This window comes from Zingiber officinale, chromosome 10B (assembly GCF_018446385.1).
Source record: "Zingiber officinale cultivar Zhangliang chromosome 10B, Zo_v1.1, whole genome shotgun sequence".
Taxonomy (NCBI): domain Eukaryota; kingdom Viridiplantae; phylum Streptophyta; class Magnoliopsida; order Zingiberales; family Zingiberaceae; genus Zingiber; species Zingiber officinale.
This window is the reverse complement of record NC_056005.1, coordinates 14,546,313-14,618,401: the sequence shown is the minus strand read 5'-3', so window position 1 is coordinate 14,618,401 and position 72,089 is coordinate 14,546,313. Positions and strand designations below refer to the sequence as shown.

General features: G+C 37.8%; 2 protein-coding genes and 1 pseudogene across 2 annotated transcripts; all 3 read left to right on the top strand.

Moving 5' to 3' along the window:
• Positions 1-25,354: 25,354 nt before the first annotated feature.
• Positions 25,355-33,865, top strand: LOC122028701 (annotated as a pseudogene).
• A 2,926-nt stretch (positions 33,866-36,791) lies between these two features.
• Positions 36,792-37,436, top strand: LOC122028702. The gene is made up of 2 exons (XM_042587556.1): positions 36,792-37,014; positions 37,089-37,436. The coding sequence occupies exons 1-2, from the start codon at positions 36,951-36,953 to the stop codon at positions 37,406-37,408; spliced, it is 384 nt and encodes a 127-aa protein (XP_042443490.1). The 5' UTR covers positions 36,792-36,950; the 3' UTR covers positions 37,409-37,436.
• Positions 37,437-38,513: 1,077 nt separating this feature from the next.
• On the top strand, positions 38,514-46,657 carry LOC122029406 (actin-related protein 2-like). Its single transcript, XM_042588373.1, has 15 exons — positions 38,514-38,705; positions 39,353-39,463; positions 39,774-39,908; positions 40,092-40,163; positions 40,264-40,342; positions 40,576-40,625; positions 41,619-41,722; positions 41,819-41,887; positions 41,974-42,037; positions 42,141-42,209; positions 43,361-43,444; positions 44,392-44,450; positions 45,252-45,318; positions 46,085-46,168; positions 46,389-46,657. Exons 1-15 carry the CDS (start codon positions 38,664-38,666, stop codon positions 46,467-46,469), a joined length of 1,170 nt encoding a protein of 389 aa, XP_042444307.1. The 5' UTR covers positions 38,514-38,663; the 3' UTR covers positions 46,470-46,657.
• The last annotated feature ends 25,432 nt before the right edge of the window (positions 46,658-72,089 follow it).

Below are 72,089 nucleotides of genomic sequence, written 5' to 3'. Positions count from 1 at the left end.
AATTTTTCTTAAACTAAAAAAAAATTGTCCCCATTTTTTAAAAAAATAAAAATAAAAACTGAACTTTCTTTTAACTTTTAATGAATAATTTAGCTTTGAAAAATAATACTTTGACTTTCAAAGATATTTAACTAGGCTCCTTTCACTCCTCCTTGATTAATGCCAACAATTTTTTTTTAAAGTTTTAGAGTCCTTGAATCCAAGCATGAGAAAATATATTTTTAAACTTAAACATCTACTTTTAAACAAATGTCTAACATTTAGCTACTAGCTGTTTATCATGAGGTAGTAGCTTTCACTTAGTTAGTCAAATTAAGTAAGTATTCCAGTTAGCTTGACTAAGCATGGATAACTTAACTTGATTCATTTGATTTTGATATTTATTGCCCAGACTTATGTTGATGCACAGACATAAGCAGTCTGAAGTTCAGACAGTACCCTATACATCTCACACCATTCTAAGTATTTTTCCTACACAAGCAAGGTAAATATAGTGTGCTTGTGAGATGCTCTGGCTGAGACCTAGAGGAGCATGCTTTCTTGGGGGGTAAATGTAGGGTCTTTCGGGCCGTAAAAATCACTTTTTACATTGTGGAAACCCTGAAATCTCATGCCACCGGATCCGTGCGAATATTAAATTTTTCATGTACGTGTTTTCTAATCCTAGATCTACTTTAGATCTACATGTTTAGGAGTTTATACCTTTGATGCGAAGCCCTTCGCTTATCCCGCTCGTCCAAGAAGATGCCGGATCTCAAGGGTGTCAAGTGAACACCCCTCTATGTGTATCCACACGAATAATTAGGTGGAGAGGAAACCTTAGAGTGTGCTAGCACTCTTTGAGGGTTTCAGCCAAGGAGGAGCAGAGGGAGAGAAGAAGAAGCAAGGAGGAATAATAATGATCGATTATGAAAATGAGAGTAAAAAATGGCTTAAGTATTTTCATCTAATGAAAATACTTAATGCTCATTAACACCATTAATGAGTCTCATTAATGAGCCTTAATGAATATTCATTCTTCATTAAATGACCATTTTGAAACTCATTTGAAATTTGAATCTAAAATTTAAATTGAATTCCATTTATCATTGAATTCAAAATTCAATGAATATCATCATTAAGCCTCACTTGAGTCTAACTCAAGTCTAGCCTCACTTGAGTCTAACTCAAGTCTAACTCAAGTCTAACTCAAGTCTAACTCAATCAAGTCTTACTCAATTAATCTAATTTGGATTACTCTTAATCCAATTCGGTTCATCACATGAACCTAATCCTCTTGGTTCATCATATGAACTGAATCTCCATCTAATTGTCCTTTGTGTGTGACCCTATAGGTTCTTGTAACGTTGGCAATGCTCCTAAACTCATTTAGAAACATAAGTAATGAGCGGTATCTAGCAACACATCATTACTACCCAAGTTACAAGAATGTTGAGATCCAACATCACCTTGTGACTACTAATTGTGACTCTTCACAATATATGACAATGCCCTTCTATCCTTGACATCTAGATTGATCAATGTGAGGCATAGATCGTGACATCCTCTAATCAATCTAAATCTTGAACTCCAAGTAGACTCACTCTAATCAAATGAGCTCAATATCTCATATTGACTCATTTGGGCATGACCATGCACTTAGTGGTCTCACTCTATCAAGAATAATGATGTCACTCCTGTCATATAAGAGGGATAGATCCCATCTACATCACTCATATCCCTCCGCATAATTTATTACATACACAGTAATCACCTTTATAGTCCACCCAGTTACGGGTGACGTTTGACGAAGCCAAAGTATGCAACTCCTTATGTAGGGAACCATAGTGACTTCAGGTCCAAGGACTAGTAGTCATACTAATAGCCACATGAGAAAGTATATGACACTCATATAATGATCCATGATACTTTCTCATGGCGGGTCATTCAGTATACATTCTCCAATGCATACCCATGTGTCAACTTGATATCTCTATATCCATGACTTGTGAGATCAAGTCATCGAGTTGACCTACATGCTAGTCTCATCGCATTAACATTGTCCCTGAATGTTAATACTTGACTAGGAATGATTAAGAGTAACTTTCCCTATATCATCTCACTATCGATTCAACCAATCGATTGATATAGGTAAGAACCTTCTACTCAAGGACGCTATTATACTTAGTTATTTGGCACCAATACAAGTAAGTATAATAACCAAAATAAAAGCCTTTATATATATAGGAATATGATACAATGAGCCCATACAATAATCATCATATGATTGGCTCTAGGGCTCTAACTAACAGTAAATACCTAGGCTAAGTCCAATCTTTTGAAAATCTAATAAAATTAGAATTTTGAAAATATTTTTCCTACAATTTTAAAACCAAGAAAAAATTATAACTTTTGAAATAGGAATATTTTTGAAAGTAAACTCTATTCTACTAAGCACAACCCTATTTATCTTCCAAGAGCACTGAACTCAAGTTCAGGTAAGGATTTTATGAAAATGTCAGCTAGGTTTCACTTGGACTCAATATAGTTAAGTACAATGTCACCCTTAGCTACATGATCTCTTACAAAGTGATGTTTTACTTCTATGTATTTAGTCCTTGAGTGTTAGATTGGATATTTGATTAAGTTAATTGAAGTTATATTAACAATTAAAATTTTTATATTTTTATATTCTAATTGATAGTCGTTTAAGGTATGCATCATCCATAATAGTTGAGATGCACATTCCCCAATGGTTATGTACTCTGCTTCAATAGTGGATAAAGCAACATAGTGTTACTTTTTGCTTGACTAACTTACTAGGTACTACTGACCTAGAAATTGACAGCTTCGACTTGTACTTTTTTTTATCTAGTTTGCACCCGACATAGTCTGAGTCAAATAGCCAACTAGGTCAAACGTGCTAGTCTTAGGGTACTAAAGTCCTACATTTAGGGTTCCCTTAATATATCTAAGTATTCTTTTAATATTTGTTAGGTATGATTCTTTTGCACAAGATTGGTACCTAGCACACATATCTACTGGAAATAGAATATCAGGTCAACTTGCAGTTAGGTATAGTAGACTCCCTATAGCACTTTGATAATATTTTAAGTCTATTAATTTTCCTTCTAAATCAGAGTCGATTTTAACATTAGTTGTCATTGGGGTATTTATATTCTTAGAATTTTCCATGCCAAACTTGTTAATTAATTCCTTAGCATATTTTGTTTGAAAAATTTATATCCCTTCTTTGGTTTGTTAAATTTGTAAGCCTAAAAAAAAGTTAAGTTCTCCTACTAAGCTCATTTTAAATTTACTTTCCATTAATTTAGTAAAGTCTTTAAGAAACTTAGTGTTGGTTGAGCAAACAATTATGTTATCTACGTAAATTTGGGCTATAAAGATGTATTTTTCTAAGGTTTTTACAAATAAAGTTTGATCTATTTGACTTTATTTAAATCCCTTAGATATTAGATAAGTTGATAGGCATTCATACCAAGCCCTAGGTACTTGTTTTAATCCATATAGGACTTTCTTTAACCTAAAGACATGGTTTGGGTAGTCCAAATCCTCAAATCCTGGGAGTTGACTTACAAACACCTCTTCCTTTATGAACCCATTTAAGAATATAGATTTTACATCCATTTGGTAGAACTTGAATCCTTTATGTGTTGCATAGGCTAGCAGCATCCTTATGGATTCAAGTCTAGCTATGGGTGCATAGGTTTCATCATAGTCTAACCCTTCTACTTGACTGAACCCTTTTGCTACTAGTCTAGCTTTATTTCTTACTATTTCACCCTTATCATCCAATTTATTTCTAAACACCCATTTAGTGTTAACTATGATTTTTTACTTATGGGTTTATGTACTAGTTCCCAGACTTGATTTCTTTCAAATTAGGCTAACTCTTCTTGCATTGCTAATATCCAGTCTGGGTCAGGTAAGGCTTCTTCTATAGTCTTGGGTTCAATTTTAGAAATAAGAGCTATCTGACTTAGGTTTTTATAGGATGATCTAGTTCAAACTACTAAGGTCCAAGGTGGGCAGCGGACAAATCGAAACCAGCGGACTTCCGGTAATCGTCGACGTCGACTGAGGGCTCGTCGCTGGAGCTTGCCCGAGATCGAAGAAGGGGGTCGGATCATCTTGATTCCCTCTTCTCAACCCTTCCACGACGCCGACACCAAGGGAGATGATCTCCGGAATGAAGAGGCAATTAGGGCTCCGAGGCTAGCTTCGATTTCTTCTTCTCTGGATGTTCTCCGATTTGTGCCCTAGCTTCAAGCCTTACCCTTTGATTCTTCCTACTGATATCGCGAGATCAGATCTTGATCCTCTTCTTTAAGGTTGATTTAGGTCACAGATTGGGTGAATTCTTTGAAGACAACCGAATGAGGTAAGGTTAGGTTATTAATTCGGTTAGTGTTTAGATCTATGATTCCCATGGCTTGATCTCTGTTCTTGTTCTGATCAGTGATATTTCTGCTTGATATCATCTTGATTTGTTTCGTGGGAAGAATTCCAGCAAGGTGATGTTTTGTGGATTGTTTTGGTTCCAGCAGCACCTCTTTGGCTGCGGATCAAGAGCAAAGGTTGGAGATTGAGGTAATTGATCAGTGGTTGTTTGATGATCTTGTTCTAGATGGATTAGGTTAAGTGTGATTGATTAGCCATTTATGTGTAGGAATAAATTGGAGATGATATGGTAGTATATCATTAGTTTATACATGTTGTAATTAGTTGTTAAATTGTATAGATTTAATTGTGTAGAATAAATCTAATGGAATGGTTAGGGTTAGGGTAATTAACCCTAGTCAACCGTTGGATTTATAATCTAATTGGTGATTAGGGATTAGGTAACTAACCCTAATCGACCATTAGATTTAAATTGGTAAGTTGTGATTGTGGTGATTAGGGTTTTGCCCTAATTTAGTTTTGGGAATTTTATTTAGCTATTTCATTTGTATTTAGCTAAATAAAATATATATGTTGTTTGACACAGGATTCTGATTCGAGACAGGCATCTCAATGTTGACTTCGGATTTGGGATTGTACCTTCTATTTGAGGCGGGTACCCTCTAACTTATCTTTTGATAATGTCTTATGATATGTGTAGCTTATATATACTTACTAGTGGTAGATAGTAGATTATTCTCTCTCTTGGTCTTAGCTAGTTGATACCTATCACATGCTTCATCTGCTAGTTGCTTTACTTCAGAATTGGATATTTTATCTCTTGCCATGTGTATATATATTCATAGAGATGCATATCTATAGTGCTCTACTCTACTAGATTAGTTGCTTTACATGTGTGATACATGCTCTTGGATTCATGACACTTACATCATTGTTATATGTGATGTCTTTGGATTTATGATGTTTATATCATGGTTATATATATGCGTTTACCTGTTGGGCACACACATATATGGAGGAGGCTATGTTCAGGTATGACATACTGTAGCATCATGCACCATCCTGCATGATTGCATGCTGGGCGATTGACGACTCCATTATTGTTGAGCTCGTCGGCCGGCTACATAGGCCTGCACACAACGTGTTTCACTGCATGGGTAGTGGCACAGCACAGTAGGGTGTGTATGGCAGTAGCTCTGTAGTGCTCCGCTGGTCCGCTCATGGGTAGTGTGACTGCAGCATGGTAGCAGACAGGGATCCCTCCCCGTCATTGCGTACCGGGAGTTGAGAGCGTTACGCTCCCTCACTATGTTTGAGGTAGGAGGATAGGTGTACTCTGACAGCATCCCGTCCATTCGGTCACTCATCAGGGGTAGTGACGACAGAGTGCACGGTGTCACAACCCTACCTACTCGGTCTCGCCATCACGTGTGAGACGGCTGACTAGCGTCAGGGGTGACCATGTCATATTGCATCATATGCACATATTGCATTTATTGTGATTGTTGCATATTGGATGATGCACTTGGGTGACTGCATATAATTGATATGCATACATGATACATGCTTATTTGCTCTGACTATCTTTGTCTGTGTATGTCCACAGTCATTTGCCCAAGCCTCGCAGGTGAGTACAGTTTATTACAGTGATGCATTTTCTTATTATTCGTGCTATAGATTGTGCTTTATGCCTATTGTTGGTTATTACAGTTTATTTCAGCTCTGCATATCTGTTGAACTGTTAGGAGACTATACCGTAGGTTGTATGGTTAGAGAACTGTACTATTGATCCTATGGTTTAGGAGACTGTACCTTAGGTTATTACTGGTGGATATATATTGTTGTACATGTCTATTGGTTTACCTGCTGAGTTCTTTGAACTCACCCCGTTGTTACTATTTTTCAGGTTGAGGCCGTTAGGAGAGATTCCAGTCGCTAGCCCCTTGGTCGCGAGGATTTCTAGATATCGTTTTCTGTATTCGCTTTTATACGTATACTTGTGATGTGGGTTTGTATTGTGGACTTTATGACGAACATTGGATTTACTACTTTTGGTTTTCCGCTGCGGATATTTCCATTACTTCATGGATTTGGTTTTCTTCGTTGTAGTGGAGGAGGATGTTTTACATATATCGTTTAGGATTTTCATATTGTTTTCCTTAATATACCAGCGTGGATTGTTCCTATTATATCTGTGTGGAAATGTTGAATATAACTGCGTGGTTTGTTTACTTTTGATTGTATTGTTCCGGCCGTGTGTGGCCGAGGTATAGATATATGTATACTGAGATTTATATTGTCCGCCGTACAGGGGAGATGCTGTCGAAATTTCTTCTGGCAGAGACTACCTGGGGCGTGACAATTTATTTAGTATCAGAGCCCGGACTGCCAGAAGGTTTAACCGCCGACTGTGCATAAGAGCTATGGTCTGATTGAGACATGTGGGTACAATATTGACCTCGAACAAAGAAAGTGAGGCTCCTATGCTCGGATCAAGAGGACCAGACACCAGGCAGGAAGTCCTAGTTGCGACTAGGCAAGGAAGTCCTAGTAGGTCGGGTGGACCGAGGGGCAGGAAGACCTGGTGGGTCGAGGATCGGACGTGGGAAGCCTATGGTCCTTTGTTTGAGGGGGGGATTGTTGGGGTTGCAAGGTTGCAAACATAGTCCTATATTGGAAACACATGGGAAAGATCATGGGGTTATAAGAGAAAAGATATCTCCATTAGCATGAGGCCTTTTGGGGAGAGCCCAAGAGCAAAGCCATGAGAGTCTAGGCCCAAAGTGGACAATATCATGCTATTGTGGAGATATCTAAATTCTTTTCGATCCTACAATTGGTATCAGAGCCCGGACTGCCAGAAGGTTTAACCGCCGACTGTGCACAAGAGCTATGGTCTGATTGAGCCATGTGGGGTTCTCTTGTACTATTCGTCAAGAAGAAGGATGGTACTCTGAGGTTGTGCATCGATTACAGGCAGCTGAATGCAGTGACTATCAGAAATAAGTACCCTTTGCCACGGATCGAGGATTTATTTGATCAGCTCAGAGATACATCAGTGTATTCTAAGATTGATCTGCGATCTGGATATCATCAGCTGAGAGTCAAAGATTCAGATATTCAGAAGACAGCTTTCCGCACCAGATACGGACATCATGAGTTTTTGGTAATGTCATTTGGGCTTACCAATGCTCTTGCAGTATTTATGGATTTGATGAACCGTACCTTTTTGGAGTATTTAGATCAGTTTGTGATTGTGTTTATCGATGACATATTGATCTATTCACGTTCCGAGGAGGAACATGCGCATCACCTTCGCATAGTCTTGGAGACTCTTCGACGACATCATCTGTATGCGAAGTTCAGCAAGGGTGCATTTTGGCTTCCCTTAGTTAGTTTTCTAGGACATGTGGTTTCTAGTCGAGGTATTTCAGTAGATCCTCAGAAGATCGAGGCTATCACCAGCTGGGAGCAGCCGAAGTCAGTCCAGGAGATCCGCAGTTTCTTGGGCTTGGCTGGATATTACCGACGATTCGTTGAGGGTTTCTCTAGCATTGTTATGCCGCTGTCACGTCTGACTAGGAAAGGCGTGAAGTTCACATGGTCAGAGGCTTGTGAGACCAGCTTCCAGGAGCTGAAGCGGAGATTAGTATCAGCACCAGTCTTGGTTTTACCTTCTGGTGATGACGGATTTGTACTTTACACAGACGCATCTCTTCAGGGCTTGGGCTTTGTTTTGATGCAGCACGGTAGGGTAGTCTCCTATGCTTCTCGTCAGTTGAAGGAGCATGAGAAGAACTACCCAGTACATGATTTAGAGCTAGCTGTTATTATCTTTGCTTTGAAGATTTGGCGACATCACCTTTATGGTATTACTTTTGAGATTCTTACTGATCATAAGAGTCTCAAATATATTTTCACATAGAAGGAACTCAATCTCCGACAGAGGAGATGAATGGAGTTCTTGAAGGACTATGATTGTACTATTAGCTAACATCCGGGTAAAGCTAATGTGGTTACTCATGCACTTAGCAGGAAGTCCAGAGGGACTTTAGCTTGTCATCGAGTTACAGTCACGGACTTGATTTAGGGATTCGCCAAGTTGGGCCTTGAGGAGCAGGGACGGACAGAGCAGGGTATTCTTTTTACCATGGTTGCTCAGTCGTCGATCAGGATGAGGATTCGAGAGGCTCAGGCCGGAGATCATCATTTACAGTTCATTAGCAGCCAGATAGCTTCCGGACAGCAGACCGATTTTGCACGAGATGACGAGGGTATTATTTATTTCCGAGGCAGATTATGTGTGCCTCAGTCTCACCCGGTCATGGAGGAGTTACTTCAGGAGGCTCATCGCTCTAGATTTGCTATCCACCCAGGCGGGACCCCGTATGTATCGGGATTTGAGGCGTTCCTATTGGTGGAACGGTATGAAGAAAGACATCACGGATTTTGTAGCTAGATGTCTTGTCTGTCAGCAGGTGAAGGCTGAGCACCAGAGACCTGCTGGTTTACTTCAGAGGATCCCTATTCCAGAGTGGAAGTGGGAGCATATTACTATGGATTTTGTGGTAGGATTGCCTAGGACTCGATGAGGCCATGATGCAATTTGGGTAATCGTTGACCGATTAACCAAATCCGCACACTTTTTAGCGATTCGGAAGACTGATTCTCTGGATCGATTAGCTGAGTTATATTGTCGAGAGATTATCAGATTGCATGGAGTTCCGTTGAGCATTATATCTGATAGAGACCCACGGTTCACATCTCAATTCTGGCAGAGTCTGCAGCAGGCCTTGGGCACACAGATTCGTTTCAGTACGGCATTCCATCCGCAGACAGATGGGCAGTCAGAGCGGACTATTCAGACATTGGAGGACTTGCTGAGGTCTTGTGTTATGGACTTCGGAGGCAGTTGGGAGGACCACCTGCCCTTGGTGGAGTTTGCCTACAACAACAGCTATCATTCGGCTACCCAGATGGCACCGTTTGAGGCGTTGTATGGTAGACCGTGTCGGACACCCATCCTCTAGGAAGAGGTTGGGGAGGCCCAGCTGTTAGGACCTCAGAGAGCTCAGCAGGAGGCAGAGTTAGTTCGCATTATCAGACGGAGGATGTCAGAGGCTCAAGACCGTCAGAAGAGTTATGCTAATCAGAGACGGAGACCCCTGGAGTTCTCTATGGGTGATCATGTATTTCTGAGAGTTTCACCCACGAAAGGGGTGACGAGATTTGGTCTTCGAGGTAAGTTAGCTCCACGATATATTGGGTCATTCCAGATCTTGGAGAGGATTGGAGCAGTAGCTTACCGTCTGGCGCTACCACCATCTCTAGCCGGCATTCATGATGTATTCCATGTATCTATGCTGAGGAGATACGTATCAGATCCGACACATGTTCTGTCAGATATATCAGTTCCTATTCAGCCTGACGTTACTTACGAGGAGGTTCCGGTACGGATTCTGGACCATAGAGAGCGTCAGTTGCGGACTAAGATGGTCCGACTGGTTAAAGTCGGATGGCAGCATCATTCTGACGAGGAGGCTACCTGGGAGCTGGAGGATACGATCCGAGCTCGATACCCCCATCTTTTTACTTGAGGTATGTGGGTTAGAGTTTCTTCAGCATTTATACTGCATGGTTATATTTCAGTGTTTGCTATTGGTTATAGCGAAATTTGGGGACCAAATTTGTATTAGTAGGGGAGGATGTGAGATCTCGGAAGAAATTTAATAAATAGGGTTCTTTCAGAAATAGCCTTATAAAATTTTCTGGAATTTTTAGAAATTTTCTGGGAAAATTTCGGAGCTCGTACGGAGGGTTTTGAGGGGATTGATCGATGGGTATGAATAAAGTCTGTTTGGGATACCCATTTAAGTGAGGAATTATTTTATTTATAAATTCCTTTCTTCCCCAAACGCCGATCCTTTTATTCCCGAACCCCTCTTTCCCTTTTCCCTGCGATTTCCCAATCCCCCTTCTTCTCTGTTCCCTCTCTCACGGATGAAGCAAGCCGAGAGCTCCGGCGATCTCCCTCTGCCGCCATCGACACCCTAAGATCAAATCCGACTGGTGTTCTTCCTCTCCAGGCCATCTTCAGTCCAGCGGTCGCTTCTCTGGTGGTTCTTGCGGTCGATCGTCGACGACGTCGCGGCTAGGGCACGGTGAGGGTCGGATCTCGCTTCGTCTCCAACTGGTAGGCCTTCCCTCTCCTCTCCTCGCACTGCTTACTGTGTGATCCACCTCTTCACGGCTGGATTTAGATCAAAGGGCGCCACCGAGGATTGATCTTGGAGGTAAGGCATCGCTAGATCTATATGCGTAGCTAGATTAGGGTTCTTCCCGGTACTGACCCTCTCTTTCTCTGATCTGTGTGTTAGAGACATCATCGGAAAGGGATCTTGGTGCCGGATACAGATTCTTGGCCGAGATCACCAAGTGCTCACTGGGAGCAAAGACAAGCACCTAATTCCATTTCTGAGGTTTATTGATCAAGTGCATGGGATTAGAGAAGTTGAGTGGAGTGGAATCCAGTAGGTGGTTGTGCTGTGAATTTTGCTAGTTTCGGAAGCAACCTCATCTAGCAGATTACCGTGTTTCAACAGCAACAACAACAACTGGAATTAAGGTAAGGTGAAAGAGTTCTTCTCTCTATAAACTACTTGGTTGGGGGTCATAGTATAATTTTGATTTCATGATCATATGTAGGGTTTGATTTACATGATCGTGTGTAGCTTGGAATTAGGGTTAGGTTTGAATTGAATTTTGGCTGGAACATGATATAGATCATGTTTCGAAATTGGATATCTGTTAGGTTGTGTAGATTAATTAGGTAAATTGGGATTATATTGATTAGGGTTTTGCCCTAATATAGTTTTAGGGATTTTATTTAGCTATTCATTTGGATTTAGCTAAATAAAATATATATTGTTTGATTGACACAGGACTCTGATTCGAGACAGGCGTTTCGACCTTGGATTGCTTGATCATACCTTCTATTTGAGGCGGGTACCCTCTGACTTATCTTTTGATAATGTCTTATGATATGTGTAGCTTATATATACTTACTAGTGGTAGATAGTAGATTATTCTCTCTCTTGGTCTTAGCTAGTTGATACCTATCACATGCTTCATCTGCTAGTTGCTTTACTTCAAGATTGGATATTTTATCTCTTGCCATGTGTATATATGTTCATAGAGATGCATATCTATAGTGCTCTACTCTACTGGATTAGTTGCTTTACATGTGTGATACATGCTCTTGGATTCATGACACTTACATCATTGTTATATGTGATGTCTTTGGATTTATGCTGTTTATATCATGGTTATATATATGCGTTTACCTGTTGGGCACACACATATATGGAGGAGGCTATGTTCAGGTATGACATACTGTAGCATCATGCACCATCCTGCATGATTGCATACTGGGCGATTGACGATTCCATTATTGTTGAGCTCGTCGGCCGGCTATATAGGCCTGCACACAACGTGTTTCACTGCATGGGTAGTGGCACAGCACAGTAGGGAGTGTATGGCAGTAGCTCTGTAGTTCTCCGCTGGTCCGCTCATGGGTAGTGTGACTGCAACGTGATAGCAGACAGGGATCCCTCCCCATCATTGCGTACCGGGAGTTGAGAGCGTTACGCTCCCTCACTATGTTTAAGGTAGGAGGATAGGTGTACTCTGACAGCATCCCGTCCATTCGGTCACTCATTAGGGGTAGTGACGACAGAGTGCACGGTGTCACAGCCCTACCTACTCGGTCTCGCCATCGCGTGTGAGACGGCTGACTAGCGTCAGGGGTGACCATGTCATATTGCATCATATGCACATATTGCGTTTATTGTGATTGTTGCATATTGGATGATGCACTTGGGTGACTGCATATAATTGACATGCATACAGGATACATGCTTATTTGCTCTGACTATCTTTGTCTGTGTATGTCCACAGTCATTTGCCCAAGCCTCGCAGGTGAGTACAGTTTATTACAGTGATGCATGTTCTTATTATTCGTGCTATAGATTGTGCTTTATGCCTATTGTTGGTTATTACAGTTTATTTCAGCTCTGCATATCTGTTGAACTGTTAGGAGACTATACCGTAGGTTGTATGGTTAGAGAACTGTACTATTGATCCTATGGTTTAGGAGACTGTATCTTAGGTTATTACTGGTGGATATATATTGATGTACATGTCTATTGGTTTACCTGCTGAGTTCTTTGAACTCACCCCGTTGTTACTATTTTTCAGGTTGAGGCCGTCAGGAGAGATTCCAGTCGCTAGCTCCTTGGTCGCGAGGATTTCTAGATATCATTTTCTGTATTCGCTTTTATACGTATACTTGTGATATGGGTTTGTATTGTGGACTTTATGACGAACATTGGATTTACTACTTTTGGTTTTCCACTGCGGATATTTCCATTACTTCGTGGATTTGGTTTTCTTCGTTGTAGTGGAGGAGGATGTTTTACATATATCGTTTAGGATTTTCATATTGTTTTCCTTAATATACCAGCGTGGATTGTTCCTATTATATCTGTGTGGAAATGTTGAATATAACTGCGTGGTTTGTTTACTTTTGATTGTATTGTTCCGGCCGAGTGTGGCCGAGGTATAGATATATGTATACTGAGATTCATATTGTCCGCCGTACAGGGGAGATGCTGCCGAAATTTCTTCTGGCAGAGACTACTTGGGGCGTGACAGTTTGGGTAGTCCAAATCCTCAAATCCTGGGAGTTGACTTACAAACACCTCTTCCTTTATGAACCCATTTAAGAATATAGATTTTACATCCATTTGGTAGAACTTGAATCCTTTATGTGTTGCATAGGCTAGCAGCATCCTTATGGATTCAAGTCTAGCTATGGGTGCATAGGTTTCATCATAGTCTAACCCTTCTACTTGACTGAACCCTTTTGCTACTAGTCTAGCTTTATTTCTTACTATTCCACTCTTATCATCCAATTTATTTCTAAACACCCATTTAGTGTTAGCTATGATTTTTTACTTATGGGTTTATGTACTAGTTCCCAGACTTGGTTTCTTTCAAATAAGGCTAACTCTTCTTGCATTGCTAATATCCAGTCTGGGTCAGGTAAGACTTCTTCTATAGTCTTAGGTTCAATTTTAGAAATAAGAGCTATCTGACTTAGGTTTTTATAGGATGATCTAGTTCAAACTACTAAGGTTGGGTCATCTAAAATTTGGTCAGATAGGTGGTTGGAACTTATTCTTGAAGGTCTTATGTCAAGATCAATAACTGGTTCTTGTGATTTTTTAGGTTTAATTTGAATTTCTTCATCATCTTTTATGTTTCTTGTATTAATATTGTCTGTATTTTGATTGATATTTTCATTTGTCGGATTAGTTAAGTTATTTTCTTCATCAAAAATCACATTAGTTGTTTCTTCAATTTTTAGGGTATCTTTGTTATAGACTCAATAAGCCCTACTGGTTGTGGAGTACCCTAAGAAGATTCTTGTTATTGATTTTAATGTAAATTTTCCTAAGTAGTCCTTAATGTTTAAAAGGTGGACTTTACATCCAAATACCTTTAAATAATTTAAGTTAAGGATTTTATTATAATATATTTGATATGAAGTTTTATTTTGAAATTTATTGATTAATATTCTATTTTGAATGCAACATGTCGTATTTATTGCTTCGGCCCAAAATTGATTATTTAGGTTGTATTCGTTTAACATGATTCTAGCGGCTTCTTGTAGTGTTCTATTTTTTCATTCTACTAGACCATTTTGTTGGGGGGGGGGGGGGGGGGTTCTAGGACATGAAAATTCATAATTGTAGCCATTTGATTGGTAAAATTCATTAAACCTATGATTGTCAAATTCCCCTCCATGGTCACTTCTAATTCTTTTAATTTTAGTATCTTTTTTATTTTTTATTAATTTGCAAAAAGATTTAAAGATTTCGAAAGTTTCATCTTTTGTTTTCAAAAATTTTACCCAAGTAAATATTGAGTAATTATCAATTATAACTAAGCAATATTGGTTTTTGCTTAGTGACTTGGCTCCATGTGAATCAAATAGATCTAAATGTAGGAGTTCAAATATTGAATTAGTTCTATTTAGGTTGTTTAACTAGTGGGTTGACTTGGTTTATTTATCTTGTTGACAAGCATTACATATTGTATTTTATAAAATTTTTAACTTGGCTAAGCCTTTAACTAGGTCATTTTGACTCATTTTTTAAATGAGTCTGATATGAGTGTGTCCCAGTCTTCTGTGCCACAACTTAGTTTCCTCTTGTTGTGTCAGAAGACACTTTAGTGAGGAGGTTGGTAGGTCAATTGTATAGATGTTCCTTTTCCAAATTCCCTTAAGTGTAATTTCAGAGTTTTTAACATTTTTAATTAAACACTCAAAGTTTGAAAATGTGACTAAGTACCCAGAGTCACATAATTGACTAATGCTAAGTAAGTTAAAATTCAATTGATCAACCAATAGAACTTTTCGAATATAAAACTCGGAACTCAGTTTGATATTACCTGTTCTGATTATCTTAAGTGTTCCGTCGTTGTCGAATGCAACTGACCCTAGTTTTTTGAATTTTATCTTGGTGAACTTTAATCGGTCTCTAGTCATGTGTCTGGAGCATCCACTATCCAACATCTATTAGTCCAAATCATTATGTTTCTATACATAAATTATTAATTTGGATCTAATTTTAACGGATTGTAAGACAGATTTGATTGAGTTCAACCCCTTATTTTCCATCTCACCCAATCTAAGTTTTCAATCATGTTATTCCTATGGGTGACTGTGAGATGATTGATTGAGTTTTTAATTTAATTGCTTAGGACTTATTAAGTTAACTAGAATTATTAAGTTAAGTTATGAATTGGTTAGATTGATTAGATTTAATAAATTTATTTTATTTGAATAAGATTTATTAATTGATTAATTTATTAATTAAGATTTATTGATTAATTTATTAAGATTAATTAATTAAGATTTATTAATTTATTAATTCAGATTTATTAATTTATTTATTGATTAAGATTTATTAATTTATTAATTTATTTAGTAATTAAGATTTATTAATTTATTAATTAATATTTATTCTAAATTTTACCAAGTCCATCTCACCCTTTTCTAAATTATCAATCAGGGAACTTTATAGGTTTTTGTGTGATAGTTAATTTTATCTTTAATTTAGATTATTATCTAAGTATTGATTTACATTTGAGTTAGACTCAGGTTTTACAATCAGTTAATTAAATATTCATTTCAATGTTTAGCTTCCAGGCTGTGATGACGCACTAGGTCTTTTGGGTATGGAATCATCCACCACTTCTATACAAAGCCTTTCAAAGAAATTAGATATTTAATTTTCTTACAGTAACCCTAGGTCTAACTAGTCAAGTGTAAATCAAGCCTAGGTCCTTATCTAGCCTAGTCTAAGCATGTATAATAAAGACAGTAAAGCAAGCATCAAACAAATTTATTTATCGATAAAGATGATCTTTCTATTGGCTCCCCCTAGATCATAGTCTCGATAGGGTCTATCAAGGTAACTGATTTGATACTTGGGGACCCAATATTGACCAAGTCCAACTTGATTAATCAAGTTTGACTTGGGGACCCATGCTTGGACTAATTTTCTATTTGTTCTATTTACAAGTGATAAGTAAGATTTGTATTTTTGTTTAGCCTTAAATTCAAGTCTAGATCGGTTATAGACGACTCTTTGTTTTCCAAGAATCAGCTCAAGATTCTTGGAACCCAAGATGAACCATTACAACGTGCCCTTAAGTTCTTTAACTTGAGTTTTCAAATTGAAATTTTCCTCTTCAAGTTGTTGGACTTGGGTTGAACTTCCATTTTGAACTGGCTCAGTCAAAGGACTTAATTTAGTCTCCTCCTTAAGGATTGTTACCTCCTTTTGGAGTGACTCGACTCATAGGATGGATTTCTCTAACTTATGCATGAGATAATTAACTAAATTATGTAATTTATTTAATTGAGAGGTTCTTACAGTGGGGTTAGGCCCTTCGGAAACGGATATGGATCCGTGGCTTCTATCGGATTCTATTTCCGATTCGCTCTCGGTATTAGATTCGTCGACTTGTTCCCGGGCCGTAAGCGCAAGGAAGCTCGTCTGCTGGAGCTCTTCGTCAGAGTCTTCTGAAGAAGACTCATCCAATGTTGCCTGCAGTGCTTTCTTCTTCCTTTGCTTCTTTGTTTCCTTTTGGTTTGGATAGTTGGCTTTGATGTGTCCTTTCTTGTTGCAGTCGTAGCAGGTTACTTCATACTTCACTTCTGGACTTGATTGCACCGTCTTGGATTGAATCACTTTATTGATGTCTTTCTTGGTGAACCCTTTCTTTTTTTTTGTAGAGCTTTCGCACAAGGTTGACGAGTTCGGCTGTTATCTCGTCGTCGTCGTCTTCTGAGTCCAGTTCATCTTTGGACTCGGGTTCGATCTAATACTTCTTTCTGCTCTCCTTTGTCTTGCTTGTACCGGCAATCAACGCAATACTTTTCTCGATCGAGCGTGCATTAATCTGTTCGTGTAAATCAAATTATGAAAATAGTTCATCTAATTTAATTAATGAAAGGTCCCTAGATACTTTGTAAACATATACCATGGATGGATACAAAGTATTCCTCGGAAAGACATTGAGTGCATACCTGATTATATCGCGGTTTTCTAGCTTCTAATTGATAGTATGAAGACCACTCAACAGGTCCTAAATCCGCGCGTGAAGTTGGCTAGCCGACTCACCTTCCTTCATTTTTATGTTATACAATTTATTTAAAATCAAATCACGCTTGCTTACCTTCATGTCAGAAGTTCCCTCATGTAGCTCGATCAACTTTTCCTATAGTTCTTTTGCGCTTGAGAAATGACTGACTCGGTTCAGTTCTTCTTTTATCAGATCGCATTGTAGAGTCTGGGTAGCTTTTGCATCAACCTCGATTCTTTTTCTAGTTGGTGTATCCCATTTGTTGCACGGGACGAGGACTCCATCTTCGGTGGGATAAGAGAATCCCATCTAGATAATTATCCACATCTTGACTTGCGTCTTAAGATGGTATTCTATTCGGCTCTTCCAGTATCCAAAGTCGTCGTCTGTGAAGAGGGGCGAGCGAGTAGTGCTATATCTGTAACAACCCAATTTTTCCTATTTCGAATTCTAAAAGTCCTTAAAAATATTTAGAAATGTTATATAAATATTCTAGAGATTTTTAGAAATTTTTAGAGTATTTTTATGTAATTTTTGGATGTCGTTTGGTATTTTTACTAAACGAAGGAAATTTTGATAAAAAAATGTCCAAGCCGAGGTTTGAACCAGCAACCTTTGACTCGGTCAAAACCCGGCTGACCAAGTGTGCTGACGGTCGTTGCTAGGAAATTAAGAAGTGAAATATATTTATGCAGTAGTTAAGAAATCAGAAATAAATTGGAATAAAAAGGATCGGCTGAGGGTTCGAAACTGTGACCAAGGGTTTCGGCGAAAACGTAGTCAACCAAGTATGCCGGCGGGCGGTGTTAACTAAGGAAAGAGTGAATAATATTTAAGGTATAGTAATTAATAAAAAAACCTAGTTATAAGAAAAGGGTTTAGGTTTTTCCCGAACCCTAATCCCGTTTCTCTGCTCTTCTCGTGCGACGGCGACTCGGGCGACGAAGAAGACAACCCAGGGCACGTCTCCGGTGGCCGGTCAAGGCTCGATCCGTAGGGTTTCTTCGCCGGATTGAGATCCTCTCGTCAAGAGGGGACGATAGACACGAGGAAGGGGCCGAAATCTGCAAGCAACCGAAACCCTAGAAGCGTTTGAGCCCTCTTCTTCGGTTGTGAGTTCAAGAACACGAAGGGTAAGATGCTTACTCACCTGCGGTAAGAGTAGCTCTCGGATTCTTGTTTTCCATGATTTCGTAGCATGTTGTAAGGATGGTTGGTTTTGTGTTGCTGCCGTAAGTCCCAAGGGAAGAAAGGGGAAGAATGGTAGAGGTTAAGTATGTGGAGAGATTCCTTTCAAGCTTTGAAATTGGCTTTTGTAGCTTTTGATTTGGATTTTCTGTGTGACCGTGATAAGCATGCTTGGATCAATGTGGAGTTTAAAGTTTTTGAATTTTTGTTGCTCTATTAAGACATCATTGTGAATAAGTTTACCATAGGTTCTAATTTAAAAAAAAAGGTTCCAGAAATCCTAACAAGGTTTAGTAATTCACCTGTGTGGGAAATTTTATACATGCTATTTTAGATTCAGTGTTTCTACCGTAGACTCCTGTTAAACCCGAATAAGATAGCCATGAATATCATATCAGTTTAAGATTTTGTTGTTTAGAGTTTCCCATTAGCTGTTAGTTGAGTATATGTTATTTATTTTAGCAAGCCTGAACATTCTGCCTTTCTTTTCCCTTAATATGCAATTCTAAACTTGTTTCATTTCCAGTAACCGGGCATGAATAGCTATCTTTTATAATAATGCAGAATTTAATTAAGTTAGTATGCAGAATTGTGTAGCTTAATGTGCAGAATTGTGTTAGCTTAATATGCAGCATTTTAGTGTGCAGATTTTATTAAGTATTAGTGTGCAGAATCCATTTACCCTTAGCTGAACATGTGCAGATTTTCATTTACCCTTAGCTGAACATGTGCAGATTTTCATTTACCCTTAGCTGAACATGTGCAGATTTTTATAAGTGTAGTATGCTGATTTTGTTTTCCCTTTGCTTTAAGATGGGCAAGAACAGATTTTAGCATATACATATATATACATAGCATTTAATTTAGATTTTCCTTGCTATAATGATTAGTTATAAGTGAGAAAAGATCAAGGTCTTGATAGGATCCCTAAATTTTAAGTATTGGGATCAATAGCACACCAAGTGCTCAAAGAAATGCCAAGACATTATATTATAAGAACATAAAAAGATAATAAGTATTTTATTTTAAAGAAAGGCTAGGACCCGACTTCCAAGGTTGTCGTTAAACAAATCCAGGTGACCAATTCCAAGGTCTTGGCCCTGGTAAGACCAAGGTCTTTACCCTCATAGGACTGATGACTAGCTACCACAGTCCATATTAGGGAGCGCGCATTGGTGCTAAGCCTGGGCCCCAAGAGAAGTTGATTATTATTTTAAAGTAATAAAGTATAAGTTTTGAAACAAATGAAACAAGCTTCATTTATGCTTAGAGTCAGAAAGTTTAGCTTCTTTTAATTCGAAGCATGCAGTATTAGTTTTGTTGTTTCCTGATTAGTTATTTAGCATGATTAGCTTTATCTACCAGCATGCAGTTTTATCCTTGTGTAGCATGATTAACTATTAGAATTACATGAGTAGATTCCTTAGCTTTTCTTTGCTATTAGTTTGACATGAGCAGTTATGTTTATGCTTTACTTTCTTTTAGAGCATATAGTTTCTAGTTCTTTCTGTATACATGCATATTCGTATTTTTGTGAGTTAGATATCGCTTGCTAAGCAAATTTTGCTTATAGATTGCATTTTCCTCTTACTGCAGATAAAGGAAAGGAAAGGATTTAGCAAGGTGACAAGGTGGTGCGGATGGTGTGTGATGCCAGGACTGTGGGAGAGATCAGGGGAATTGAGTCACACTTTATGCTTTATATCAATAGAGATTGATAAAGAGTTGTTTCTATTTTTCTGATGTTGCTATGGAGTCTATTCCGCATTGTTTGTTTGGTTGTTTCCACTGTTGGAGCTTTATTCATTTACCATTTCTAGATTAGTTTTTGTTTAGTTGTTGTGTCTTATTACTGCGTGGTTGTGAAGTATATATACCAGCCGCATGTGGCTGATGGTTTATTATTTGCATGTATTGATGAATTTGGTCAGCGGTACAGGGGAGACTCTGCCGAAATTTTTCGGTAAGGACTCCTCATGGTTTCGATCATATCGGTTAAGTAGAGTTAGTAGTTAAGTAACGGTCATCCTTAGAGAGTAGTATAGTTTAGTAAGAAGGGTGGTCTTTACAATATCCCTCTTGGTAGGCCATTAAAGATCTAACACACAAAAAATGAGAAAACTTGTTCCAAGACTTGGTCTTGGATTAGTAGTGCGAGATTAAGAAATTAAATACGTGAACTCAAGTGGTGTTGCACCAGCTTCGAGAGGAAATTTGAATTGTGATAAAAAGATCAGAATACAGCACTTGTACCAATTCCGATTGAATCCGAAAAGAGAAAAATACCACGAAACAATTGCTTGAATGGTGGTTTCACCGATTCGAAACAACCCCGCTCTGATACTAATTGTAGGATTGTAAAGCGTTAGAGGGGGGTAGGGGGTGAATAACCCTCATGGCTAATTGATTTGTTTCATAAATACATAGCGAAATATAGAAGTAAATTAAAAGCAATCGCCAACACTTTTGGTTATTTGGTTCGGAGCCTGTGTCAACTCCTACTCCAAGGCCCGCGATCGTTGATCGCTTTCGATGGGCAATCACTATAAGCTCGAGAATCTTTACAAGATTAATTACAAGTACTGAACTTTAAAAAGATTATACCGACAATAAAAGATTATGGAAGTAGTCGTTGATTGTCAAAACAGAAGTTGAGCGTCGTTGAGTCGTTTTGGCATAGAGCGCAGCTTCAAAGATTGCTTGTAGAAAATGTGTTATTTTGCCTCTTGCTCGAACCAGGCTTAAATAAGCTATTGAGGGTGCCTCCAGCCCCGAGTCATCCACGTTGATAAGCTCTGCAACGTTCGCTGCTTATCCACTCGAAGATACCTCCAAGTTCCATGGAGGGCGCCTCCCATCCAGCATCGAAGGTGCCTTCAGTAGCCTTGGAGGACGCCCTCTGCCTGCTTCCTGCGCAGCTCCAACCAAGGCACTTAAGGCACCTCTAAAATCCATGGAGGGTGCCTTGGGTACTGTTCATCCGAGGCTTCCCTTGGGCAACTTCATTCTTGCAAGGCATATTAGTCCACAAACAAAATATACTCTGTAAAACTAAGTTAGCACAATAAAATACAAATAATATAAGTATTTGATAGTAGACTGTTCGGTTCTGACTTCGGATTTCCCTCCGGAAACCCTAGGTCGAACCGACGTCTACTGTTCCCTCACTGGAGAACGTGTCCTCACCTATTCCACTCAGGAGAGTTTAATTACCTGTTGTCAGACGGGTCCTCCAGATCGATTGGACTTTTACTCAGTGCCTGAGGCTCCCGGTCTTCATGTTGGGCGTTCGCTCCACGACCCGTCCATACTTCCACCCGGCTCGCGACACTAGGATTTCAACCTAGAATCCCTGACTCTAGGATTTTGCCTGAAGCGGTCGACCCACCAAGACTTTCCTCCTAGGGTTACCATCCCCTAGGACCTAGGGTTACCACCCCCTAAGGTTTTCCACCTGTCTAACCGCAGCTAGGACTTTTGCCAAGTATACTTAGGACTTTCCTGCAATCTCATTCAAAACTCGTTAGACCACAAATAACCTTAACATTGAACCCTTTGTCATTATCAAAACTCAGGTTCAATCGTCTGATGCTTCCCACACCAACACAGATTTCTCTATCATCTATATCAACAGTTGTGTTAGAATTAGAAGAGTCAGTATGTGCACTTGATGATTCTAATGTTCTTGCTTTCTTTATAGTCTGTCGCTCTGAGAATTGAGGAGCATATATTGGACTATCTTTCACAATTCTTCACACATGTTCATATTGGAAAGTAGTTTTAAAAGTACTCTTGTATTCTTTATGAGCTCGCACCATTAAATCCTCGTCACTCCATCCGCTTAATCGATCATTATACCATTTATTGTAGATTCCATTGTATCTATTTACGACCTTTTCAACGAAGCCCGATGTGATTTTGCTTTCTCCGCAATTCTTTTTTTAGCTCCCTTATCTCGATTGGTATTGTAATATGTTAACACTCGTCTCCAAAAAGACTCACTTTTCTAAGTGTTGCCAACTACTAAATCTTCACTCAAAATTATGTAGGTCGTTGCAAGGAGCTTATCATCTGCTACTATCCATACTGTTTGCTTGCTATGATCTTCATCTAATTCGTTGCCCATCTCTGGTGCTTCATTGAGAATAATATCGTCAGACCATATTTCAGATGAGAATGGAGGAAATTGTGAATTGGGGAATGCATAAGGTATTTTTGTATCGTTATTACTATCAGTTGCATCAACACTAGCTCTCCTCGATTTATTTGATTGAATCTCTAGTGATTGAAGCGGATGAATTCCATGAGATGGGGCTTGCATGGAATATTGACTACTCTGCCAATATTCTAGAGGATATGTATAAAACCGAGCTTGAGCTTAACAATATTTAATTGGTGAGCTTGGGAATATGTTCGTTTAGAGACTTGAGAACGTGTTCGTTAAGAGGCTCATTTATTTTATTATATATATATATATATATATATATATATATATATATATATATATATATAATAAATATAATAATATATTATTAATTATTATAATTAATTATCTTAAATGAGCTCGAACTAAGTTCATTCAATTTTTAAACAAGTTTTTTTCGAAGTTCATTCAATTTTTAAACAAGCTTTTTTCGAACCGAGTTTGAACTGAACTTGAATTATTTAATTTTATTATGAGCCAAGCTCGAGCATAAGAACTAAAGTTCAAATCAAACTCGAACCGAGCTTGAGCATAAGAACTAAAACTCGAATCGAACTCGAACTGAGCTCAAGTTTAGGGATAACAAACTAAGCCCGAGCTCAAGCCTCTTATTATTCAGTTCAACTCGGCTCATTTACGACCCTATTTAAACCAGATGTCGCTACAAAAGTTAATGCTTAAGCATAAGAATTTATTGCATAAGCATAAGAACCTCCAGAAGCAACATGCAGTCGCTATAATAAGGGCAATAAGGGGCTTCAGGGACTGCATGGACCGGTTATGATTAACTTCCTCTCAATTATGCTTGAAGTTAAACCTCTCAATTCATTATGAATATAATTAGGATCTTCAGGAGTATCTAGCAGAGGCTTGAAGTTAAACCTAGCTCTCTTCGTTGTTAATAGGATCAGGACCTTCAGTTGCATCGTGCAGAGGTTTAAAGTTAAACCTTTCTTCGTTATGGAGAGGATTAGGATATACAGGAGTAAATCGAAAAGGCTCTACATTGTTAATAGGATTAGGACCTTCAGGAGCATCATGCAAAGGTCATATCCACCGGCTTCAGTGGCCATGAAGGATGCTAAGATCAAAGCTGCAAGGGCTAACGCAAGGGGAATATTGTGCATTGTTCTTCTAATTTCCTCCATTGTATGCTGAGATCTCAAGCTACAAGACAGGATGAAAGAGATTGTAGAAAGTCGTAAGTAATTACTCTGCACAGACTAACCTAATCAATCAACATATATATATATATATATATATATAGGTACTGAGTATTTTAGCAATGAAATCGTATCTTATCAAATTAATATTTTATAATAATGGTGGCAATAACTTCTTTCGATCTTTTCGTATATAATGTTGGATAATTTATTGCCAAAATAAATGAGAAATTTTTTTATTTAAAAGTTATTTTATATGTTGATTTGACCTAAGCTATAATCTAATATTGCCAAATAAGACGTTGAATTACTAATAAATCTTAAAAGAGTTGTCACCGAGATTTGGTTAAATAGTAAGATTAGAGGATAATATTTTTTTTAACAATTTTATTAAATTATTTATAGTAGTTCAAAAATATTATTAGTACATGACTTAAGTTTCTTAAAAGATACATTTCAAAAAATTAGTTTTGATTAAATATAAAATATAATTTAAAATTATAGCTAAGTTAATTTAAATTCAAATGCAAATTAAAGTGGTTCAATTTTTAAAAATATGATTAAATTAAAATTTAAAGCTATTATTTGAAAAATAATTCCCACGCATTACATAAGCATTCCAGAATGGTCGTTTGTGATATGGAGAAAAACCTGGGCCGTAAAAGTCCATAAGCAGCCAATTAAAACTTTCTAAGAAACTGAGAAAAATAAATAATTGGCCCATGCAACTTTCGCGTTATTAACATGACGCTCTAACCGAGCTAATAGGCGGTTAATAAATTATACAATTTAATTAATTTTAATGTAAACAAATTAGCTCCAATCAGATGGTAATTTAAAATTATTTTCCATTAAAGGCTCTAGACAATTAGAGGTTTAAAATATAATAATAATAACTGACAAAAAAAACGAAAAATAAGGAAAAAAAATAGAAAACAATTTAAAATGTCCCAAGAATTTGATGTTTGGTTGATTGGAATGTATTTATATTGGTTTAATATATATAAAATTAGTTAAATAAATACATTTAAATAACTCATTAAATTAAATAAATAAATTAATTAAATATATAGATGTTTAATTGATTAATTCATTAATATTCACGAATATAACATGTGAATCAAATACTTACATTATCTAACTTAATAATTAATCAATTAAATTTAAAATTATAAAATTTTTAAAGAAGCGAACTTAATAATATCTAAATAAAGTGCAATATAAATTTGAACCAAACTCAACTTAATATAAAAAATTAAATTAAATTTGAATAATCATTTTAATAATTTAATTTATTTTAAAATTTAATTATTTTATCATGAAAATTTAAATATAAATTTTTTTTGACTATTGTTGACTACCGCCCCACCGATTCTGTCGATGTATTTTTTACGCATCTAAAGCCGCTTCACCGAGTTCAGCTGTAGTAAAAGTATCTTAATTTTATATTAATTAAATTAATTAACAAAAACTTATCTTAATTAATCAGCTCTTGTTTTTCTCTTTTACTAAAAACGAGCGCTTCGATGGTCACGAGGAGTGTCAGACGGATCACCTTCCACAAGTCGGCTCCGCTTTGGCTCCCCAATATCAAATCATGTCCTTTAATTCTAGTGGGTCCTGCTGTATCAACCGTCAGATCTAAACCAGAGGGCATTGCCAAGAAGAGAAAAGGAGAGGATTCGGAAGAAGCCACTGAGCTCACCCCCATGGCTTCCTAGCGACGTCGCTCCCACGCTCTCTCTCTTCCTTAACTCCCCCGATCTACCCTCGCCGTCGCTTTTCTGACGTCGTGGGAAGAGATATGGCTCTATCCGCCGCCAAATTAGGTTCCTCTCGCGCCGCCCCTCGCATGATTCTGCTAAACCATGCTACTGTATCGTCGATCCACCTCAAATCGTCGCCGAGAAGCATCTATGCGCGAGGAGTTGGCCCGCGGTATTGGCATCTGAGCATTGTTTGTAAAAAGGAAGGTCAGGTTCCTCCATTTTACTTTGTCTTGAGCTTCTTCGAAGGGTATTTCCTTAGTTTCTGTTTGAGAGTGATTCGTTTCATTGGCTGCGAAATTGATCTAGGGTTTGGTTCCGAAATTTTGTTTTTCCATCACTTCCATTGGTTGTTTTTGAGTCCTATTTTAAATAGTGTTGCATATCGATTGAAACTTCCTTACACGATATTAAATTGGCTCCGATTTTTAGTTGTGTGGTTTAGATGATTCGGATTTGTCTGTGAATTGGTCGGTTATTTCTTTAGTTTACTTGTGCATCTGTTATTTGTTCCATGGTCTTATTTATTTATTATCTGGTGCCCTGGGTCCTTCGAAGCAAGAGAAAATTATCTTTATCGAGTTGGCGGTCGATCCCCTGGAAGCATCATTCTTCTTTTTCTCTGGCTCACTTTGCAGATTTTTACTGTGGAGGCTCTTTTTCTCTTTTTCGATCGTTAATGTTGACATGGCTAGATTTGGGCGATTTCATTGCAGCTGGTACGTCACCTACATCCTCTATAAACAAAGCTCCATTGCAGAAAGATATTGAGAATGGTAGCTGCCTTGGTTTATCTTCTGAGGAATACAATCGAGAAGCTTGTCTTGACGCAAGTGAACGGGAGTCCACTGTTAGCATCACTGTGTTTGGAGCCTCTGGTGACCTAGCCAAGAAGAAAATATTTCCAGCCCTGTTTGCACTTTATTATGAAGATTGCCTTCCAAAGGTCTGAATGTTGTTAAATTTTCTCTTACGATTATATATTTTGTCTAAGTCAAGTTATTGTATATGTATGTGGTCTTTCAGCATTTTACTGTATTTGGTTATGCACAAAGTAAAATGACTGATGCGGAATTAAGAACCATGGTTAGCAAGACACTTACATGCAGAATCGATAAACGGTCTGTCTTTTACTTCATTGTTTATGATCAATCTTCTAGATGTTATCCAAACAAATTAATCGTCTAGTTTCCTGTAGATTTTTTTTAAAAATTTGTCCTGTTGAATTTCAGGGAGAATTGTGGTCAGAAGATGGAACAATTTCTTGAAAGATGCTTCTATCACTCAGGTCAATATGACTTGGAGGAAAGCCTTGCTGAGCTCGACAAGAAGCTTAAAGAGCAGGAGGTACCTATTGCATCTATGACAATGACACCAGGGTATCAGTATGAAAGTATTTGGAGTCCCTAACAGTAACTGCCAACCATTTCTCAATGGCATATTCATCATTTATTCCTTTTACAAAAAACAAGGAACAGGCAGTCATCTATTGTTAAACATTGTTATGACATTAGATGAGAGAATTGACCTGCCAATTTCTTAGGCCCCAACCATCAGCCAATGTTTAAGCCCAAGTCATAGTAGTTCTTTCATTTAAGCTTATAAAGCTTCTCTATTAATCCATCACTCAGAATGTAGCACTAAACTATGGGGTATATCACAAACATAATGCTATTATTTTAGGGTTCATAGATCATTGTTGCTTTTCCATGAACCTTTTATTGAGGATAAATGGAGAGACTTCTTGAACATATTTGAAAGACAAGAAGAGCAACAGCCCCCATAAAGAATACCAAAGTAGTTTATGGAGTTTGCCACATTTGATTTGTGAACCACAATTAAAGGATTAAAAACAATAGGTTGCAGATTTCTATTTTTTAGTTATAAAATTTGTATTTTTTCCCCACAAATCTCTATGTAAAGTCATATCTTCAGTTATACAACGGTCATTTAAATTTGCTAGTAGTTGTTATAAGTAGTTTTCGGCACTCCTTATTTTAATTTTAACATAAATCAGGCGTTTGTATTTGATGATCTCTTATGAGTGTGTACCATTATTCAAGTTGATTTGGAAGATTGAGAAACAAGTTTGGTTGATGAGTTTAGTGGATCAAGCATGGAGCTATGTGGAGCTTTGACCTGGCGGATGTCATCAAACTTGGAGATTAGACTTGAAGGCCCATGATGTTTGTTGGAATGTATTTTGTATTTATTTGGCTTGAACAATTGAAAGATAAGATTTACATTCTAGGTAGTGAGGATTATCTAGGGGGCATCATCTTAGGCCCAATTGTTAAGTGATCTAGGTCTTTGGTAGGCTTGACTAGATGCTTAGCATTTGAGGAGGTCGGTCAACATTTGGTCTTTGTTGGTTTGACCTGAGTGATAAATTCTAGGAGCTGAGGCCGATGTCTTGAGGTTGGTTGACTAAGACCTTTGTTTGGTTGACTAGGGTTGGCATTTGCTTGGAAGTCACAATTTTCCTAAATAGTTCATCTTGCTGTTTGTAGAAGGTCGAGTTAGGGTTAGGCTAACCTAACATTTATTCTAGGTCAACCTAGCTAGATAGCTCTTGGAAGCTAACTAGGTAATTTAGGAAGCTAATTTTTTGATTAAAAGTTAGGTCGACCTTGTTGGTGCAATATCCTGTCAAGGCTGATCTGGTTGACTAAGCTTGAGCTTTGAGTCTTGATGTTTGAGTTTCGATGTTTGATAATATATGGAGATTGCAGATACAATCGTCCGATTGGGGAGATTGTTGATAAAATTCCCATCTGGTCAAGGGATGACCAGTTTGATGTGAAGAAGAGTCAAGTATGTCAAGGTTGACCGGATACTTGACTGGGAAAGTCCTAATTGGAGGTTAGGCAAGGAAAAATCTTGGTTAGTGAAGTCAGGTGAAAGACCTAGTGAGTAAAGCTAGGCAGGTGAAAGTCCCGGTGAGTGAAGTCGGGCAGTGGGAAAATCCTGGTGAGTGGAGCCAGGTGAAAGACCTAGTGAGTGGATTAGGCAGGTAAAAGTCCCGGTGAGTGAAGCCAGGTAGTGGGAAAATCCTGATGAGTGGAGCTAGGTGAAAACCCTAGTGAGTGAAACTAGGTGAAAATTCTGGTGAGTGAAGCTAGGTGAAAGTCCTGGTGAGTGAAACCAGACAGATGAAAAGTTCTAGTGAGTGAAACTAGGTAGATGGAAAGACCTGGTGAGTGAAGCCAGACACGTGGAAATCCAGGTGGGTCAAGATTGATCGGACACATGGTGTTGGGAAGCCCAAGTAGGTCAAAGGATTAATCGAATACTTAGCACGAGGAAATTCAGATGGGTCATGGGTGATCGGACATCTGGTGGAAGCTTAAGTAGGTCATTGACCGGAAACTTGGCATGAGGAAATCCAGATGGGTCAAGGGTGACCGGACATCTGTTGGAAGTCCAAGTGGATTATGAAGGACCGGACACTTGGCACTAGACGGTAAGTCCAAGTGGGTCAAGGTTGACCGGACACTTGGCACGAAGAGAAAAGTCCAAGTGGGTCAAAGAGTTGACCGGACACTTGGCGAAGAAGTCCTAGCAGGTCAAGGTTGACCGGATGCTAGGCATGAGGAGTTCCAACATGTCACGGTTGACCGGATGCTGGATTTGAGGACCCTAGACTTTAGTTAAGAAAGTCAAAGGGAGGTCAATCGATCATCCGATCGATTGAACCAAAGCCCAATTGATCAACTGATCGATTGGGCGCAGTGATGCGCAGCCCAATCGATCAGTGGATCGATTTGGAGCTTATATCGCGCACACAGTAGCTTCACCAATCGATTATCCGATGGATTGGGCTCCCCAATCGATTGGGGCCAGGTTTCTCGCGTTGACGCGAGAGAACAGAAGAAGGTTGAATCGATCAGCCGATCGATTTAGTCTCCCCAATCGATCGGCTGATCGATTCAACCTCTCCAATCGATCAACCGATCAATTGGGCAGTGACCGTTGCGTAGGATTAAAGCCGTTGGCGAGCGATCTCTTCGGCAGTTCTTTGCGAGCTTCTTCCCAATCTTCACGCGAGCTCTTCCACAACTCTCCCCCAGTTCTCGAAGCTTCTTGGAGCAAAGTGTTGTTGCACTTCCAAGGTCAAGAGGCATTTCCACACAAGGAGAAGCAAGCTAGGGTTTTGTAAATCTTGTAAGATTTGTATTGTATAAACTTGTTTTTCTTTTCTTGTTGTATTGAGAGTGTGTGTAAGGCTTCTCCGTCTTCGTTAGTTACCGTAAATGAGTGTTTTCATAGTGGATGAGCGTGTCGTATGTGGATCTTTGGATTAGTCACCTCTTCTTGAGGTGGATATCAAGTAAATCCTCGTGTTAGCGTTGTGAGTCTTGTTTCGAGTCTTTCTGCTGCATATCAACAACAACGAAGCAAGCCAGCGAAACGCGATGAGCCCTAACGGACCTAACATTTTTGATAGGTCAACCTAAATTAACTAAGCCAACCTAAGATTTGTGTAGGTTGATCTAGATTTGAATATTGACTTTGAACAACTAGATTCCTAAGAGTTAGGTTGACACAAGGCTTTTGGTAGGTCAACCTAAACGTCTGGACCATTAGAATTGAGTTTTAAAACAACTTTGGTTGTTCTTTTGGCATAAGGGCTCACACGAAAATACTTTTAACAACCTTTTCTTATTGTTGAAGTGTTAAAAGATCATCAAGAAGATTTAGAACTCTAAAATCAAAGTTTCATCCTTGTGTTTGAAGCTTTCCTCGTAACATCTTTTTCATCTTAGATTCTTTTCTATTTAGGTAAGAAGTGAGAATCTCTTTAGGGCCTTGTATTGTTATCATCAATGGAGGAGTTTGGAAATCCCATTTATTTGAGTCATGCTTTTTGGCTTATTGAAATCCCATAGGCTTTGATTGAATCTAGCCAATGTTCTAAATGGTGGTTGAGGCGGCCGCCTAGGCAGCGGGAGGCGGACCTTAACAACACCACATTCGTGGAAGGCGGTGGTTTAGGCAGCGGTCAAACGAAAAAACTAACTTTTCGTGTTTCGACTTTGAACGCGTCACCATTCCCAAGCGATGCTTTCGGGCCCGTCGTCGAGCTTAGGTGATGGGTCCGGACTCGTCATCCCGGACCCATCAACCGGCTTAGGTGACGCGTCCGAACACGTCGCCTAGGTCTGGTGACGCGTCCAATACTGAAACGCCGAAGCTGAAATGTTTGTTTTTTTTTTTGAATTTAGCTAACTGAAATTTTAGATTAATAATTTTAATCAATTATTAGCTAATTTAAATAGGCTTAAAGCTTAATAAAATTAACCTATTAATATATTTTAAAAATTATTATTTATTATTTTTTTAAAAAAATATTTAGATTAATTTAATTTTTTTTTTGAAAGGCAATCTTGGCCCAATGGTAAAGTTGTTACTTTGTGACCGGTCACGGGTTCGAATTCTAGAAACATCCTCTTGCAAAAAGCAGGATAAGACTGTGTACAATGGATCCTTCCCCGGGCCCCCTACGGCGGGAGCTTCGTGCATCGGGCTGCCCTATATATATATATATATATATATATATATATTAGTAATTTTTTTCTTCTAATTTTTGATCCTTTAGTTAATATATAATTTAATTATTTATAAAAATAGTAAAAAAATTCAACCACCTAGGCACTACCTAGGTGGCAGTAGGCGGTCACTGACCGTCTCTCCACTGTCTACCGCCATTTACAACACTGAATCTAGCTCATGAGATTTCATCATCTAACTAGCTTGTGAGGATTCTAACTCATGGTTTCATTCTCGGGTCGGAAATCCCATTACTCGGAGTTCTCTAACTCATGAAATTTCAATCGTGTTAAGGTCTCATCATATGATTATAGAGACTTGCTCTATTGCCTCAGTTAAAGAAATTTGATAGTGGGTTAGGAGGGTGACCCTTTAAAGCATTGAGGGTTGTGGAATAGGAGCCAGGCTATGAGCTATGTCATATACATAGATTAGCATGTGTAATTATTTTTATTTATTTTAACAATATAATGTATCTAACAAGTTATCTGAGTTGTCTTTTTTGAGAATTTTGCATCGTCTATTCACCTGTTCTAGTCAACTTAGCTATATTTGGTTCTGAACTGTGGTTTGTCTAGATTATTTTGGTCAACTACATGAATCTGGTAAGAAAATGATATTAGTATATTTTGATTCTATAAGGTTTTATGCTTGTTTTCATGACACAAAAATTGCATCTCACAATCATCGTTTTCTTCTTTCTGAGATCTTTTATAACTTCTGTCTATTACTACTCTCTTCATCCTATCTACAGATAGCCTCTTGATTGTGAAAATCTTATAAGTTTCTTGACTTAATCCATGTTATAAGAATCATATTTTGTAAAACTGACCAGGCTAACTATGCTCCTAACCCCTATAAGATTGATTTGTTACGTTATGAAAATCATGATGATGTCAGTTAGTGCCTCAGAGATATGTATATATTTGGATTTTTGAATTTTGTATTAAATTGTATGAATCTACTCATTGGTTGGAGAAGACGTATTGGGAAATTATTATTTTGAATTGAACTACAGGCTGGGAGGTTGTCAAACCGACTTTTTTATTTGTCAATTCCACCAAACATATTTATAGATGTTGTAAAATCTGCAAGTAAGTCAGCTTCTTCCAAGAATGGCTGGACCAGGGTGATAGTTGAAAAACCATTTGGGAGGGACACTGAATCTTCTGCTGCTTTGACAAGAGGTCTGAAACAATACCTGGAGGAGGATCAGATTTTTAGGTAACACAAAAGCCTCATACTAACATTCAATTGATGGGAACATATCTCATGACTTTCATTCTGGAAACTCTCCAGAATTGACCACTATTTGGGTAAGGAACTTGTTGAGAATCTATCTGTCCTACGGTTCTCAAATCTTGTCTTTGAACCGCTATGGTCTAGGCAATATATCCGGAATGTGCAGTTGACCTTCTCTGAAGACTTTGGTACAGAAGGACGTGGAGGGTAATGTTTTAATGCATGCTTATTTGCTATACTTTCACGTGCCTATGAATTTTGCTGTGACTTTGTGTCTTCTAATGCAGGTATTTTGATAATTATGGTATCATTAGAGATATCATGCAGAATCATCTACTTCAGATTTTCACCTTGTTTGCAATGGAAACTCCCATCAGCTTGGACGCAGAAGACATCAGGAATGAAAAGGTTGGTAACAGAAATAGGAGAATACTGTTTTCTTGAAGTGACTTCATTGAAGCCCATGATTACAAACTACGGTGTTACTATTGTCTTCTATTATTAGAACTCAACTCATCAGTTTTCTAGTTTGCATCCATGCCTTAGATTGGTTTTGCCTTCAAATTTTAGGTGAAAGTTCTCCATTCTATGAAACCATTGCAATTAGAAGATGTGGTGATAGGACAATATAAGAGCCACACTAGGAATGGTATTTCACTGGGTACACGGATGATAAAACTGTACCCAAAAACAGCCTTACTCCGACATTTGCTGCAGCTGCACTTTTCATAGATAATGCAAGATGGGATGGAGTCCCATTTCTCATGAAGGCTTGGAAAGCTTTGCATACAAAGCAGTAGAATTAGAAGCCCAATAACTCATTTTATTCTCCTTTGCATTATTCATATCATCTTTCTTTCTTGAAAACAACCTAAAATTTCAAAATTTCCATTCACAGAGCTGAGATCAGAGTTCAATTCTGCCATGTCCCTGGTAGTCTTTACAAGCGATGTTTTGGAACTGATATTGATCTTGCTACAAACGAGCTTATCATCAGGGTGCAGCCTGATGAGGCTATATACTTGAAGATCAACAACAAACTTCCTGGATTGGGTATGAAATTGGACAGAAGCAATCTCAATCTTCTTTATTCGTCGAGGTATGATTATTTTTCTTTCAGTGAAAATAAATGCTGATGATTGCAATAATAGAGTTATAACCCTGCTCTCTCATGCCATTTAATGTATTTCCTTAGATACTCTAAGGAGATACCGGATGCTTATGAACGTCTACTACTTGATGCCATTGAGGGAGAACGAAGACTGTTCATTCGCTCTGATGAATTGGATGCTGCTTGGGAGTTGTTCACGCCACTGCTTAAAGAGCTGGAGGAGAAGAAGATTGCACCGGAGCTCTACCCTTACGGGAGCCGTGGGCCTGTAGGAGCACACTACCTTGCAGCAAAATACAATGTCCGCTGGGGTGATGTCAACACTTCAGAGTAACTCTTTCCCTGTCATCTTACATGATGAACACCAATTCTTTTATTGAATTAACCACAAAATTGCTCATCTCAGTATTAATAATCTCTATTTTTGACGACATTAAGTACTCTGTTATGTTGGCTTATGTAATTGTACTGACATGAACACAAGTTCCATTGCTACATCTGAGTAAACATGTTCTGGCGTTCATTGTCTTTGTTTGTGAGATCACTCCAAAATGCTAGGAAGTTACTTGAATGTTACGGCTTGAATATATTGTCTGCTTGTTTGGGGAATAACTAAGACCAGCCAAATTGATATCAAAGCTTAGATACTCCACCTTTAAGTATCATGTAGATAAAATTTGTGGCCCTCTCGGGGTGGTACGGTATGGTGGTTGAGATATGGAGTGTTGTCATATTAGGTCTTATGATCGAAACTCGGTCATTGCACCAATGGTTAGTAGTTATCCGTGATTTATTTATTCTATATTGGTCTAGGGATGAGTTAGTAGGGGTATTTTACTTCTTCTGTGTTGGTCCAGGGATGAGTTGATGGAGGTGTTGGGACGAGCGAATCGGCTGTTGTCATGTAGATGTGAACTTAAAATGAAGACTTTGTAAACAATGTGAGGTACGCTAGAATACTAACAAGATAGAAGGGATGTTCGTGTAAGTCGCCCTCACATTCTAATTTGCTAGCAAATTATTTGTAGCACAACTTTTTTAAAGATGAATGTAGAATTTTTTTTTATTAGATTTGCTAAATCATATTTCAATTCTTCATGCAGTTCTTCAAGGTTTATAATATATCAATTATAATCATCTAGATATCAGTTCGTTGGACAATAAAATGATCAGGGAAGATTGCACCAATCATTTCCGAAACTCAGAAAATACGAAGAGATGTTTGATAATTCCAACTTTTTAGTATCATATTTAATCAAATCTAATTAAATTACGTTGATGTAATTTATAAGCAGAACGAACACACACAAATCTCACCAACACAAGTAGGCACCAATTTACGAGCCTGCGAGTCAAATATGATAATATCCTATTCCAATGCATTGTTTATTTCACAGTCAACGCAAGTAACAAATACAATTCCCATTATTCAATAATATTATTTACCTTTATTTCTGCTAATTTATCGAATTCATTAAACTAATATCTTTCCCATTATTATCCGGAATCACCGCAGCAATCTCTTCCCCCAATTGCATGTTGGTACAAGAAAGAAAAAGAAACATGAAACCTGTGTTGACTTGAACAAGTTGCGGCTGCCACATGGCTTGTTGGACAATCTTCTGCATCGTAATGTGACTCAACAAGTCTAAATCAAGGTTCTCAACTTGTCCACTCAACTCATTCAACAAATGTGCATCTTCTGTAATTATTAAGATCATTGATATACACTTCCGCCTTAAGTAATACCATATCTATGAAACTAATTTCAGTTCAGCTTTTCATAACCAACTCATTGTAGAAACTTTAGATTTTTTTTTTCCATTCAAAAGGGTCATCAATTAGTTGGAAGATTGTAAAAAGGACCCACACAACCACCACAAATAGCTTTAGTTCCTCCACATGCTTCTTCTGAATGAGACTGAATGATAAAAGAGAAAAATTAAGAAAACAAAAAACAATAACGGTTATATATCTTGATCCAATAGGGGTCACATGCCATTGCCGTGTGATCAGCCCTTTGAGTATCTCTCACATGCACAAGACAGTGATCTGATTGAAGCTAATGACGGGACATCAATTGTTTACTTATGCTCTAGATATGGTTGTGAACCCTGTAAGAGGTTTGGAACTTCCTTAGTTATGGTCCATCAATCAAGTAAGCTAGCAAAGAGAAATCAGCTATTGGATAACTTTATCGTATTGACAAGTTGAGCCAGAGTTTCTCAAAGTCCAAGCAAATCAAGCACCTCCGCTGAAATGGAGAAGAGAGAAAAAGCAGAGTCGGTCTAAGAATGCATCTATGTTCTAACAATATGCTTATGGTCAAAGAATATGCTTTTGATTCAAACATGCATATCTGTTTTCTAGATTTATCCGATAGCGGATGGGAAACTCTTATGGGACGGACCGACCATCTCCAAGTGAAAGAACAAGTGAATGAAAAGTAAAAATATCAAAGACAACATTGGAAGGTCTCCATGTGGGCACAGCAACAAGATAGGAAGAGAAGAGACTCTTGTTGAGGATTACCAACAAGAGTTTTTAAGTAAAAAACATTACACTTAGGACAGAGACATTATACTTAGGATAGAGATTACTAAGCTCTTGTTCAGGATATGGGATTATACTATACCTTTTTAGCTCAGGAAGTATGATGTCTTCCTTTACTTTTAAGTATCAAGTATCCAACCTTTTAAATCGACTAATCCTAGATGACCAGTCCAGTCTTATAAAAAATTTTCACCGACCACTAAAAATTATATCATCCTTCTTTTGCCTTATACCTTGGAGGATTAAGAGGCTATTTTACTTGCCATGTTGGTAGATATGAGGTATTCCATTTGCTACCTTGAAGGAATGAGATTTTTTTTATTCACCTTGTCTCAAGAGGTGTAAACTTATTTATTATATCTCTTTAGAAGGGTAAGATGGATTCATTTTTTTTCAGAAGTTGACAAATTATCGTTTTTACTTCTTATTTCAGAAGAATAAGGTAAACTTCTTTTTATCTTGTCTTGAAAGAGTTTGAAGCTTCCCTAAAATGAAGTATCAACTAATGAGAAGAAGATTTTAGAGTGATGATCCTTTCTGGTTCTTACCTTACCTTGGAGGAATGAGTTTTTTCATCCACTTTAATCTCGAAAGGTGCAATTTTAATTATCATATCTATTATAGTCTTCTGAAAGTTGAGAGATCATTCTTTCTACTTCTTACATTAGAGGAATGAGGTTTTTTTTATCTAGTCCTGAAAGTTTTTGAGAGCTTAAACATGTTTTAAAGAACGAATTAATCAATTTTTTGCTTAAATATTTTAGTCAATGAGTCCAATAACTCAATGAATAAATTCTTTCAATTCAACCAAGTTCACTGTCTCATCACCGAACTTTGTCTTCTAGCAGATTAAAACTTGTCACAGGTAGCTACAGTTGAGGAACATGTATACAGCCTTAATTTAAGCGATTGGACCGTCTCATTCATCGCAAGTGGTTATTGCTACTTGGAAGAAACAAGCCTTATCCCTCTCCTGCTTCTCCCTCTATAAATAGTCCGGTAAAACTTCATTTCCCTTGTAGAACAGAGCACGCGCAGAGTTTGGCAGAAGAGAAATGGGAAGCCTTCGCAAGCTCTTCTTCTCATCTCTTCTTCTTTTTCTCTGCATCATTATCGGAGGTAAGTATTTCAATCTCAATCTGCTATACTAGATAGAGATTTATAGCTGAACTCCGTTGATCGAATAACTGCAGCCCATGGAGCTCCATGTAGCCTGGCTGACATCAGCATAAGTCAGAGAAAAACAGGGGGCATAGTGGAAGGCAAGCCGGAGTACGAGGTGTCGGTGAGCAACAAATGTCGATGCTTGCAGTCGAAGGTGGTCTTGAGATGCTACGGGCTCAGCAGCGTCGAGTCGGTGAACGGCTGGGCCATCCGCCCGGTCGACGAAGAGAGGTGCCTCGTCGGCGACGGCCGGGCAATTTCCAGAGGCACGCCGGTGAAGTTCAGGTACGCGTGGATGACGCCGCAGGACTTCCCCGTCGTCAGCACCCTGATCCACCAGTGCAACTGATAGCTGATCAGGGATCACTGAAGACCTGTACCTGCTAAAAAAACGAGCTTGTGTTTTTCTTTTTGATTGTACTGTTTGATGATACTTATCAATGCTTCGATTTGAGAAAGAACAACAACTGTTTCATTAACAAATCGACCATGCAGAACAAGTTTTCTTCTTTTAACAGGAGTGAACTTGTTTTACAGTAGTATTTTTTAAAAGAAACAAAAGGGGGAAAAAAAATGAAAAGAATACCTTGTGAGTTCATTCCAGTGGATCATGGATGAGTTATTTTAGAAAAAAAAACAAATGAAATTATACAACAGTTCTTCACATGAAAAGTATGAAGAGCTACTGGCAAAACCATGAAGCATGACTCAGTTGAACAGCTTTCCCTTTAAATGTATGGATATGACTCAAAGGTCTGAGAGTTTCTGCAGTAGTCCTACTAATAAAGTCTCTATCCATGAAAAAGAAAACCAATTTATAAAATTCAATATGCTCCACAATGTCGTTATTATTATATAAACTAAGAGAAACTTAGATTGTTAAATGGCTTCTTCGTCCTCTTCTTTTCAAATTGGAATAAAATACATCTAAAGTCAAGAAATACCATATAATCCACGGAGTTAAAAAATCTCAAGATCACATGCATTAATTGTCAAATCAAGACAAGAATAGGAAACATCTTCACACTCCATGTGATCGCATGATACTAAGGAACAAGAAAGAAATTGGCTGTCCATGAAGTCTTTTAGTTTTGCAGCAAGTACTGGTCCACGGTACCCTACAAAAAATGCTCTTATACTCCCATACCCTTGACTTATGCCTTAATTCTCACAAAAGAAAGAAAGAAAGAAACGTTTGCCTTAATTAATCATGTATCTTTTACTTAATCGCCACAAGATCTCTCAATACACTTTATATTTATTATGTTATTTTTAGGTCAATTAGTTCGACCATTTTAACCAATTAAATTATCGACCTACTAACTTTGTCAATTCAATTTACAGTCTAATTCTAAAACTATATGATTTTCGTCTTATTAGTCTGGACCGGCCCAAGTTGAATTGGGTCAGTTGGGCTGTTTTAATTCGATTGGATACTTCCCAAATTTGGGCCATAGATCTTCTTCTCCCCCGGCACCTGAGCACCGTCAACTGCATCCCGAATTCCGCTTCCGATCTATATGCCACTGTAACTCGCAGGTTTCAGTAGCAGTGCAACGGGAGGGGAGAGAGAGGAGGAGCAGCGAGCGCGTGGAGCGGCGAAGATGGACAGCCGAAAGGTTGTCGTCTGCGATAACGGCACTGGAGTAATTCTTCTTCCAATTTTTGGTTCCTTCAAATAGTATTGTCTCTACACAATTGGATCTCTCTTCTCTTCCTGCTGATCTAGTTACTTGTTATTTCTTCAACTCCGACGAAGATTGGATCTTGAGATTGTGATTAGCTTTTCTTTGTACGCGTACTACCATAACATTCGAAAACGACCATTGATTTTTCATGATTTTGTGCGATCGGTGGAATTTCTGAAAAGTGAGATCCGCGTTTTTACGCATTTACTGATCGCTGACAAAATTCCATCTTGGGCATAATAAAAGGCAACAGAAAGTTAAGTTTTCGATCTGCAATATTGCGGATCAGAATATCCATTCTTTCGTCTGAACTCTGCTTTCTGCGCTCGTGGTTTCGTATTGCTATTCATGTATGTATTTTTAAGCGAGAAATTCTCCTCTCTGTTTAGAACTTGCAAACTTTGTACAGTGACTAATGTATCTTGACTTTACTGTCCAATTTTACCAAGACTGGGGATATTATATTCTGAATTTAATGCAACTTTCAGACATTTTCCATTATTTTGTCTTTCTAAATGATAACTTGTGCTGGAACGAAGCTACAAATATTATCTTATTCTCTTTTAGGTTCACCCTTATCTGATCTTGCAACTTTTTAATTGCAGTATGTGAAGTGTGGATTTGCTGGAGATAACTTTCCCACATCTGTATTTCCATGCGTGGTTGGAAGGCCATTGCTTAGATATGAAGAATCACTGGTGGAGCAGGAACTAACGGTCTGAACAGCGACGTATTTCTTTTTTCTTGTTGTAACATATGTTGCATATAATTACTCGCAAACCATGTGTATAGAGAGGAACGACTTCTCATTCTAAATGTATTTTTGGAGCATGAATATTTTAGGAGGCCAAATAGATTTTTAACCCTGCCATCATGTCTCATGCCATTTACTATTGACTAGCTGGCTATTCCTCTTGACGAAAGTGTTTTTGGATCTTCAAATTCATTTTTTATTGTCTTTATTTATATCTTACAAGTAGAAAAATACTGAAGCAGTCATGCATACTGCTTAACTCTTTCATTCAGGACATTGTTGTGGGAGCTGCTTGTGCAGAATTTCGCCACCAACTAGATATATCTTATCCAATCAATAATGGGATTGTGCAAAATTGGGATGACATGGGGCATGTATGGGATCATGCATTTTACAGTGAACTTAAGGTATTGATTCTTAATTAAATTAGTTTAGTCCTAATATAATTTTGACCAATCCACCGTCTCTCAAACAAAGCACTGAACTAATATTTCATTTCAGTGCTACCCTACTCATTTATTATATTCTTTGCTTAAGTCAGTTCGCTTTTAAACTAATGGCGTTAGGAATGTTGTCATTTTCCTCTTTAGATAGATCCAAGTGAATGTAAGATATTACTCACAGATCCACCTCTCAATCCTTCAAAAAACCGTGAGAAAATGGTTTGTACATTTCATGCCTTTGTATATTTATCATTTTTATACAAGTCTTTAGTTTGAGACTCCAAACAAGTCATTATTGATTTGGCTTCGTATAGGACAGATAGAGACCATGTTTGAGAAATACAACTTCAGTGGTGTCTTCATTCAGGTCCAGGCGGTTCTAACGCTATATGCCCAAGGTGCATGACTATTTCATTAGATCGCTAAAAACTACTTTGGGTTGATTACCATGAAATCTCTTTAGTTGCATTTGATGATCCAAAATTTTAAACAGAAATTAATATGCAATAAATGATCTTTCTTCGTGATTTCTATCTACATCATAGACTGTGTATTGACAGCATTTCTATTTACTAGTTCCATCTGATTACATATACCAACTTTCTCTGCTAATATCAAAACTTCTTCACAGGATTGCTGACAGGTCTTGTTATTGACTCTGGTGATGGTGTCACACATGTGGTATGTTGTATTTGGATAGTTAAAAGATAATGGTTCTCAGCTATCATGAGGATAAAATATAACCATCGTCTTTATGAAAGAATGGAAGAAAACATTTTCATCTTAAGTTCTCATTTTTGTCTTAAATTGTGATGCCTTAATTAATGAATTTGTGACTGAGTCCAGGCTACAGCGGGCATATGTTCTATTTTAGACAAATAATATGTCCATTTACTATTATGACACCTGCCAGCTATGTGAACTTTATGCTGCCCATCTTGGCATACATTAAATTTTTGGCTTTGTTGTGTGCTTCATCTGCATGCTTATGGTGCCTGCAAAACACATTGAATTAAAATTGTGTGAATAGTTTTTTTTTTTTTAAGGTTTGAGCCAAAAATAGCTTATCATCATTTATATATAAATTCAATGTCTTCTCAGCACTAATTTTTGAGGTACTAGCGAATTAGTACATACAATGGATATTTTGGAAGAAGTATCAAGAATTTCATTAGGGTTTTGAGAGTTTAAAATGTGTTTTGGACAACATTTCAGCCTGTAATCCTAAAAACATATATAGGCTAGATAGCAGTTTGAGATTTCTGCATCAATGCAACATGCATCATTTGCATCTGATATTTTTCCCAGATACATGCTTGGTAATTTGCAAAATTCCTCATTTTTGCAGCATACTAGTTCTGGCAGTCATTTTTTGTATATAAAAGAAAATCATGTTGATATAGTATATTTTCTACACATCTATCCATGCAAATTTTATAAAGCTATGCAAGATGAGCTGCAATTTGTTGTGCTTTGAACAACTTTTTTCTATAGTCATCCTGAGCCTACTCTGGCTTTGCTATAAAGAATCTAAGATGATGTTTAACATTTTTATGTTCTTTCCCCATATTTTGTCAATTGAAAATGTAGAGGCCTCTCTTGTTTATTAAAAAGCTTGTTTTCTGGAATATATATATTTTTTATATTATCTAAGAATATGTTATTTGTCTGCAGGTGCCTGTTGTTGATGGATATTCTTTTCCACATCTGACAAAGAGAATGAATGTTGCTGGAAGGCACATAACTTCCTATCTTGTTGATTTGCTATCTCGTAGAGGGTACAACTTATCGCCATGTCCTTAATTTCAACTGGTTTAACATACTGGATCAGGAACCTTATATTTCTACTAATATGCTGATTACAACTTTCAAAGGTATGCCATGAATAAATCTGCAGATTTTGAAACTGTAAGAGAAATAAAGGAGAAACTTTGTTACATCAGGTCAACTGCTTGCTGAATCTAGTTGCCTAATTTTGATACTTAATCTACAGTTTTTTTTCGTAATGTTCTTCAATAATACTTTGCAGCTATGACTACAAGCGTGAGTATCAACTTGGACTTGAAACCACAATTCTTGTCAAGAACTATACTGTTAGTAAATTTAGTTATTACATTCATGTTGCTATCTAATTAATCAGGAGATACCACATTCTCTTATTTAGTACAATAACAAACTTATTGATTTTTTTACTAGCTCCCAGATGGAAGAGTTATTAAAATAGGCACAGAAAGATTTCAAGCTCCTGAGGCTCTTTTTACTCCTGTATGTTTTTTCTATTTACGCGTCACTAATTAGTACTTTTTTTAGAAGAACTTGTGTTCCAATATTTTTTGTTTGTAACAATTTAATAATGTTGTCCGATCCATCTTAGTTAAACATAGCATATTTATAAGCATTCCTATGCATTTTTGGTACTTGCCATATACGTTGTTACATGAATGTGGATCTAACTGTACAACAAGACCATTTCTAAACAGTTTTACATGTGATCAGTAGAAATATTAAGCATTAGCTTACTCAGAGTGTTGGTATTAGAGAATTTATGTCAGACATGGTACAAAGAGGATCAATGAAGAGTCCCAGTATCATAGCTTGCAATAGAGGATAAATTACTAAACTTTGGTTTTGTTCCTTTTTGCCATAAAAATTTGTGGCTTACAGGATGAATAGCTATGTTTAGGTATAATTAGTGTGTAAGCTATGTTTAGGTTAGGGGTGCAAATGAGCCGAGCCGCTCGTAAGCCGCTCGGTCAAAGCTTGACTCGAGCTTGAATTTGATTGAGCTCGAGCCGGTTCATTTAACATTCGAGCCGAGCTCGAGCTCATTTAGCATTGGCTCTAGGGCTCGTCGAGCCTTCTCAAGCTAGGTTAATTTAATATTTTAATAATTAAAATTATTATTACTTTTAAAATGAAGAATAAGTTACGGAGGAGTTTGTGGCTAGAGCATGTCATTTGGTGTATTTGAGGTCTACGGTTCGAATCCCTACTTGAACAGGCTTTTAATTTATTTTTCCAAATCAGGCTTGAGCTCGTGCTCGAGCTCGAGCTCAAACTCACAAGCTTGATTGAGCTCGAGCTCAAGTCGAGCCTATGTAGTTTTCTCGAGCTTGAGCTGGCATGAGCTCGAGCTCGGCTCTGCTCGAATACAACCCTAGTTTAGGTGATACAGGCTTGTTGGACATGGCATAACATTTTCTTTTTACATAATATATCAAATTCATTATGTCTTCCATAGCTGACATTAGATTTCCTGAACCTATGTTCCTTCAAAGAAAGTTATTATGGGCATTCTGCTTATTAGTTATTGTCATTGCATTTGCATACTGCTATTTGTTGCTATGCTGAGCATCTTTCAGCCACCTCTTTCATACACTTGAGGAAAGTTTTAAGATTTTTAATCACATACACAGGAACTTATTGATGTCGAAGGTGATGGCATGGCAGATATGGCGTTCCGTTGCATTCAGGAAATGGACATTGACAATAGGATGATGGTATGCTGAACTACTTAATATCTGTTACTAATATTCCTTTCTTGAAAAAAAAAGTAGATCCTCTACATTAACGCCCCCCTAGTGCCGGCCTTATATAATTCAGCAGATACCTCAAATTTTACATTTATCTTATTATGCTTGGTGGTTTATTCACTAAGTTCGCCATATATAATTCAGTGGTTTGAGTTGATAATACATCTGATTCTGTAGTCTGTACTTGACTTATTCTTTTATATACTAATCTTTCTGAATTAACTCTTCGAACCTGTTTGCTGCTGTCCATTTGGACTTCTTAAAGCAACTAAATTGTTTGATAACCCAGAGACAGCATGACTTCGGAAATTCTTTCCATGCAGCCATGCAAATACGGATAAAAGTGAAAGGAAGAGATTAAGATCAAAACTGTAACAAGGTTTAATTTATGCAATGGAGGTAAATATGAAATTTGCTTCAATGGATCTAAGTGAGAAAAACATTAATCATGGGCAAAACTATGTAATTCTGATACTGACTGACCATGCTTGATCACTCATAATTGCTTTTAGGACAATTGGAGGGCTATCGTCAAGTTTTAGAGAGTGATCTGCTTTACCTTTTTTTTTTGCTAAACTATATGTTTTGTTCCTTCAAGGATATATAAATTTTCCATAGCCGTTCCTCTCAGTTGCACATTGTACATAAATGGGTGCTTAATGATCACTGTTTTCTGAGTAGTCATTAATTTATGCTGTAATTATATTAACATTTTTTTGAAATTTAGATTGCATCTCATTGAGTAGTCCGTTGTTTTCTGATTAGTCATTAATTTATGCCATCATTATATTAACATTTTTTTGAAATTTAGATTGCATCTCATTGAGTTGTCTACTTATTTATAGAACAATTTTGTTATCAATTAAAAATTTTGATTCTGCTATACTACACTCACGTCAGTGATTTTGAGACAGCTCTACCAACATATTGTTCTCAGTGGAGGGAGTACCATGTATCCTGGATTACCTAGTCGGTTAGTCCACCCCTGAAATAACTTAGTTGTTGTAATATATATTTGTGAATTTGGACAAAGGTATATGCTATTGGTAACTCATGTTTTGGCAGTAAATTTCTACGTAATATGTTGGTATTTCCTTATCCAAGAATCAGATATGATTCTAGCCTTAATGCTTGTTTAAAATTGTGTGGACATAATATTGATTGGGAGAAATTCGTCAGTTACAGAATCTATATCTACAAATTTGTTGTTGAAACTAAGAATTCTCTCGTGCTAAATGGGATTCTTATATCATGTAGATCTATTGAATACTGAAACAGTATAAGATCATGTATTGAACTGGGTACATATCAGAAACAACATTGTTTTATTTATTTTAATCATCCTGTTGTTGTGTCATGCTTTTCTGGTGATTATGAAATGTCGTGTACATTATTTATGCTTAGATTTATAAGAATGACAAACATTAGCATTGTGCTGAGGGTAGAAAGCTACAGTGGTTTCTTTGTTTAATGACTGGCAACATATTGATAAGTTGCAACGTCACATAAAAAATTGCAAAATTCTTTCCACCACATTTAGGGATGTAGCTGCAATGTGTACATAATATGACTTGAGAAAGATGTTTGCTTGATAGTTTAATTATTTCAGATTTGTTTTTTTTTCTAGTGGAACATTAAATATTGACAAATATATCTTTAAAGGAATGTATTGTATGAAATTAATTTATTCAAAACGTCATCTAGGAATGTTCAAAGTCATAACTATACCCTGATCAATTATGCTGATAATGCCTGCTCTTTGTTATTTTAACAGCTTGGAGAAGGAAATTCTGGATCGCTATCTTGAAAATGTACTCAAGGGAAATAAGGATGGATTGAAGGTGATATTTTCATTATTATTCTTGTTAGCCATCATGAAATTGCCTAATTTTCAGCAAGTTCTCTGAGGCTGTTTTTATTTGCACAGTTCTGTGTATGGACAATGTGACTTGGTACATTTAGAGCTTTCACTATTTCTTAATTTCCAATTCTCACAGGGGTGTGATTGCAGATATTTGACTTGCCTTGAGGAATTACTAAATAATCTATACTTTCAAAATTCCAATTATCCATGGAGGAGGTGATATGAAAAAAATGTAATTTGACCTGCAAAGTTTCAGAATGTTCTGAACTTCTCATTAAGAAAATCATTAAACATTTTGTCTATATAAAACGCCAGGTTTTGCATATTTAGTTGATTTTTTTGTTTTGAGTGATTTTACGATTATGTTTTTTCACATACCCTTCAGTGCAAGTTATTTGCATTTCATTGTAAATTTGATCACAAGATCCTGGTGCACAGGCTGACCTGGAAAAAACCTCTGTGCTTCTAGTTGGAAAACCAATATTTATTTCTCCAACTTACTGATGCTTGACCTGCCTTTAGGCACATTAAAGGCTGGAGAGTGCATCTTCCTTGAATATTGGTATTGAGCAATATAACCAACAGGCTATTTTGGTTCAGTTGTAGTAATATCTGGCTGTGTAAAGATTTTTACTAAAGCTGGCTTCTCTTAGATTTATATATTGTAATCATGAAGAATCTTGAGAACCTTTCACAAGATCCGGTGCAACTTGGAGTGATTTTTTTTCCCTGTACCCTGACAGAAACTAAGGTTAAGAATCGAGGATCCTCCGAGAAGGAAACACATGGTTTACCTTGGAGGTGCTGTCCTTGCTGGAATCATGAAGGTACCATCCTGTCTTCGCAATTAGTTTCAGTGCAATAGAGACTTTTTCAAACCCATAAATTTTCATCTCATCTGATATCTATATTCCCCTTGGTCTCACCAAAATGTAGTTAGTTTGACGTTTTAACACATCTGTGAATTAACAAATTTGGTTTAAATTAGCACTTATCCAGACACTGGATTTAAGACGCATTTGCTAATTGGTTGTCTTTAATGAACAGGATGCACCTGAGTTCTGGATAACGAGGCAAGAGTACCAGGAAGAGGGAGTTGGATGTTTGAGAAAATGTGGCCAGGTGTAACTCGAACAAAAAGCAACCTTTAACCCGCAAACTTGCTCGACAGTGCTGAACCTTCCTATAGTTCTGTTTCTGTTCATTGTGCTCTAAACAGAATATACTTATTTGCGTTAACATTATGGATATTGGTTGGCGTTTCATAACAATCATAATCACCATATATTCATGTTCCACGGCATGATTCTTGTGTTCTTTCCTTCCACAACCTGCTACTTGTCAAATTATCTATTGTAGAAACGTGGATAGTTTTGCTGCATGAATTGTAACTACGCTATTATTATGTGTTTAGACCCCATGCACCATATAACATTTCAATAAAATAAAAAATTTGTCTACAATTAATAAACCAGATCATCGTCTTAGAGGTCTAAATTCAATACTATTGTATTTTCTCTAAATTATAAACGTTGTTATTTAATCTTTGTGCGGAATCGAAAGGTCCTTGGGAGTGTACTATCTATCCTAGTTTGATCAAGGGTATGATCCTTCAACTTCATCCATTTCTTCATCTGCCACAGACCAGACCTAGTAAGTCAAATTCAGCACTTTTAAATCAAAATAGCAAAAATTTCATAATCAGTTGCATGTATCATTAAATCTATCTTGAAATTTATTGTCAAAGAAATAAATAAGCAGACATATAAGCATTTTCCATACAACGTAAAACTATGAGTATCGCACAACATTATGTGTATCCTTTAATCATCACATTATATAGCGTTATCCTTTAGTATTTATCATATATCATTCTTGGGTGGAGATGCATCAGTTATCCTTTGCCCTTTGTTCCATTGATTAATCAGTTAACCATGATATCCAATGGTGGGGTGTCAACAACTTGGGTCATGACCAAATATGAGAATATGGTATTGGAGTCCCTTTGAGGCATTGTTTTGTAAACGGGATTCCTTTGGGTCCTTGATCCTCACAGAATTTTCATTAATCTTCATCATTATCATTTATCATTAAATAAGCATTCATATTATTCATCTACATAAGGATCAAACAAACACATATATCATTAACTACATGAGCTCGATAAGCAGGAACACCTTTAAGTAAATGAAGTTAAATAAACAGGATTATCATTTACTATATAAAACTAATTAAATAATCATACCATTAATCTATATAAGATTCAAACAAATATGTATATCATTAATTACATGAGCTCGATAAGCATGGATATCTTTAAGTAAATAAAGTTAAATAAGCATGGTTATCATTTACTACATAAAGCTAATTAAACAATCATACCATTAATCTACATGAGACTCATATAAGCATGCATATCACTAACTATGTGAAACTCAATAAACATGAATATCGTTAACTACATAAAACTAAATAAACATTCACACTCCTAGACCTCCTCGAGCATTAGGTGACCAACCACTCGTTAGAATCTGCTACACCCCCACACCCCTTCAACAACTTTTGAAACCCTGTTGCAAATAACCTAATTAATCCACCAAAAAATTTGTTGCTTGAAGCTCCCAATCCCCCTCGAAAAGAACCTGCTGCATATAACTCCAGATATTCCTCAAAAAGAAAAATCTACTACACTTAGCTCTCCTCCTAAAATGATCAGGCCATAGCCCCTGCCGCCGTCGCAATCCCCAGCTTTGCGATTCAACTCCCTCCCCGCCAGGTGTAAGTCTCACGTCCCAACCCTCTTTAAACCTCTTAGACTTCATCCTAAAGAAAATCCCAAAACGTAGCAACATCCCCTGTAGTTTTCTAGCAACAATACTCAACAAGGATAGCAAGCTCTAAAGGCAAGTCTTCACCCTAAAGGATCCCAAAACGCAGCAACCTCCCCTGTAGTTATCCAACAACAATACTCGACAAGCACCCCAAGCTCTGCAGGAACAACTTCATCCTAAGGAGTCCTAGAATGCAGCAACACCCCTTGCAGTTTCCAGCAACAATACTCGACAAGGACAGCAAGCTCTAAAGGAAAATCTTTGCCCTAAAGGATCCCAAAACACAACAATCTCCCTTGCAGTTATCCAGCAACAAACACTCGACAAGCACCCCAAGATCTGTAGGAACGACTTCATCCTAAGGAGTTCTAGAACGTAGCAACACCCCCTACAGTTTCCAGCAACAATACTCGACAAGGACAACAAGATTTAAAGAAAAACTTCAAGAACTTGAAGACGTCATATTGTCATTTAATAAGACATGTCTCCATGTTTTTCCATGAAAGATTTCAATAAACATCAATATTATCGATTGAATGGAGAAAACAAAAGTAAGGTTTAAGAGGTGCCTTTGTGCTTGGAGGCTTGGTGTTGGCTCGTTCTTCCCTCCAAGGTCAAAGCCTCCTCTTCCCCTCTTACTTGTCGTCGAGACCTCTCCCCCTCCTTTCTTGCTTGCTGACGAGACCTCTCCCTTTCCTTTTTTTCTCTCTTCCGCCGCCCCTCCTCAAGCCCCCCTCTTATAAGCAACTAAATCATAGAGTTGAATCCATTCATTACCAATTGGGGCGAGCTCATAAATCTATTAATTGATTTATAGCGATTTAGCCCCCCCCCCCCCCTCTTTATATTCATAATCACTTCAAAGAAAAGTTTATTATCATTTTCCCCGCTTTGGATTTCTCCTTTTCTTTTTTTTTTAAAAAAAACAAACTAGACCTTACAAATCCTCCCCACCCCCTAGATGGATTTTGTCCTTGAAATTTAAAACTTACCAATTAACTATGGGTAGCAGTCCTTCATGCCATCTTCTGTCTCCTAAGTGACCTCCTCGTCAACGTGATTCTGCCACCTAACCTTGACCCTTTTGACCATCCTATTCCGCAGCTTTCTCTCTTGCCGGTCCAATATTATATGGGTCTCTCCTCATAGGGCAGGTCTAGGGTAAGTTATAGGGGTTCAAAATTCAACACGTGGGAGGGATTCGACATGTACTTGTGTAACATTGAGATGTGGAATACATTATGCACCCTTACAAGATTAGGTGCCAAGGCCACTCGGTAAGCCAATGTTCCTGCCCTGTATCAGTGCTATTTTCACTAAAACGTGATCCCCAACTGTAAACTCTAGGTCCCTTCTTCTTTTGTCAGCATAGCTCTTTTGTCCACTTTGGGCGGTCTTCATTCTGTCCCTGATTCTGACTACTAGATCTATCGTATGCCTCACAATTTCTGGACCCACCTCTGTCCTTTCTCCCATTTCATTCTAATGGATAGGCAATCTGCATTTTCTTTTATAAAGTACCTCATAAGGAGCCATGCCTATAGATACTGATAGCTATTGTTATAGGTGAACTCCACGAGCGATAGTTTCGATTCCCAGCTTCCTTGGAAATCGATCACACACGCTTGCAATAAGTCTTCCAAAATTTGTATCACCCTCTCTGACTGACCATCTATCTAGGGATGAAATGTTGTACTAAATAGTAGTTTAGTTCACATAGTCGAATGTAAACTTTTCTAGAAAGTCAAGGTGAACTTCGGATCTCTGTCCGATATTATAGAAATAGGAATCCCATGCAATTTGGCTATTTTATGGATGTAGAACTCCGCATACTGGGTCATTGAGAAGGTCATCTTCATCGGTAGGATATGCGCCTATCACCCAAATGACATTAAAGCTTCTCATTGTCCTCGGTAAGCCCACTACAAAATTCATGGTGATGTTCTCACATTTCCACTCTAGAATTAGAAGTGGCTTAAGCATCCTTGCTGGCCTCTGATATTCTGCTTTGACTTGTTGACAAATTAGGCATTCAGATACAAAACGTGCAATGTCTCGTTTCATGTCTGGCCACCAATAAAGTAGCTAAGGTCCTTATACATCTTTGTACTCCCTGGATGTACATAATATGGAATATTATGGGCTTCCATAAAAATCTCAACTCGTAGTGAGTCAACACTAGGGATCGAGAGTTGGCCCCGATATTTGACAGAATCATCTTCAACTGAATACAAACCCAAGCCCTTAGACTCATCCTTCTGTCGCCACTTCTGTAACTGTTTATTAGTAGCTTGTCCAGTCTGAATTTTGTCCCTCAAGGTAGGTTGTATGGTTAGAGTGGATAAGTTAGGAGTCTGGCCCCCCCAGCATACATCTTGAGGTTAAATCCCTGAATTTCTGCCTGAAGAGGTTTCTGTATTGTTAGTAGTGCAATGATTGCTGTTTTCCTACTCATGGCATATGAAACTACATTAGCTTTTCCAGGATAATAACTAATATCACAGTCGTAGTCCTTTACAAGTTCCAACAATCTTCTTTGTCTCATATTCAGCTCTTTTTAGGTGAAGAAATACCTTAGGCTTTTGTGGTCAGTAAAGATTTTACACTTCTCCCCATATAAATAGTTCCTCCATATCTTCAGAGCAAACACCACAACTGCTAATGAGAGGTTAGGAGTCAGATAATTCTTTTCATTCACTTTTAGCTGTCGGGATGCATATGCAATTACTCGATTGTGCTGCATAAAAAATTACACCCAAACCTAGCTTTCAAGCATCCGTATACAACACATACTCTCCCTATCCTGATGGTATAGCTAAAATTGTTGCAATGGTAAGTACCTTCTTTAACTGCTCAAAACTATCTTGGCAATCAACTCCCCATGTAAACTTGGCATTCTTCTTCATCAGGGCCATCAAGGGCACTACAATGGAAGAAAAATCCTTGATGAATTTTTGATAGTAGCCTGCCAAACCTAGGAAACTGCATATCTCAGTTGCATTTTTTAGCACTGACCATCCTTTGACTACCTCGACCTTAGTAGGGTCTACTTCTACCCCATCTTTTGAAATGATGTGATCCAGGAATGCCACATTCTCTAACCAGAACTGACACTTGCTGAACTTTGCAAATAATTTTCGGTCTTGCAATATCTGTAAAGTGATCCTCAAGTGTTGACTATGCTCCTTCCTAGTCTTGAATAGATCAAAATGTCGTCTATGAATACGATGATGAACTAATCGAGATACAGTTAAAATACGCAATTCATGAGATCCATAAAGATCACTAAGGCATTTGTCACTCTAAATGGCATCACCGTAAATTCATAATGCCTATATCAAGTCCTGAAAGTTGTCTTATGCATGCCCGCTTCTTTTACCCTCAGCTGATGGTATCTGGATCGGAGATCTATCTTTGAAAATATCGATGCTCCTTGTAACTGATCAAATAAATCTTTTATTCTTGGAAAAGGATACTTGTTCTTCACTATCACTCTAGTCAACTCTAGATAATCGATACAGAGCCTCATGCTTCTATCCTTTTTCTTCACGAATAATACCGGTGTGCCCCATGGCGAAAAGTTTGGGCGAATAAATCCTTTATCCAGTAGCTTTTGGACTTGATTCTTTTGTCCTTTCATCTTTGTCGGGGTGAGACGATACGGTGGCTTAGAGATCGACACGGTACTCGATATAAGCTAAATGGAAAATTCCATCTCCCTTTCTAGAGGAATACCAAAGACATTTTCAGGAAATGCACTAGGAAATTCTCAAACAACTTCGACATCCTCCCCCTTCTGGCTGACTGCATCAGATATCAAAACAACATTACCTATATATCTTTGGCAGCCTCTCGTTATAAGCTTCCTCGCACTGATGCAAAAAATGAGGTGTGACTTTTGCTCGTTCCTAGCTGTCTCAAAAATGAACGACTCTCCGCGGGGTGGTTGGACATATACCACCTTTGCCGAAAGTCTATCAAAGCTCTATTCTATGATAACCAATCCATTCCCAGGATAATGTCGAACTCAGGCATTGGTAATATGATGAGATCTGCCCAAATCCCATATTCCTGTAGTCTAAGCTCTATGTCCTTCACCATCCGGGTGGATAACATCTGCTTACTAGATCCGGTGACTCTAAACCCGACCCCCATGTCTTTTGGTAAGATCCCTAGTCGCTTTACGAAGGTCTAGAATATAAATGAGTGTGTAGCCCCTGAATCTAATAAAGCATAGGTAGCCGCACCTACAATAGATATCTTACCTCCACAACAATACCATTACATCCATTTAATCTCAGCAATTTCTAAAAATTGCCCGTTAAGCCCTTTAAAGTTTTGAATTGATCAAATTCTAGTACTTATTATGCTTGGAACCCTTTATTTCATGTCCATAATGTTAGGACCGGTTGAGCTAGAGTTGGGGGAGGGGGGGGGGGGGGGTAAATGACTCAGTTCGATTTCTTAGTTAACTTGATTTTGCACAGCGGAGACTTGAGATCAATGTTAACTCTTTGTATTTACTTGGTATCCACCTCCTTCTTGAGGAGGTGACTAGTCCAAGGATCCACACCACCACAGTCACCCTTCCACTATGGAAACTCTCCTTTTCGGAGCTACGTCGAAGGTGGAGAAACCTTACAAGATTTACAACTCTTCCTTTCTCAAAAGAAATAGCTCACAGCAAGAAAGAAGAGGAAAAGATTACAAACTTTGAAATTACTTCTTCTTTTTGGTGCGTAGCTTGAAAATCTAGTGGGAGGAGAGCTTGAGTTGTTCTTGAGCACTTGAGAATAATAAAACAGTGTTTGCAAGAGTTCTTAACGTTTTTCAATGGTGAGAAGCTCTTTATGTCTTCGTAAATATAGTCATTTCTCACAAAAATGTCATTGTGAATCGATTCGGGTAAATGTTCAATCGATTCCGAGATATCCGTTGGGCGCCACCAACTCCAGATCAATGGTGTAGATTATTTTATTTGAATCACAATCAATCGACTGATCGATTGGTTACCTCAATCGATTGGCTGATCGATCCAAGAGCATTGTTCTTTCATGTAAAAGCCTTGTTAATCGATCGATTGGTTACCACCAATCGATCGGCTGATCAATCCAAGAGTATTTTGTGTTTTCGAGCAAAAAGCCTCTTCAATCGATCGATTGATCGATTTGTTACCACCAATCGATTGACTGATCGATTGGTTACCACCAATTGATCGCCTGATCGATCCAGGAGCATTCTGTACATTTACGTAAAATCTTCTTTGATCGATCGACTGATCGATTAGTTACCACCAATTGATTGTCTAATTAATCCAGGAGCATTCTGTGCATTTGTGTAAAATCCTCTTTAATCGATCAGCTGATCAATTGGTTACCACCAATCGATCGGCTGATCGATCCAGAAGCATTATGTTCTTGGCAAATCCTTGTCAATCGATTAACCAATCGATTGGTTGCTTCCTAATTGATCGATTAATTGGTTGCTACACATTTTAGCTCACAATTCAATTTTTACACAATTAAAAATTATTTCAAGTACCTTAAACCTCCTGTTCCCTAGACTTTATGCTTGAAGCTTCCTCATCTTCGGGTTTTCATGCCAAGAATTTAGTCCTCGACCTCCTTGGACTTCTCTTGCCTTACATTCAGTCTTCCAACCTATAAGAACTTTGCTTGCCAAGAATCCGGTCATTGACCTCCTTGGGCTTCCCTTGCCTCGCATCCGGTCTTCTGGCCTACAAAGACTTCGCTTGCCAAGAATCCGGTCCTCGACCTCCTTGTACTTCCCTTGCCTCGCATTCGATTTTTCGACCTGTAAGGGCTTCTCCTACAACTTTACAACTCATGTTAAATCTAACGTATTAATCTAAACTTTAATAATTGTCAATATATTGAAACTATCAGCGCATGATTGCACCAACAATCTCTCCATTTTTAATGTTTGATAATCTAGTTAAGTTTAAGCTAACTTCCAACATATTATAAAGACAAAAATGATAGACATGTTAATATCACATTATCAAGTGAGCATAGTGAGCATGAACTTCATCTCAAATAAGTATAAACTTAAACTTATATCTCCTCCTTTGTCAAATATTAAAAAAAATGACAAGATCTCCCCTCAATAGATGTATTAATCAATCATGTTAAACAATAAAATAGGGGCACTTTCAAGCAAAATAGAGAAGTAAATACAGAACAAAATATAAGCAATCCCCCTAAACTAAAGAACTATAGGGTACACCCCTACGTATCATACAAATAAAACACTATAATAATAGGACGAAAAACACCACCGTCACAAAACACAAGTCCAAAAGGGTGGCATATCATATATACAACTCACAAAATAGTGTCTGAGATGCACATAATAAACTATAAGTCAAACAAAACTATCCATACAAGAAGAAGAAACTATAAGTCATAATAGAACATAAAATTCAAGATCAACAGGATCAATAGAACTCATGGAAGCATCGATAACAGGTGGCACATCACTCATTGGAGGGGGAGGCTGAGGAGAGTGATCCAGCATCCAAGATCGCACTAGCTTAGTCAGAGAGTCAGTGCTCGTCTGCATGTCAGTCTGTCGACGCCCAATGGTGGCAACCTATATGCACACCTCAGGAATATCCATGCGCAACTCCTCAAAGCGAGTGTCCATGGTCTCCTCAAGTGTCTGAAGCTGAGAAACTCCAACGGGACTAGGAGAAGCAGGTGCCTCAACATCCTCCTCAAGATCAGCTGCCCCCAGAGCTGACGCCTGCTCTGCCCTTCGAGGTCGATCCCTCAACCCCTCACCAAGGGCACGCCGATCAATCCATCGTACGCCATCCGACCCAGCCTCAATACCAGTCTTTGAGAAGGATCGTGTATATATTCAGGAATACGCAATGGTCATAGGCTCTAACTTCCCTCGGGAGACATCAATGTGCATGAACTCTAGCCAGTTTGTAATGATGTTGCGAAAAGGTATATGAACTGTCTAATGCACTAGCTGAGTGAAATGAATGATGAAATGAAAGATATTCAAAACGATGTTGACATCAAGGGAATGTCACATGGCATACAACAAAAACATGTGAGAGGGTCTGATGATAGCTAAGGCATAGGAGACAATAGATAATAGACAGTTAATAACTATTTTGAATAATGCATTGCCATTGGCAGATAACTCAAGTGAGGAGAAGGTAGTAGTATGCGCATTTGGATCATCTGGATGAGGACAGCTAAAGAGACTCTAATGCATAGAATCAATGGTGATATGTTCAAATAGTGGAGGCGAGAGATCAAGTAATGTAAAGTAAAATACGAACTCATTCATCGACGGATGACACCCCAAAAAGTTTTGAAGGATTTGATAAGAAAAGTCCAAATTGAGCTTGGAGACATGAGTACGGTAAATAACTCCATCTAATGTATGCAAGTTATTATAAAACTTGGATATAAGCCCAGCATTGAGACCCCTCTCACAATAGACAATGGATGAAAGCTAGTAATGTTCGATTAAGGAAAAGACTTCAAAGCAAGAATTATGATAAAATTGTCTACCAATGGACTTAGGAGGGATAAGCTTGAAGGTATTCTTGTTGAATGCCTGCTGAAGAGCAGCATTGAGAAAATGTTGGTCAGTGGGGGGTTGGGGTCGAGGTAGAAGTCAAGAAGACCCCTCATCGGATTCACTGACCTTTTGCTTTTTCCTACACATGATGAAAGAAAATGCAGCAAACACCATCAATGCAATGAGAATGGATGTCATGCATAAATGATGCATGAGTGAAATGCCATGCCGAAACATAAAAGATTAGAAACCTAAAATACTACTAATAGCATAGAATATGAAAGAAAAATAGAGTTAGGGGTTAGGGTTTACTTAGGGTTCGGATTCCTCATTTAGGAAGTGAGAAGGGATGGTTGAGCGAAGCTTGAGAAGACTAGGAAACCCTAATTGCCTATTTCTTCGCGAGGAAGAGAGCACAGAAGAGGGAGAACAGTAAACCTTAACTGTCTTTGTCGGAGAAGACAGTCGGGCGTAGAAGAGCAACACAGGGAGAATCGCTCGAAACCTAGGGCACGGGTCTTAGAGATGTTTGAGAAATGAATCAATTTTATTTCACGGGATTTAAGTGAGTGAATCGACTCTAGGTCATACTGTTCATGAAGGAAATTTCCCAATCGATCATCCAATAGATTGAGATAGATTGAATCGATTGTATGATCGATTCAAGAAGGTTCTATGCATCGAACATATGACTCAATCAATCGATGGATCGATTGAAATTCACTGAATTATTCTATTGATCGATCTCGTGGAGTTTTGTGTGAAAATACAAGCATTTCAATCGATTGGCCAATTAATTGAGATTACTGATAAGTCTACATATCTGAATTTGATTTGGGCCGAATTTCAGAAAGGCATAACTAATCATACACAATCTCAAAAATCATAAAATTTTGGGTATACATTGCTTATGCCTTATACTATTAGGAAAAAATAGTTTTTGATAAAAATAACCCTTATTTTCAAGTATTGACATGTAATTGAAAACTTCAATATTTTCCAAGTGTGTAACTAATGAATCAATGGTGATTCCGATCAAGAGATAGACTTCACAAAAAAAAAAAAAATTTGAGATGTTCAAATTATAATTTCTAACCATAATCTTTGGGCTAAATACATATGATTTGTATATTTGCTTTCTCTATGATTGGACAAATGAATGATCTATGAAAAATTTAATCTTCTTCACCAAAGTAATGCATCATAATAAGTATTATGACCAAGAGAATTATCCCTAACCTTTCACTCCAATCTAAACATATCAAGAGAATAAAGCAAGGGAAATCCTATGTTTTTGTGAGAGGTAAAACAATGGCTAATGATACTTCAAGAATTTTATTATTAAAATGATCATGGAGGATTGTTGTCTAGTCAATACAACACATTTCCAGCTCCTTTCAAAGAAAACTAAATTCAACATCGAAAAGATGTTTAGTGAAAATATTGGCTAAGTTTGATTTAGACCCAATATAATTGAGGACGATATCTCCTCGAGTCACATGATCATGAATAAAATGATACTTGATCTCTGTGTTTTATTCTTGAATGATGGATAAAATTTTTTGTCAAATTTATTGTTCTTACATTATCACAAAGAACTTGGACATTTTTATAAGTGAGTTTACAGTCTTCTAGTGTATGATTCATCCACAATAATTGTAATACACACTCTCCTATAGCAATATATTCCACTTCGATTGTGGAGAAAGCTACACAATGTTATTTCCTACTTGACCAACTTACTAGAGAGGACCCTAGAAATTGACATCTACCACTAGTACTTTTACGATCCAATTTGCATCCAACATAATTGAAATTGGTATATCCTATAGGACCGTAAATCATTAGAGGGGGGTGAATAGCGCTCGTGGCTAATTCTTTCATTTTGAGTAAACATGTAGCGAAAAATAACGATAAACAACACAAACACCAAAAATTTACTTGGTTCGGAGCCTGTGGCGACTCCTACTCTAAGGCTCACACGTGAGACTACTTTCGATTGGAAATTACTAATTATTCAAAAAGAGTACAAATATAGTTTTACAAGTAATTTGAAAATTAAAGAATATTGACAACTTTGTATAAGAAAATCTTCAGTAGAATCATCGTCGGAGCTTTCGGGCGTCGTAGAAGCATTTTCTAAGCAACTCGAAGAAGCGAAAGTTGTTCGTGATCTTATTGTGAAGCTCCTGGTCAAAGCCTACTTTTATAGGCTGTTTCGGGTGCCTAGAACCCCTCCGGCGCTTGTAACACGTGGTTTAGCCAAATGACACGCGCCACATCAGTTTGCAGATAACTTTTGAGTTTCGGGCGCTCGGACCAACTTTTTCCAGCCCTTATTTTCTGTAAAATAAAGTTAGTCCAGACATAAAATAATATATATAATATGAGATTTAACAGCCTCTGACTGTCCGATTCTAACTTTGAGTTTCGTCGAAACTTTAGGTCAAACCGACGCCTACTGTTCCCTCTTCAGGGAACCTGCCCCCACCTACTCCTCTCAGGAGAAGTTACCTATTGCCAGACCGGTCCTCCAGACCGACTGGACTTTTGCTCAAGGCTCGAGGCTTCCGGTCTTCATCTTGGGCGTCCGCTCCACGACCCGTCCAGATTTCCACCCGATTCGCGACCAATAGCTGGATTTCAACCTAGAGTCCTCGACTCTAGGATTTTACCTGAAACGTTCGACCTGCCAAGACTTTCCGCCTAGGGTTATCACCCCCTAGGACCTAGAGTTACCATCCCATAGGGTTTTCCACCTGCCTAACCACAGCTAGGACTTTTCATCACCTAAAGTTACCACCTCCTAGAACATAGGGTTACCACCCCTAGGGACCTGCCTAGAATCCACTAGGACTTTTACCTAAGACAACATAAGATTTTCCTGCAAGCTCAATCAACCTTATTAGACAACAAGACATCTTAACTTTTGAATCCTTTGTCATTATCAAAACATAAGTTTGATCGTCTGGTGCTTCCTGCACCAACATATCCACTAGATCAAAAGTTTCGATTTGAGGATATCAAAGGCCTACATTTTGAGTTCCCTTGATATATCAAAAGATTCACTTAACGACACTCAAATATGACTCCTTGGCACACAATTGATACCTTACACACATACCCACGGCAAAAAGTATGTTGGGTCTACTAGCTGTGAGATAAAGAAGGCTTCCTATAACACTATGATACACCTTAGAGTCAACTTCTTTTCCTTCAAGATCGCTATCTAATTTAGTGCTAGTGGCCATGGGTGTAGATATATTTTTGACATTTTTCATTCCAAATTTCTTAAATAATTCTTTAGCATATTTAGATTGATGAATGTAAATTTCCTATTTTGTTTGTTTAATTTGTAAACCTAGGAAAAATATCAACTTATTAACTAAACTCATTTCAAACTCATTCTCCATATGATTGATAAACTCATTTAAGAAATCTTTATTTGTGGAACCACAAATAATGTCATCTACAGAAACTTGGGCCACAAATATATTATTATCACTATTTTTCAAGAACATGGCAGGATCAATCTTCCCTCTATGAAATCCTTTTGACACTAAAAATGTTGATAATTGTTCATAACGAGCACGTGGAGCATATTTTAGCCCATATAAGGCCTTTTAAAGCTTATACACTTGATTTGGAGATTCTAAATTTTCAAACCCAGTGGTTGTGTTGGTGCAGGAAGCACCAGACGATTGAATATGTGTTTTGATAATGGCAAATGTTTCAAAATTAAGTTATCTTATTATTTAACAAGTGTGATTGAGCTTGCAGGAAAGCCCTAATTAGTGTACTTAGACAAAAGTCCTAGTGGATACTAGGTAGGTGGAAAATCCTAGGGGGTGGTAACCCTAGGTGGAAAGTCTTGGCGGGTCGAGCACTTTAGGCGAAATCCTAGAGTCGAGGACTCTAGGTGAAAATTTTGGTGGTCGCGGACTAGGTGAAAATTTGGACGGGTCGTGGAGTGAATATCTAGTATGAAGACCTGAAGTCTCGGGCGCTGAGCAAAAGTCCAGTTGATCTGGAGGACCAATCTTGCAAAAGGTAAACTCTCCTGAGAGGAGTAAGTGAGGATGTGTTCCCCGTTGAGGGAACAGTAGACGTCGGTTCGACCTAGGATTTTTGGAGGAAATCCGAAAGTTAGAACCGGATAATCCAGAGGCTGTCAAAAGTTATTTTTTTCATATTATTTTATTTTCTATTTGTCTAATTCTATTTTACAGGAGACTAACACTTTTTGCAGGATTAGATTCGACCTTGATCAATCGATCGAACATCTGAATCAGTCGATCGAACCCTCAAACAAAAGGATAAGATTTTTAGCGAGCTGATCGGGTTCGACCAAGGGATCGGTCGACCAAACCTGGGGTTCAATAGATAGAACAGTAGATAGGCATTGACATGGTCAAGCTGAGTTGATCGGACTAGATGAGCTGGGGATCGGTCGACCGAATGGCGGTATCGGTCAACCGAACGAAGACTTCTATCCGAGCAGCAGAACCTGGATGAGAAGCCAAGTTGATTCGGGCAGGATCGGTTGACCGATCCGGGGGATCTATTGACTGATCAGAGTCGGGTCAAACCTGATCTCGAGATCAGTGGATCTGGATAAGGTCTGAGGTGGCTATAAAAAGGGGTCTCGGCCAGCACTTCGAGAACAATGAATTCAGAACAGCTTACGCTCTTGTGTGCTGCTCTGGAACACTTCAACAACATCCAAACGCTGCTCCGACGACTACCAAGCAAGAAGACTGATCTCACCAAGTTGTCGGTAACAAGTTGTATTTCGATATTTGTAAAGCTTCATACTTGTACTTGTTTGGTATAAAGAATTTTTGGATCTACAGTGATTGCCCAATGAAAGCGATCAACGATCACGATCCTTGGAGTAGAAGTCGCCACAGGCTTCGAACCAAGTAACCAAAAGTATTAGCAATTATTCCCTTTTTTTCTATCTTCCGCTGTGTTTACTTTGTGTTTTTTGAAACGAGTGAAAAAGACACAAGTGTTATTCACCCTCTCTCTAGCACGTCATCGATCCTATAATTGGTATCAGAGTGGGGTCGCTTCGAATTTGTGAAACCACCATTTAAGCAAAATTTTATTCTCGTAGTAATTTTAAATTTTTTTGGAGTCAATTCAGAGTCAGTAAAATTGTTGCCTTCTGATCAATTTTATCGATCGAGTTTTTTTCTCGAAGTCGGTGCAAACACCGCTTGAGTTTTACTATATTCTTTATCTCCCGCACTACTAATCCAAGACAAGTCTTGGAACAAATTTCATTATTTTTGTTGTTGGATCGATACGCATGTGAGAGTGGGAGGGGGTGAATCACGTGTTTTTTGAAAACTCATTTTCTCGTTTTGAAATTAAAGTATATGCATTGGAAATTTAAAAAAATAACACAAGAAAACACAGGCGATTTTACTTGGTTCAGAGCCTTCGGCGACTCCTACTCCAAGACCCAGGTCCCGCTGATCTATTGATGGGTAATCCACTAAAAACCTCTTCCAATACATCCGGAAGAGAGAATCGAGTACAAAGAAGATCAGAGAAGTGCAGCAGACTGCACTTCTCGTTTTCAGAATTTAAGTACAAAAATGTTACTGACAACTAGGGAATGAAGTAGCTTGTTCATGTGTCAACGTCGGTCTGCCGACCATGATCAGAAGTCCTCGGAGCAGTCGTCAGGCATAACAGCTTCATAGCAGAGTTGTAGTAGGAGCTCGGAGCAGTCAGAAGCTCAAATGGATGTGTAGTAGCTTGTATATGTGTTTTTGTTTGAAGTTTCCTCGAGACTGCCTTATATAGGGCATTGAGGGCGCCTTCCATAGCCTTGGAAGGTACCTCTAATGGGATAAACTTTATCCCGAAGTTTGCTGCTGCTTATCATTGAAGCGGTCAAGTTTTACCCCTTGGAAAGCGCCTTTCATGGCTAGCACCTTCTATAGCCATGAAAGGCGCTTTCCATGAACAGTACGAAGGTACCTTCACTATTTGAAGGCGCCTTCAGACATTATTCATCCGAAGGATTTTACTCCTTTTTGCCCTACAAAATGTGTTAGTCTAATAACTAAAACATCTACCCTATAAAATAAAGTTAGCACAATTATAATAAGTGGTAGTAATTAGTTCCTGTCCTCCAAGCACCAAGAATTAGTCAAGGTCTCAGTTTAGGGATTTAAAATGGTCCTAAACTGGACCGACACCTACTGTCCCCTTAACCCGGACGCGTCCTCACTTAGTCACTCTCCTCTAGTGACTTACCTTTACTTATCAGTTTGCTAGTTGTTTCGTCCGTAGACCCAACTAGATTTCCTGCCAGATATCTGGTCGGCCTGTCGACCTATCTTGACTTTGCACCAGCTATCCGGCCGACCCGTTAACCTATCTGAACTTCACACTAGCTATCCAGTTGGCCCGTTGATCTAGTTGAACTTCTTGCTAGATATCCGGTCAGCCCGTTGACCTATCTGGACTTCTCACCAAATATCCGGTTGACCCATCGACCTTCTGGTTAACTCCTGCACACTTGGTAAAGTGGTTAGATCACAATTATATCTAACTTAACTTATTTTTCATTCATCAAAACTTGAGTTAGACTGTTAGTGCAAATTATATCAACAATCTTCCCCTTTTTGATGCAATGACAACCTGGTTTAAGTTAGGGAAAAAAAATACAAAGTAAGCAAAAAAATAATTTTTCATCATTTTTAGGGTTAAGTTATTCTATGTAACGACCCGACCCATTTGGTGGCCCATTTGGCGACCCTCGGGTCGTCGACCGTCGGTCGTGTCGTTACTCACTAGGACTTTCCACCCCTGACCAGTAGATTTTTGCCTCCCCGGGATTCGAACTCTAGACCTCCAGGCTTAAGTACTAGAGTTTATGAATCCTGGTAGCCAAGTGAGGTCGCTCACTTGGCTACCAGGATTCATAAACTCTAGTACTTAAGCCTGGAGGTCTAGAGTTCGAATCCTGGGGGAGGCAAAAATCCACTGGCCAGGGGTGGAAAGTCCTAGTGAGTAACAGCATGACCGACGGTCGATGGTCGACGACCCGAGGGTCGCCAAATGGGTCACCAAATGGGCCGCCAAATGGATCGGGTCGTTACAATAAAAAGGTGTCTTTTTATTGTAACGACCCGACCCTTTGGCCTCTTGGGCGACCCTTATAGCGGCCCAACTGGCGGCCCTTATGTCATCAGCCCATTTTACGACCTCTAATGTCGTCGACCAACGACCCTTTGGCCGTGTCGTTATTCACTAGGACTTTCCACCCCTGGCCAGTGGATTTTTGCCTTCCCCAGGATTCGAACTCTAGACCTCCAGGCTAAGTAGTAGAGTTTATGAATCCTGGTAGCTCACTTGGCTAAACCCTTTAGCCACTAGTCTAGCCTTTTTTCTAACAATTTCCCTATTTTTCACTTAGTTTATTTCTGAATACCCATGTTGTTTATATTACCTTTTTATTGACAGGTAGTGGTACTAAGTCCCAGACTTTATTTCTTTCAAATTAGGCTAGTTTTTCTTGCATGGCTATGATTTAGTCTGGGTCAAATAGAGATTTTTCTATCATTTTGGGTTCAATTTTAGAGATTAAGGTAATTTGACTTAGATTTCTAAAAGCTGATCTAGTTTGGACTCTTAAGTCTCAGTCACCAATTATTTGTTCAATTGGATAGTTTGAGTTAGCTCTTATGGTTCTAGTAAGTTCATTCTCTTGAAGTTGATGTTCTTCTTCGTATTCATGACTTAGGTTTTCACTTGCTCCCCCTTGACTAGTATTACCTCGAATAAAGTCAATTGTTTGAATCGGGGTTTGTTCTAAGTTTTGGTTGGATTCTTTAAATTCTACATTTATGGTTTCCTCTATTCTTAGAGTGTTTTTGTATACTCGGTAACTTCTACTATTTAATGAATGACCCATAAAATTTTTATTTTTTATTTTTGAGGTAAAGTTACCTAAGTGTTCTCTTGTGTTTAAAATATACATTCGACACCCAAATACTTTAAAGTATTTGATATTGAGTATTTTATTATAATAAAGTTCAAATGAAGTTTTATTATGATTTTTATTTATCGTGGTTCGGTTTTGTACATGGCAGGCTGTACTAACAGCTTCTGCCCAAAAATATTTTGGAAGTTGATATTCGTTTAGGATTATCCTGAAGGCTTCAAGTAGAGTTCTATTCTTTCTTTCCACTATTCCATTCTGTTGGGGGTGTTATAGGGCATGAAAATTCATGATGATAACTATTTTCAAGGCAAAATAGATTAAAGTTATTATTTTTAAATTTACCTCCTTTATTACTTCTTATTTGTTTAATTTTTTGGCCTTTTCATTTCAGTTTGTTTGCAAAAATTACTAAAGACTTCAAATATTTCGTCTTTATTTTTTAAGAATTTTACCCATGTGAATCTAGAGTAATTGTCTATTATTACTAGGCAATAAAGACTCTTAGTTATGGATTTGATTCCATAGGAGTCAAATAAGTCCAAATGCAACAATTCTAGTATCGAGTTAGTTTGAGTTTGATTAGTTGATTTGTGGGTTAATTTAGTTTGCTTTTCTTATTGACAGACATTACAGATTGTTGCATCTAAGTTGGGTAATTTTGGTAAGCTTCTAACTAAACTATTTAATTTTGTTAAGTTTCTAAAGTTTGTGTGGGTCATTCTTCTATGCATAACCAAGTTTCTTTTTTTTTTTGTGTGTCAGGTGACACTTAAGTGAAGAGATAGTTAGATTGATTGCATAAATGCTATCCTTTTAAAACCTTTTTAGGTTTATTTTAGGGTTATCTAAGTGCTTGATTAAGCATTCAGAAGATAAGAATCTAATCTTATATCCAGAATCATACAGTTGACTAATGCTAAGTAAATTATATTTGAAGTTATCATGTAACACCCCACACTCCTCACTACTGGACTTGTGAGGGCGAAGCGCTACTGGACTACTAACTTTGCTTAACTATCCTTGTTCACATGTTGATAGTAATTCCTAAAACTCTCGGAGAACTCAAAGCATACAATTAACTAGCAGCGGAAGACTAAATGACTCATCTAATACATTCTTAATAAATGACAATCTTAATAAATTCTTATGCTAGGTCCCAAGGCTTCTATAGTCCAGGCATCACACATCCATCCGCACCTCCTTGTCACCTTCCTTTGCTATAACTTTTCCTTTCCTTTATCTGCAGTAAGAGGAAATGCAACTATAAGCAAAATTGCTTAGTAAGCGCTATCTAACTCACAAAACTTTAATATGCATGTGAATAAGATAAATCTAAAACTGATTTGTGAAGTTTTGAAAACTATTTTCATAATAGATAAAAATAATAAACAAACTGCTAATGGGCCCGACAACTGTACTTGATATGCGCGCATCCCTAACTAGACCCGAGATAGCTGGTCCCGAATCTAATAGGGTTTACTAGGTTATCTAAACCTAGGGATGACTATGGGAGCCCAACCCAAGGACAACTAAGAGTCCAGCACAGTACCACTGATAAAAGTAAAATACTGTTTTATAAGCTGATTTATCTTAATTACTTATCTTTTAATACTTCTAATATATAATGCCTCGACATTTTAACGAGCACCTTGTGTGCCAAAATCCCTAAAGTCTTGACTTTGGGATCTACTTAAGGGCTTGACCTTTTTCTTTCTTTTCTTTATCTTTCTTATACTTGTTAATACCTCTAATAAAAGAATGCTTCTTTAAAAACTGAAATGTTTAAACAAATTCTAACTTTGAAATGCATAAACAAAAATATGCATACTATGCTAATCAAAATTCTGCATACTATATTAATCAAGATTCTGCATTCTATGCTACACTATTTCTGCATACTATGCAAACATAAATTCTACACTATAATACTTAACCAAACTGCACTATAAGTTCCAAAAAAAATCTGCACTACAAGTTTTACAAAAAATCTGCACTATAAATTCCACCAAAAATCTGCACTACAAGTACCACAAAAAATCTGCACTATAAACTTTAAAGAAATCTGCACCATAAGCTCTTAAGAAATCTGCACTACAAGCTCTAAAGAAATCTGCATTTTAAGCTCTAAGAAATCTGCACTACAAGCTTAATTAAAATCTGCACTATAAGCTTACATAAAAATCTGCACTATAAGCTTAATTAAAATCTGCACTATAGACTTAATTAAAATCTGCACTATAAGCTTAAATAAAAATCTGCACTATAAGCTTAATTAAAAATCTGCACTATAAGCTTAATTAAAATCTGCACTATAGGCTTAATTAAAATCTGCACTATAAGCTTAATTAAAATCTGCACTATAAGCTTAATTAAAATCTGCACTATAGGCTTAATTAAAATCTGCACTATAAGCTTAATTAAAATCTGCACTATAAGCTTACATAAAAATCTGCATTATAAGCTTAATTAAAATCTGCACTATAAGCCTACATAAAAATCTGCACTATAAGCTTAATTAAAATCTGTATTATAGGCTTAATTAAAAATCTGCACTATAAGCGCTTCTCATGCTTCGAATTCAAGAAGAACAAAGGTCTGAAACTACTCCTACTGTAGGTGAGAAGCACTTACCTTGCTTCTTGGACTCACAACCGAACAAGAAGGGCTTCTAGGACCTTGGTCGGCCGCCGGAGACGATGCCCTAACTCCCTTTTATTTTTTGCTCGAGCTCCGCCGTCGCATGCAGAAGAGAAGGAGAGAATGGTTTAAGTCACGGGAAAACAGAGCATCAACTTATCTCTTTTTATAACTTAATATTTCTGTTAACTCCTTAAATAAATTTTTCTAACTTTTCTAAACAGATTTGTCCATTTGCATTCTTGGTCCGCCGGATTTGCCCCCGGTCAGAGGTTGCGGGTTCGATTCCTCAGCCGAACCCTTTTTCTCCTATTTATTAATTACTACTTAAATAAATTTTGTTCCTTCTTTTAATCAGCATCGCTCGTTGGAACACTTGGTCAGCCATGCTTTGCTAAAATTAGGGGTTGCGGGTTTGATTCCTCAGCCGAACCCTTTTTATTCCAATTTATCTCTTATTCTTTAACTACTGCTTAAATAGATTTTTCTCCGTCTTTAATCTGTAATGTCCGTTGGAATAGTTGGTCAGCCGTGCATTGCTTAAAGCTTCGCTCGTGGGTTTAAATCTCGGCTGCAACCTTTTTCTTCCTATTATCTCCTGTTATCAACTTCTACTACTTAAATACATTTCATGCTTCTTTAATCAACAACCACTGTTTGCACACTTGGTCAGCCGGACTCGCTTAAAGCTTGGTTTGGCCGGAGGTCTCGGATTGGATATTTTTTTGTTGAAACTTCTTTCATTTAGTTAAAATACCAAACGACCTCCAAAAATTACATAAAAATACTCTAAAAATATCTAGAATATTTCTAAAGTATTTCTAAATATTTTTAACCACTATTAGGACTTGAAATGAGGAATTTTGTATGTTAGTTGAGTGAATTTGGTGTGATCTCCAATCATATGTCTGGAATATCCACTATCCAATATCCACTTTATTTCCTACAATGAGGTAGGAATTTCTTTATTAATTAGATAGATTAAGTTGAATTCGAACTTTATGATTTATATTTAATTTTAAGTTTAACTTATTATTTAAGTTAACTTAATTTAATATATTTATTTTACCTGAATTTAATCTTAATTTAATTTAAATTAATTTTAATTTTAATTTTAATTTTAATTTTAATTTAAAATAATTTTAATTTTAATTTAATTATAATTAATTTAAATTTAAATATTTTGTCTTAGTTATCTCACCTGATTTATATTTTCAATCAGGAAATCCTATGATTTTGTGAGATGAATTATGTTCAATTTCAGGGTTGGGTTTAACTTTGTGTTAGATTCAAGTTTAGCTTTGAGTTCAACAAATAGACATTCTATGAATAAACTTCTGGACTATGGTGAGACACCTAGACATCATTAGAGTAACCATGCCTTCAAGATTTTCCAAATAGTTCTATCTACTGAACTTAGTACAAAATTTTGGTTTAACTAATTAGGATCCGTAAGGGGTAACTTCAATTAGTTGCACTAAGCCAAATGTACTAGGTCGAAGTCATATCTTCCTAAACATGCATAGATAGAGTTTCCCTAACTTACTATCATCCAAAACTTCATCAGTACCGTAGGTTAAGTTAAACTTTTGTCCCTTTTTAGACTAGTCCTAATTACCCATCCGGGTAAATTATTATTTTTGGAGGTGCCAACTATTTTGGAGCCTCCCTCTGAATTATTGGGCTTAGATTTTAAGTTTTGGATTTGTGTCATTTTATTTTATAATTATAATAGACTTGATTATAATTTCAATTTGGATTAATTTTGTTTTTACTTGATCTAGGCTTAGTCCGATTTGTTTTATGTGGATTTATTAGTTTTATCTTAGAGGGAGTAGTTGAGTTTGAGTTAATTGGTTTATTTGGTTTTAGATAGTGTATTTTATTTTTAGGTACGTAGTATTGGTTGAGTCCTACTTACGTGGTTAGACACTCTTTTGGAACCCAAATCTTATTTTGTTTTCTTACTTTGGTTAACTAAGGATATAAAGGTTTTGTTAGTTGAGTTGGACTTATATCTGAGTTCGGACTTATTTTACACAGCTCTTTGATCCTGTCTGAGAAGCTACCCGTGAAGGAGATCCAGGAGAGGGAAACCCACCGTGCTGATGAAGAATAATGCCGATAGAACCTCGAAAATTTGATCCTGTCTGAGAAGCTACCCGTGAAGGAGATCCAGGAGAGGGAAACCCACCGTGCTGATGAAGAATAATGCCGATAGAACCTCGACCCGAGAAACCCAAAGCGGATCGGAAGAAAACCAGAGTCACCGAAGGAAATCTGATAAGTAGGAAGAAATCCCCGTCCAGATAGGAGAAAGTCGAACTCTTAAGTTCCCGAGGCTCCCTGCGCACAAGAGACCAACCAACACTATCGTCAGTGGCCTAAGACCGGGGTGGGAATCCCTGGCTAGGCCCTCCGACGCTCAAGTTAGTGATCTCTCTTGATGTCAAGGAAGGAAGAATAAAGAAGATAAACAATAGCCCGAAAATTAGGGTTGTGAAAGTACACAATGATGTGAACTTACCTAGCCAACGGAGAGGATTCCCCCTTTTATACCACTTCATGTAACCTCCGTAGCCATGAAGTGGACCCCGGTTTGTTAGAGTTCGTTATGAGATGACGTCAACTGCGCCCTTGCGGAAGATAATTTTTAAGGAATCTTTTTTGTACCCCAGATGTACCTTCTTTGTCGTTTAGCACCTGCAAGACAAGCTGAAAGCATATTTCCCGCCAAAATATATATTCTCTATCATGAATTATTCTATTCAATATATTCATGTATGATTCTTCTTCATGTGACTTCTGTTTGTATCTTTGTTGTGTTAAAAAATAATATTTTACTCAACATGTTTCTAAGGTATTCCTTGAAGGAACTATGTGGGTTCTTTGCTTGAAAGAACCCTCTTGACCGATGTTGGTCTATCTTTGCTCTGGAGTATGTATCGGTCGTTATTGGCTTACCTTCATACGGCAAGCATGTATCGACCGATATTGGCCTACCTTCGTTCGGCAGGCATGTATCGACCGATATTGGCCTACCTTCGTTCGGCAGGCATGTATCGACCGATATTGGTCTATCTTTGCTTTGGAGTATGTATCGGTCGTTATTGGCTTACCTTCATACGGCAAGCATGTATCGACCGATATTGGCCTACCTTCGTTCGGCAGGCATGTATCGACCGATATTGGCCTACCTTCGTTCGGCAGGCATGTATCGACCGATATTGGTCTATCTTTGCTTTGGAGTATGTATCGGTCGTTATTGGCTTACCTTCACACGGCAAGCATGTATCGACCGATATTGGCCTACCTTCGTTCGGCAGGCATGTGTCGACCGATATTGGCCTACCTTCGTTTGGCAGGCATGTATCGACCGATATTGGTCTATCTTTGCTTTGGAGTATGTATCGATCGTTATTGGCTTACTTTCATACGGCAAGAATGTATCGACCGATATTGGCCTACCTTCGTTCAGCAGGCATGTATCGACCGATATTTGTCTATCTTTACTTTGGAGTATGTATCGGTCGTTATTGGCTTACCTTCATACGGCAAGCATGTATCGACCGATATTGGTTTACCTTTGTTCTGAAGGTATGTCCCGACCAATATTGACTTACCTTCATACGGCAGGCATGTATCGACCGATATTGGCCTACCTTTGTTTTGAAAGTATGTTTCGGCAATTATTGGCCTACCTCCTTTGACTCTTTCTTCCTTTTCTTTCCTCATCTGAAGACCCTTAAAACCTAACCCATATCACTAGCCTTCCCCTTAAGTCTAGTCGAAGGAGGTGTAGACGACTGACTAGACATAAGTGTGGTCTTGTCTTTTCCTACCCGTGACTCTGCTCCAGATTTTGAAATGACCTCACAGATTTTGTGTACCACTGTCTTAATAAATTAAGTATAGCAATCCTGTGAGCCTTTTTCTCCTTTAAATAGGGCTACAACCTTCTCTTCACCCACAACCCCTCTCAGTTCTTTTTCTTCTTTGCCACTTTTTGTTGTTAAGGCCATGGTCGTGGATCCTCCTTTTTGGAGGCAACTTTTGTTGGACCAGGTGAGATCTATATATGAGTTTATTGGGATTTTTGCTCCGGCTACTCCAGGGGTTCAAGGGATCGTCTTAAGAGAGGAAGCTTCACAGTTCAAATCTTCTATCCAAAGATGCAGGTACTCTGAAGGACCCAAGAAACTTCAGAAAAATTTTTACTACTTATAGGGGGGCAGCCAAATGACCCATGGGTGTAGTGTGAAGGGCATAGCACATGTTACCCTTGGGCTAAACTTGATTGCTCCACTCGCTGAGCTCATACGGCTTGAGAGGGGAAGTGGTTCTCACATTTACTTTTCCATCATGGAATGAATCAATGTTCCCCTGTCTTGTTGCTCTTGAGCTTTTTTGTTTTTTGTTGCTTTCTTCGTCCAGGGCAAAATATTGCCTCTTATGTGCCTTGGCAAGCTCGGACGAAGTGGGCTATTTCCATCTCCGCTCCATGGTAAGTTTGAATCCAGTGGTGATTGAAATTTTTTTGAGTGCTATAAGAGTTTATGCTTGTAATATTTGTTTTCTATTTGAGGTTTGCTGTTCCTGAGGAAATGTGACGCTACGTATTTGATCAGATTCTAAGTGTAAAGACAAATTTTTGTATCTAATTAAAGGCTTTTACTGAATCCCTATATTATTTACAATGTGGTGTTGTGTTCATCATTTCTTCATGTATCCTATGCATCATTTATCCTATCTGAGGTTATCTTATAGTTTGATATTATAACCAATGTTATATCAACTGGTGTTATCTTATTGACTGACGTCAATATTATACTTATCTAATATAACCACAATTGCCCTTGTTAATATAAAAAATATTTTCAATAAATACTAAGTCATATTCTACAAGGACAGAGTAAAATTTGTTACTCCTATAAACTTTTACTCTTAAAATATTTTTGTCTTTAGCTCGGGTATGGTCAAAAAGTTCTGTCTTTTCTAGTTTATTATGCCCAGCCGTTCACGTCTTTTTTCGAAACTTTCTAATTAGTGATTGGCTTTCCATCGGGTGAGAGAATGTTCGAGGCGCTACCAACCTCCTTGCGATCTGGTCTGTCACATCCGATGTAAATGACCTGACACTTACCTTTTCCGGCCGCCACGTCGCGCGGACCACTCGCTCTTTTCCCCTGATCCTTGGCATCCGTTGGACTAGAAAGCATTTTATTTTGTCTATAGTGGTATATTTCTCGAACCCTAAACCCTTCGTCTTCTTCTTAACCTCATTTCTCCTCTGGCACCATTCTCTTGTTGTCGTCTGCAACCGAAAAAACTTCGTATCTGCTACTTCTTGACGTTCCTCTTTATCACCCCCAGTAAGTAATCTATTGTTTCCCTAGCTTATACCTTTGTCCATGGCTGAGGAAGCTATTGCTCCTTGGTATGTCCATATGTCTTCTATCTTTGATAAGAATGCTAGATTATTCATCCGTCGTCAATATGAAATTCCTAAGGAATATAGAATCATAATCCCAACATCAAATGATCGACCTCATCATCCTCCTGATAACTGCGTGACTTTTTTCAGGGATCAGTTGATAGGAGGTTTAAGGTTCCCTATCTCCTCTTTCTTGATTGAAATAAGTCAATATTTCGACATCCCCCTGCAACAATTTGCACCTAATGCTTTTCGTTATCTATGTGGCACTTACATGCTTTTCCATTTACGAGACATTCCTCCTACTCCTCAGAATT

Bases quoted from the DNA above. Each gene is read 5' to 3' on its own strand.
- LOC122028702 (XM_042587556.1), top strand. From the start codon at position 36,951: ATGGGAAGCCTTCGCAAGCTCTTCTTCTCATCTCTTCTTCTTTTTCTC. The intron at 37,015-37,088 runs GTAAGTATTTCA...GAATAACTGCAG, and splicing joins TCTCTGCATCATTATCGGAG to CCCATGGAGCTCCATGTAGC.
- LOC122029406 (XM_042588373.1), top strand. From the start codon at position 38,664: ATGGACAGCCGAAAGGTTGTCGTCTGCGATAACGGCACTGGA. The intron at 40,164-40,263 runs GTTTGTACATTT...CGTATAGGACAG, and splicing joins CAAAAAACCGTGAGAAAATG to ATAGAGACCATGTTTGAGAA. The intron at 42,038-42,140 runs GTTAGTAAATTT...TTTTTTTACTAG, and splicing joins TTCTTGTCAAGAACTATACT to CTCCCAGATGGAAGAGTTAT.